Source organism: Artemia franciscana, unplaced genomic scaffold (genome assembly GCF_032884065.1).
Source record: "Artemia franciscana unplaced genomic scaffold, ASM3288406v1 Scaffold_1071, whole genome shotgun sequence".
NCBI lineage: Eukaryota > Metazoa > Arthropoda > Branchiopoda > Anostraca > Artemiidae > Artemia > Artemia franciscana.
The window spans coordinates 1-59267 of record NW_027062734.1 but is presented as its reverse complement, the minus strand read 5'-3'; the positions used below and the strand labels follow the sequence as shown (position 1 = coordinate 59267).

Sequence of the window (59267 nt, the reverse complement as noted above, 5' to 3'; positions counted from 1 at the left end):
TTAGATTATATGCCACTGATTGAAACTGATTACGTTAGCAATAGTATTTCTTATGAAATTCCAATGCTCATAGCTTAAAAATTCCGTACTGTTTTTATCAGCATTACCAAAATAGCATGAGGTATACATATTCTATGTCATATAAGAAAACTCTCTAAATACACATTGGGCGTTGACTTGTGTTTACCAACCGTAACCTGCTGAATGACAGCATAAAGATTAATAGATTCTATACTGAAGGTGCTTCTATTTGCTCGACATAGAAAAAAAAGAAGAAAAAAAAAAGATTGGAGATTTAATCACTAGAGATGTGATTTAGTCTAATTGGATTGCATTAATAACAACTAGGACCTAAGCTAATTTGAAGTTTGGGTAGGAGGTTGTAGAGCTTTGGAAAAAGCTGACATATTCTATGAAAAAGGTTTAGGAATAGCGCAAAAATCTTAGGATTCAGGGGAGAGGAGGGCTTAAACCCCTGAAGTGTAAGTGCCTGAATGGCTAGTCCTTTCAAAAATCCTTCATTTCGACTGAAAGAGAAACAATTAGAAGGAATTACAGCGACAAGTCACCTAAGTCCCTTAAGACAAACATTATGTAATTATTCTAAAAAGGGAAAAGCTCCTCTAATTATCCGTTTCTAATTTTAAAGACATTTTTAACATTGCTACAATTTTTACATGCTTAACACTTATATAATTTTAAACACTGCTACAAATGGTTTCAATTAATTCTAGATTAGCTATTATAAATTTTATTGAAAATAGGCAGCTAAAGAAGAAGGCGACTAACCTCCTTGAAAAAATTAGAGATGTCCCCCCCTCCCAAACCCAAAGGAGCCTGAGTGTGTCTAACCAGTGAGCACTTGTTACCAGAAAAAGCTACCCCTTCGCGCTTTCCTATATTTCATGTGGTCAACAAAACTATACCCCTGTCCTTGCAGGAAAATTATTACTTTACTGGGCACCTGTTCAACTAATTTAAGCTTATATGCTTCTAGCTAAAGACGAGTCGTTGAGAGTGAAAGGTCGTTTCTACCAAGGGTAATTTTAGCAAATACTTATTCGAAGATGCGCTCTCCTACAACCGGCTGAATAAATTGCATTCTTTGCAGCGTGAAGTATTCTTTTTCAGGGTCGACAACTTCCCAACCCATGCTTATGATTTTTACAATTACACTCAAAGTTTTTAGAATTTAGTCAATTGGAAATCAACGAAGTGTGGTGTTGAAAATGAAGTCGTATTTTGTGGTACTGGCGGTTTTCGCTTTCTTCTTTCTATCTACTCAGGTACTATATTCTCATTGTGATCTTTAAGTACTTTATATTTGGTGATTGATTATGTTTGGCTAAATGAGCTGGCACCGAGGTTCAAATCGCTAAAGCAAGATATTTCACTTGTGAAAATATTTACAACCTTCTTCATATTCGAAAAATATCCTTACTTACGGGTCCCTTTTAAGATTTAGAAGGTGGACAGGGGATCTGTTGCACAACCATCTATCTTTTTACTTAGACCTAGCACTGGTGGCGTCAACTTATGGAAGTACAAAGGGGGTGGGGGAAACGTAACGAAAATGAAAAATCCCCCCCCCCAAAAAAAAATCCTGGGTACGGCCCAGATTAACTTTCTAAGTTCCTCTGGAAAGTCCGCACTTTCAAGGGTTTTCTCGGATTTTTAGCTGTTTTACAGGCTCTTTCCAAACATTTTTGCTGACCCTAGCTACAAATTATTTAAGTTTTTAGCTGTGTTTTAAGTTTTCACCTTTATAGGGCATATTTTTTGTTGTTCAAATACTATCTTATTGATCCCTCTAAACACAAGTAAAATGTACAGGCATATTAAATAATTACTGAAAAAAATACATATTCCATAGCCGGACCTCCCTCCCCCTTGTGAAGAATTTGGATTTTTTTCGAAATGAATTGAAATGTGCAGTGACTATCTCTAACTTTGAGATCATACAAGGTATTAAGGCTTTCACAATTTCCATGGTACCATGCCACTAAAAAGGCAGTGTCTGATGTGCCATTAGTTAAAATTCTTTTCAACCACGTTTGCACTTTGGGAATTCCTGTGCCTTTACCCGCCTTGATTGACAGATTAGCCGAGAAAAGGTAATCACATTTCAGCTTCCCGCTTTTTCAGTTTTCTTCTCGAGAATTCAAATATTGGATTCTAAGTAAAACTTTGGACAAGATTTCATTATTTAGTTAAGATTTTCAGTCAATTAATCATCTCTTTTATCATTTCCTGAAAGTTCCAAATTAATATGCTCAGACATTCGTGAGTTACAGCCTTTTGACAACCTGTATGCACATAAAATGTTTTGATTTAGTTCAACATTCCCTGCAATATTCTCTGAAAGCCTCACCTAAATACTCTTCGTCTTCTTGGAAAGTAAGGGTCAAATATGCATACCTTTCTAAATAACATTTACTATATTTACGAATTGTCTTTAATGTACGAATTGTCTTTGCAGCCCCTGCCCTGAGGGCTGTTGAGGGAAATCCCCCAAGGTTTAATTACTGGACCTGTATAAATATTGTATTTATATTTCTCTCGGCACAGAGGAGGAAAAGGCAGGCAGGGAATCATGGGCCTTGGGGGAAGGTTGGTAACAAGTATTACCAAGAGCTTTGTTTTCACTGATTTTTAAAGGTGATTTTCCTCTTTTACTATACAAAATTCTTAAATGTATGCATGCCAACGCATGCATGATAAATAATAATTTATTTAAACCCTCTTTACATACATAAAACGCCCTTAGAGGAGTACAAAATACAGCAAAATAAATATATACAATGTATTTACACATCAGAGAACACTATTGTGGAGGTCGTGATAACTTCAGGAACGTAGAAGACCAAGTCATGCAGAACTTACATCACATGAACAATAATACCCGTCCATGTCCACCCAAATTTCTTTTGTAAAATCATCATGAAGAGCTTATTTAATAAAACTACTGTTCATCAAAAATTTGGGCGAAATAATCAAATTTTGTCGAAAATATTACTTACAATCCAATATTTAAATTCTCAAGCACAGAACTGAAAAAGCGAGTTGCTACCAACCAATTTACAAGTATTGGTACATACACTATACAAAAAATCTTCTAATTTCCCTTCTAAGGAACATGTGGAATTATTAAGAGGGAATATGGCTGGGAATTATCAACGAAGGGATGGATACACCGGTTCCTGTATGTTATTACTATGTATTGCATATAAATATTCGTTTCTTAGCTATTTTTGGCATTCAAATTTTCCTATTTAGGTTAGACCCATGTCGGATTTTCTTCAAAAGTACCTGTGTCCTTTTATTCTAGTCTTTTATTTACTTTTTACTTTTATTTACTTTTTTATTTTTATAGACCCATGTCGGGTTTTCTTCAAAAGCACCTGTGTCCTTTTATTCTAATCTTTTATTTACTTTCTTGTTTTTGACCAGTTACACCTCCCCCCACCCGTATATTGTTTATACATAGTTCAATTTCTTAGAACGATTTTTTCTAGAGACTTTTCCATGATAAGATGGTTTTTGTTCCAGAACTTTTCCAGGATAAGAGGGTTTTGCCCAAAACAAAACAGTGCACCAATGAACGCATATTCTACGTCAGTGAACGCATATTCTGCGTCAATGGACGCATGACTTTACACTCTTTCAATAAAGACCCTTTTTCGAAATGTACAACTTGGCTGTGTAGGGAAAAAGTTGGTTTGCGTGTTAAAATGTGGTTTGCTGACAGTAAAATTCCATTACTCTCTATAATTTTCTACTTTGTTTTCATATTTTTGCTAATAAAGTATAAAGTATTATATTTTCATCATATATTGGTATATTTCTCCTAACTTCATTTCATTAGTGGGGTCACTATAATACATAAGCACCCTATGTCTTTAAGGATAAAACGACCCACTAGTGTTCATGGGGAGAGCGCTATAAGTTAAGAAATTTGCCCATTGTTTACGTACAGTGTTTGTTATTTGGAAGTATACAGATTTTTTTTCAGGGGAGCTTTTTTTGCTTGGGGTGGGTTTCCACAGGGAGAATTTCCGTGAGGAAAGAAATTTCAAGGGGATGAACTTTGAGGGACATTTTACACTGGAAGAATTTGACAGAATTCATACGCAAAATTCTTCTTAATTGTCTTGCTCTCTTATTGCCAACTCAGTTTTACATGTGGAGATGTAACGGAGAATTTTCCGGTGATTTTTAGCGTGTTTCAATTTCTGGGAAAATTATTTCCACGGAAGGGGGGATTTCAGGAATGATCGAGAAAACAATTAAACATTATAGTATTTTTCAAATTAAAGTATATTAAGATAAATTTTTCTGGATAAATTGTACACAAGAAATTTTACGCAATTTTAAGCAAGGATGGGAGTGTCTGGAGGGATTTTTGCAGTGGGAGGGGGTGTATTTTACGTGGGAATAAATTTCTACGGAGGAGTTTCCTGTGAGGGAGAGAGAAATTTTCCATGGATTGCGAGCCAGATTTTCCGGGCTTATTTGGAAAACGATCACAATGGCTGTTTAATTAGAAAAGGAAGCTTTTTTAAATATTCTGAAAACCTTTTTTGTTTAAATGTACTAAATGTACTATTTTGGGTAATAACGCTTCCAAAAAAAATTATTTTTGAAAATTTCGTTTGGAATTAAATTTGAAAGTCTGTTTTTTTGGGTTTGCCTTAAATACTCGTTTTAAGATTTGAATAAAAAAAGAAAATAATAAAAGATAACTGAAAGTAAGGAGTAACATTAAAACTCAAAACAAACAGCAACTATTCCGTATATGAGGAGGTTGCCCCCGCTTCAATACCTTGCTCTTTACGCTAAAGTTTTTCGCACATTAAAAAAAGCTTCCAATTCTAATTAAACAGCCCTTGTGTTTTAGTAGCCGTTCCTAAGAAATTGGAACAACAGTCAAACTTTAGCGTAAAGAGTAAGGTATTGAACATGGAGCAACCTCTTCATATATGGAACAATTTCTGTTCATTTTTAGTTTTAATATTACTGCTTACTTTCAGTTACCTTTTTTTCTTTACTTTTTTTTTAATTTAAATTTTAAAACGAGTATCCAAGGCAAACCCAAGAAAAACGGACTTTCAAATTTATTTCCCAGCGTATTTTTCAAAGATAAAATTTCTTGGAAGTGCTATTACGCGAAATAGGGGATGGATACCGCGTAATAAGGCAACCCGTGATCCTAGACAAGTCGAAGGGTAAATAAAACCGCCTACATTGCTTCAAAGAAAATGTATTCCGGCATTAGCTATTATATATTGCACGCATAAAAAAGGTACTAAAAATTCGCGAATTTATGCTTATATATGTTTTTACTGAGTATTGTGTCGACGTATTTTGAGGTCCTTGTCATTGAACTTCTTCTATTTAGGTCAAGTTAAGACCCTGGTAAGGTTTATATCAAATTACCGAGAAATTTCTTGTAATTTTGTTCTTTATATATTCATAGTATGTGCCTACTTCACCCCCATTCCCTCCTGCATGTTTTTAGGCGTATTTTACATCTTAGAAATAGTGTCCTCGCCGAACCCAAAGAGGAAAAAATAAATATTTGATAGAAATAAAGATGTTTTCCTCGATAATAAAAACAGTGTCAATTTAAAGAAGAACCAGAATTAGTTTTATCAAGTTCAGATGCTGCTGAAGTCTTGCGACCTCAGCATATATTTGTTTTTTTTTTCGTCACTGGAGATATCTATGTAGTAAAAATCAACCGTGACAAAAGTTTCTGGCAACAGAAAATGTTTCTGAAGCTCCGTAGATTTTATATGGAAGCTTTGTTACCAGAAAGCCATAGCTATAGAGTAGGCTAGCCATATAATTTTTTCCGAGATTAGAATCTTGCCTTGTTTGAGTCAACTTTGTGTTTTCAGTAAAGCTCTAGCTTTCAGAATTCTATTGATGATAATTCTTAAGCCACATTGGCCTGCCATAACACAAAGAAAGAAAACGATCAAAAATGAGGTTTTTAAAGGCCAAATAAAAATACTGAAGAAAACACAGAAAGCGAATATTTCAAGAGAACAACCGTCTCTCTTCTTCAGCGCGAACAAGTTAATAATATCAAGGAAAAAGCAAAAAAACAAAAAAACAAGTGCAGAAAGTACAGCAAAACCAATGATAAAAACCACCTGAAAAAATTAAATAAAATTCAATTAAAAGACCGAAACGTAAAAGAATGAAAATCAAATACCTAACAAACAATAAAGTGAGTTATTAACCAATATCCGCGATTTGCATAAAATCCAAACAGTATTGAACTGCCAGCGACGGATACTGTTGTTCGTTAGTATCCGTCTTTGGCAGTTCGCTTACTGAAGTAAGCGAACAAGATAGTGGAGAAAATTTTTATTTGCTCTTAAACCCAATGATTGTTCTACTTAATTATGGCTTGTGGTCTAGGGGTGCAATTCTCCCTTAGGGTGCGAGAGATTTCAGGTTCGAGTCCCGGACATCCCCAATTTTTACATGGATATGATCCAAAACTAGAAACGTGATCCATATAGCGATCGCTGAAAGTTGGCAGGCGTATTAGAGACCCAACCATATTAAATTAAAAATAGTTGCTTCCCCGATTTGACCGTCTGGGTGGGGGGGGGGGAGTGGAAGGATGGTTAAATCGGAAAACTTAGAAAAAATGAGGTATTTTTATATTATGAACATGTTATTGGATCTTCATGAAAGTTGTTATTAAGAAGGACCTCGTGTCTCAGAGCTCTTATTTTAAATTCCAACCGGATTCGGTGATATTGGGGGGAGTTGGAGGGGAAAACTGTAAATCTTGGAAAACACTTAGATTGGAGGGATCGTAATGAAACTTGGCGGGAAGAAGCTCTTGGCTCTTGGTTCTTCCGACCTCGTCACAAGTGCCATATAAGCTCTTGGCTCTTGTTTTACTAAACTCTTGAAAACGAGTTTAAACTTATTACTAGTTGTGTAAAATAAATTTTAAGTGCTGTCTTTTGCTTCAGGCAAAGCCTCAAGAAGAAGAAGATGAATATTATTATGAATATGAGGATTCTGAGGAAGTGGAAGAAGAGGCCGTCAGTTCCACTACGACAGTTACAACTCAAAAACCAACAACAACAACACAAACAACTACTACAACTACCCGCAGACCTACAACGACAACTACCCCTAGACCGACAACAGTTGTAACAAGACAGCCTATTACTGGGAAAAGGAAGAAGGCAAAGAAGACCAGGAAAGAAGAAGAGGAAGATATTCCGGTTTCAAAGCGTTTTCCTACGACCTTTCGATGTGCAGGTATGCTAAGTACAATTTATTCATATAAAAAATACACTTTCTGACAGAAAACACCATAGTTTACAGACTGCTTTTTGAAACAGGTATTTTTTTTTAGTTATGGGACACATTCATATTTTCTAATTCTACATCGTCCAACAGGGAAATTTGTTATACTTTTATTGGTTTTCTGCAAATAACTGTAAATTCTTTATTTATAGTTAACTTCATAAATAACTTAGAATTCTTTTATTTATGCTCTAACCTATATTGAATATAAAAAGAAAAAACATGAGTTTTATGCATTAAATGGCAGAAGTGTAGAGATGGCAAGTATGCGATGTTTCTTAGTTCGAACTAATTCTATGGGCCATTCGTCTAATTTTTGACACAATTACTTACAGATTAGATTCATTTGTAGAAGAAAGAATAAAACATTAGTATACTTTATTATATAACCGTTAATGAAATAGAGGGTATTTGGAAGAATTATAGCTCTGGAAATACTCACCTGTCTTAAAAAGTGATACTCCCAAATAGTAATATTTTTCTATTAGTACATTTGTTTTAGAATAATGTGCTTAGTAGCCTCCAATTTTCTTCTTTAGCTTGGTAATTAACTTTGAATTACCCATTAGAGTTTTGCATCAAACATAGACTTTCATTCTTTCTTGTATTGTACATAACAAAAAGACAACTAAACTATAGGTAGAGCATGTTTAAACCAATTTTTTTTTCTTATAAACCATTTTTTTTCTATAAAGAAGAAGGATTGAAACAAACGAGCCGAACTTGTATGTGTTAGAAAAGCTATTTGAAGGAAAAATTATACAGTTAAAATAACACCCTCTACCACCCTCTAACTTGCTTTACACCGAGTTTCAATATCTCAGAAAGCTTTTCCCCTTGTGAAATATACTTTGCCCTATTTGTTTCATTTAAAGGTCCTAAATTTGAAGCTAAAATGAAGGTCGAATTTTGATTATTTATCAACTATTGAATTTTTAGATTTATTTGTTAAAATATTACCATTACAAAATGTCATCCGAAAAGAACTTAATCCCCCAAAAATTTTTACGTAAATAAATTTGGAGTGGCAATGTTAAGCTTTTTAATATAAAAAGTTAAAAGCACAGATTTTTTGGAGATATTTTGATAATTTTAAAACCCCACAAGCCCACATTTCTTTGAACATAGAGCCTCCGAGCTTCACAATTAATCACTTTTGAAACAAAGGAACAGGAAAACCTTCAATTTTACTTCTGTTTTCTTTTTTCTAAAGCATAGTTTCCTACCATGAAAAAAACAAGAAGCAAACCAGCTATACAAAAATAATACAAATATGATTTTGGTTTGAAAACTACATGGTCAAATATGATATACGATTTTTTTTTTACCATTGGGAATCCGAAAAGCAAGTTGAAAGCGTTATTTAAAATAATATCGAATGTTTCTATGATTAAACATCTAGGAGTTCTCTATATGTATCTGAGGGAAAAAGACGGATGTTCTATAATTACTGTAAAAAAAAAACAACCTATGGTTTCGGTTCTAAATTTTATTTGAAATGTTCTTACTCTACTTTATAATTTTTATTTATTATTTAACGAGAATTTTCTTTAAAAAAAGAAGAAAAGTCCAGATAATATCTGGACTGGAGTAATGTTAAAATGCTGTTAATACAGTGAGATCTATAGAAAATTCCGCCTCATTTCTCAGTCGTTATAACGCCACGATGAGTAATGACGCAAATTTAAATTACATGAAACTCTAAGTTTGAATTCCTCAGCTGTTAAGTCACCAACTTTTCTTTTGGTATTAATGAATGTTTACAAAATTTAATTTTTTTAAAGAAGATTTTGGTTTATGTGTTCGAAAGGTTGTTTACCATAATAATATTTTTGTTAGAAGTATGGTCTTTACCATGCTAGATAAACACAACAAAGGGTGTATCCAGGATTTTTTTTTTGGGGGGGGGATTACAAAAAAGCTTCGAAACGCATGGAACATTTGTTCAAGTGCATTTTTGCTACGTTCTTATGAGTTGAACAAAAATTTCAGGAGTAGGGGGAATCAAACCATGTGACCCCATCCTTTACACAACCTAAGCAAAACGCTAGCATCGTTTACATGAAGTTTATGATGTTTTTGCAAGCTTCTATTGTTTAATTAATGTTTTTATCAGCTGAGTGCAAGAAACTCTTGATCCACTTGATGCCTAGGTGGCACTAAAAGAGAGTTGCATTTGGTGGAGGAAGAGGGTTAGAGGGAAAATTCTTTCTTCTGTTAATAATGCCTTCTATTGGCATTGTTTTATTAAATTAATTAAAAAGAGACAAAAATACCCAACCTAAATTTCGGAAATATTTTTTTATTTGCTTCTTAACAAGACAATCGATTCTCTTCTCCCCTATATTTTTGTGAGTCCCCCCCTGCACTTCATTCGCAGTAGTTACTAGAAAAAAATTGTGGATGACGTTGGGAGAAACTAGAAATCCCTTAAACAAACTTGGAATTAGTATTAATATAGGTTTTTCAAATGAATTCCTCAATATTTCAATTGTTTTGACTCTCTGCGATATGAAATAATTAAGAACAAAAAATCAAAACAAGCTTAATTTTCAGAATTTCATAATTTTTATCTGCTGTGATGCCCTAAAGCCCCCCCCCCCAAAAAACGGCCATTCTATAGAAGTAAATAGTATTGAATCCAAAAGTAATCAAAAAAGGTAAATGGTGTTTAAGATGCTTTTTGCAGTAATTTGTTTTTCCGTGGGGAACTTTAAAGGGAATTTTTGTTTTTTCAAGCTCTGAGGAAGGCTTAGCGGAGTCTTTGCAAAATTTTGCCGTTTTTTGTTGTTGTATTCATTGGTTGAAAATCATCCTTGCTTGCTTTAGTCTTTTTCCTAATATTTTTCTTCTTTGTTTATTTTGTGAGTCATTTGCAGCTAGTGTGGTCTCAAACATAGCACGAGTGTGACGTTGAAACCCCCTTGAGAACACAAATGATTCATAAACGCTCGTTTCTTTTATTGAAAGGTGTGTTTATGCTGTGACTCGGGCAATAAAGCTTTAATTGAAAATTTAATGTATTGATATTAAGTGTCGCTTCCTGTTTTTGACTCAAGGCCATCTGAACATTTGCATTTTTTAATAGATTTTGTTAATAAGCTTTTCTTAATTTAATTTCTTCATGCTTTGGTAATGGATTTTTGAAGGACCAAGGTATAAAAGTGAGTTGAGCAGGAAAAATGAACATATGTTGGAATATAACTCCTAGTCCTAATTATTATATAAATAGGCCTTCACAACTAATAAACGCTGTAGGCCTATGTGTGTGTGTCAGAGGTCACCCACCTGCTTTGACTGTGGATAAAATCTAAGGCTACATCCGGGTCAGTGATATTTCCATTTACAAACAGAAAATCAAAGCTATAATTCTACCTATGCTAACAAAACACATGCAACGGACTTTATTAATAACGTTCTATTCAATGTCAATGGATCCTCTGATGTGAAACTTCAAATGTTAATTGAGACCAGTCTGGTCGTTCAAATTTTTGGCAGTTATTTGTTTTCGCTTATAATAAACTTCATTTTTAAAGATAGCTTTTGAAATCAATGAATTAAACTGAATGCGATCAAGATTCCAAAGCCAATCAAAAAGTTGGTGGTAGTGAACTGTAAGCATGGAACAACTCGGTCCAATAGTTGCCGAAACTCTCAAAAACAGAATTCTGATGGTAAGTGATACATCAAAGAATTGGCTTTTATGCTGATTTCTAGTACATATAATTAATTGATTTTAATATTACCCATTAAAGGCTATAAAACTGAGGAAATGTAACTGATTTTTGTAAAAGAGGAAAACACCCCCAAAAAGTCAAGTGATCTTAATGAAAAGACACCATCAGATTCAGCATATTTTGGAACACCGCTATAGAGGTTTCAAGCTCCTCCTATCTACAAAAATGTGGAATTTTTTTTTTTTTTTTTTAAAGAATAAAGATCCCAGATGCTTGTTTGTTCGTTTTGCTGTTGTTGCTGTTGCTGTTTTTGTTTTGTTCCCAGGGGTAAATGAATCGAACCAATGCTCCTAGAAAAGAGGGAAAGAACTCCATCCAGCAAAAATCAAAAGTTCCAATGTGCTTCTTAAGTTATCAAAAGACTAGAGGACAACCAGCCCTCCTCTTCTTGGGGGGAGAGGGTGATTTCCCGGCAAGATTTGAAAAGTGGTCAGAAATTAAATTTAAAACAATTTTTTGGACTGAAAGTAATGATCAACATTAAAACAGAAATTATCATGTATATGAGGAGTGCTACCCCTTCCTAAGCCCTTACTCTTTACCCTATACTTTGACTTTTTGCCACAATTCCTTATCAAAGACTTCTCAAGCGCAAGGGCCGTAACAGTAAGTAAGAAGTATTTATAAAGAACTTTAAGACTTCAGCGTAAAGAACGTGGATTGAGGAAGAGGTAGCACCCCTAATATACAAAAAAATCCTTTGTATTTAAAGTTATTTTAAAGTTTCAATCATTAAATAAACAAAACTTAAAACAAACAGAAACTACTACAAATAGCCGAGTCAGACTCAAAACGAGCAAAAATTAACATAAGTAGGGCTGATAACCCTCATGCCTTCTCAAGACCAGAACATAATTTGTGCTTTAATGAAAACAAATACGTCTTAAATGTTTTCACTTTTTTCACTTTCATAAATAAAAATTATTAGAACTTTAAGGAATAAATATCAGTATATGTTAATTAAACTGACTATTCACTGTCATTTTTTTTTCAGTTTATTGACATCGTCTTTTCCATGGAAAATATTATATCTTTTCAGTTTTTTCTATAAGAATCCATAGCTTGGGTTGCTATTTGTATGTTGGAGAAACCTTTTCAACAATTTTTAATCCCATTTTTCAACAAAATTAATAATTAAATTTAATAAGAAAAAGGAAAAAAAAGTCGAATCACCGTGGATTGTCCGTTTAATTGACATACACTAATATTTATTCCTTAGGAGTTTTGATAGAAGTAAGAACCGTGAAAACTTCTCATACGTATTTTGTTTTCAGTAAAGCGCAAATCGTGTTCTGCTCTAGAGAAGGCTTGGGGGCTATCAGCCCTACTCATGTTAATTTTTGCTCGTTTTTTAGTTTGACTTGGCTATTTATTGTAATTTCTGTTCGTTTTGACTTTCATTTGTTTATTGCTAGTGATTTGTGGTAGTTTTACAATTGGAAGATTATTTGACTTTATTTTTGCTCATTCTTGGCTTAATGGAGCTCTTTACTTTTCTTTGGAAAACTTGTTTTATGGAGAAAGTTTTTAAATTAATTTCTGTTTTTTTTTTTTGACATTATGTTTTTATTGCAAAAAATAATATTTTATATCTTTTCAGTTTTTTTTTCTGTAAGAATCGATAGTATGTTGGAGAAACTTTTTTAACATTTCTAGTCCTGACACAAACAGTATCTTTTAATTTGATTTTATAGCTTATGAAGTTAACCTGAAAATAAAACTTAATATCACTCCCAAAAGACTCTATCTATGCTCTTTGACAACCTGGACACAGTTAGGCTACACACTTTTTATTTATTTAAAATGTAAGAGCCTATGTAGTAATAGTAGTATCCAAAAGTATCAACTTATTACCCCCAGTCGTTCTCGATATTTTGCTGAGGTGTCTTATTGGCAACCATAAACACAATGTTGTTTTTATTTATTTTAACGCAGTATTTAGTTATAAAGAATAATCGGCCAATTGCATAATTGAGGGGGGTTGACACGCCTAATATCCATAAAGACATAGTTGCTGGACCGTTCTACTCTGCTGAACAAAATGATTCTCTCAACATTGTGACTGGATGTGTTCGGAAAATGAAGGGGCGTGAGAAAGGGGCTGCTTGCCCTCTAATCTCTTGTTACTCTTAAAAAGGACACCAAAACTTTTAATTTTGAGTTGAATTAGCTCCTTTAAAAGTTACGATGATATTTCCAGCTATAATAGAGTGGCAGTGCCTGTGATACTGCTTATAATGCCCTTTTGAAAACTTCCATGCATACAGTTTTGCCTTTAATTGAAACTCCTAAGCGTTTCCTAAGAGTTTCATCTTGATACCTTTAGCGTCATTACTTACATTAACTGTAGTAGCAGCATGAAAAGTATACACATAGTGCCTTCTGACTAGTTCAAAACCCCCCCACAACTTACCCTTAAAGGTCTAAATTAATAATATAAGTTGTTCTCCAGATATTGCTTTGTCACCTTTTGAAAATCCAGATGCTCAAAGTTTTGTTTTATTTAGTTAGACATCCGCCTAAATATTCCTTAAAAACTTCACCTTAACCCCCCTAGCTTGCGCAGTAGCAATAGTTGTAGCAGCATTAGTAAAAATATACCCATAGAACCTGTTTTCTTCAGCGTTCCTTTTAACACACGCTGAAAGTTTCAGCTTAATACAAATCATCGACCATTCCTCAAGCATTTCTGATGCGGCTGCTTGACAACCTGTGTGGGCATAGTTTTTTTCGATTTATTTCCATACAGTCTCCATACATCCCAAATTTATCGTCTTAGTATCCTTAGTTTTAATAGCAGTAGTAGTAGTACTAGCTGTGGAATTAACTGTAGAAGTCTAAGCCTTAGTGACAGTAGCAGTAATAGAGGTAGTAATATAGTAACAGTAGCAGTAGTTTGAATAGAAACAGTAGCATTAGGATGGAAATATTTGCTTTTGACTAGTTAAACATCCCTCACAACAAGCCCTGATAGCTTCAGCTTCACACACTAAACTGTTCCTATTGCTATTACACTCTTTTGATAACCTGCATACAGAGAGCGTGTTTTGGTTCAGTTCATCTTCCCCCTTAAAATTTCTTAAAAATTTTACCTTCATGCCCTTAGGCACAGTTGTAATATTATTCAGAGTATTAGTATTCATATTACTAGTAATAGTATTGAATAACAGTACTGCAGTACTGCTACTGGCAGCAGTAGTATTAACCTATTGACCTATGGTCAGTTGAACATCCCTCTCATCAAGTGCTGGAAGTTTCCACTTAATACAATTAGCCACTGCTATGACATTGCTGATATGTCCTTTTAATAACCTGTGTGTGTATATACTTCTTGAAATTTTCGCCTCAATGCTCTTAGTCGTACAAGTAGTTACAATAGAAGTAGTAATAGTAGTAGTAGTAAATGTAGAAGTAGTAGCAGTGCAAATGTCGCCTTTTTGACCGTATCCTTTATAATTTCCTGAATTTTCCAAATCAATATACCCAGTTGTTCCTGTGTTACACCCTTTTGACAATCCCTATATAACGTGTTTTGGTTGAGTTCAAAACACCCCTTAACTATCTCTGAAAGGCTCGTATGAATGCCCTTCGTCTCCTTGGGAAGTAAAGTTTAAACATGCATACCTTTCTCAATAACATATACTACATGGAAACAATAGATGAATGACCTAGTTTACAGCCCTTGTCCTGAGGACTGTAGGGAGGTTGACATCCCCAGAGACATAATTAAGGGACCATTCAACAAGGCTGAACAAAATAGATGTTTTAAAACTTCGATCGGATATATTTTGGGGAATGATTGTTTGGGGGGAGACTGATTACCGTCCATTTATTTTTTGACTCATAAAAAGGCCACTATAACTTCCGACTGCCCATCAAATGAGCTCCATCCGATCCAAAGTTTATATGACCACCCGTTCCATAAAACCTTATAGCCGGCACCCCTGGGACGTACCTTACAACCTTTGCCCATGAGCTCTGAGGGATTGCGTCCACCCAAAAGATATTTTTATATGAGTTTTGGACTATTGATAACAAAACGGCTATCTTACAATTTCAATTGAATGCGTTCCGAGAAAAGAAGATGTCAGAAAAAGGAAGAAGAGAAGGAAAAGAAAATAGACATTACATTTATCAAAACAATTACTAAAGAGCATCTATGAGACACTGAACAACTTTTACATACATACAACTTTAAATATCACTGTATAAGAAGGGAATACCATAACTGAAAACTGATGTTGCTATGGCGTTTCGAAGTACGTATTGCTGGGTTACCTACTTTACAATTATGGATTAATGCTGAATTTTGGGGTCCACGGGGGCAAATGAAATAAATACTTTCCAAATTTGAAATATACTGAACGGAGTTTACGTTTATCTGTTTGTGAAAAAATCTTCCGAAATGGTGCTGTGTATAGAAAATGTGATAATGCTATTGAATTATGTGGTTTAGTGAGGATCATTCGTTTGAAACGTTTTTTATTTCGGAAAACTGAAGCATAAGACGTACTCCACTTTTTTGCAATGTGGGAAATCATCAGTAAATGGGTTTACTTTAGGGATGGGTCACTTGATAGACCAAGATAAACAAGTTTTTCAACTAGCTGTCCTAACGAATGTCTTAGTTGGACTGACAGTGTGGGACCCGAATTACTCCAGCTAAATAAAAGAATCTAAGAGTTAAATTCAAGCCCCAATTCAGAACGGTCTCTCTCAAGCATGCTGAAGTTTTCTTCAATACGTTGTAATGACCTGCTAAGATTAAGGACATAAACAGAGACAAGACTAGACCTACGTTGCCTGAGGAACGTGAAGTGCTGCGGCAACCTTTGTCCAGCTTCGTCGAATAAAGTGTTGCGAGAGGAGCACTTTGGTTTTGTTTCTTTGCTATCGGTTAAACGCTGAAGTTGTCAGCCTATCGAAGCTTTTAAAACGTTATGTTCAAAGAAGAACGCGATCAGTAATCACATGATCAAAGGCTATTCCTCAGCGTTGAAAAAACAACAATAATAAAAGAATATCGAAAGAAGGGCCTAAATTGACTTTGCAGCAAGTTAAACTTTATCCTTTTCAATCGTACACATCGTAACGGATCAAGACTTGGAACAATATCTTATATAATCTACTTGGTATTATAAAGCTATCCGTAACTTTTCAGGATCAAAATACCATAGACGACACTCTATTAATTATTACGAAATTGCCTCGTTGTTTTACGTTATCGTTTGTACCCGTTGCGTAAACACTTAATTCTAGGTTACAGTGAGTATGGGTAGGCTACACCAACTAGCAAAAGTTACAAACCCCTCTTCACTAAAGATGATTGTAGCCTAACAGACGATTATTACTTACAAGTCCCCTACATGTCTTACCACTGGAACCAACTCGGTCTTACCATCAAATACACTGGAAAGTAATAATAGGTACACCAAATAGCAAAATTTGCAAACCCCTCACTGCCGAAAATGATTATGAGCTAACAGCCGACCTTTTCTTACAAGTTCCCTGCATGTCTCACAATTGGTATCGGCTTATTTTTGGTTTCAGTGTGTACCCTGCTACTGAAGTTGTCAACCCCTTGAAACTTTCAAACTAGTATATCTCATGAAGGAATTTTTGTACCAAAAAATGAATGACATATACTTTGATCAGCTCATCAAGAGCTATCGATTGCTGTAAAAAAAATTCTATCTGTCTTAGTTCAAAAGTTGATTTTTTTTTGTCACCACTTAGAAAGGAGCAAAGGATAAGCTTCAATTTCTTTAGCAATAGCAGAACTTTTAAAGTTTAAGAGGTACATCAGATAACATTTCTCTACCTCAATGCCAAGTCTGAAAAAATAAATGATAACCCCAGCCAAAATCACGGCAGTACTTTCGGACCAGTGGGAAAATGCCGCTTTTTGCTTCTGTAAATTTTTCTATTTATCACTCAAAGAAGATATATTGGCTGTGGGGCCGGGTAACAGCCGCATATATTTAACACTTATAGATTTTAGTCCATCTTCAATTTGAAATTTGTGCCTGCCTGCTTGCCTGCTAGAACGGAGCTTTCCACTCGAAAGCAGAAACATGGTTTGATGAAACGAAAGCTTGGCTGCACAACTTCAGATACTCCTTTCTGACATAGGCTACATAACTCTACTTCACTTGGCACACCACAGGCTCTGGCTCGTGGACAAGCGATAACCATCCTTTTTGGCCCCAGGCAAGAGTTCTGCGGAGCTTTCCAAAATGTGATGCCATATTTATCAATCCGGCCTGAGGTCCACACTTTCCGTCAAAACCGCACAGGTTAGACCCTTACCAGTTTCCAGGAATAAGTCGACATCGGCGGCATAGGAAAAAAAAAAAAAAAAAAAAAAAAACTGGGACAAAACCAAAGTGTTGCTCTCGCAACACAATTATTCCGATCATTCGATGAGCTACCGGGACGAAAAAAGGCTATTTCGTGGAGCATATATGTCAACATCGCTCTTTATTTTAGACAGCACTAATGCGCTGGATATAAAAGAGTAGATTTCACAGGCTGTCACTGAAGCTTTAACAAAAGGCATGAAATATCACTTTCCCTCTCAATAACTTTACCTCAGTGGAAATCGCATCTGAATAGCTTAAAGCAGAGGCGCCATTTGGGGGAGGGGCAGGGGTGGGCAAATGCCCACCCCAGATTTTCCAGGGGGCCCAAGCTTCCACCAAAAAGGGCCCTTTGCCGACCATAATAATAACACTATTTACTACTAACCATTGTAAACTTTGAAAACAGGTTAGATGCATAATTAAATTCCCAAGTTCTGTATACCCATTTCCTACAAATACCCACTTCCTAGATGATTATATTAATATTATAAATTCTGAATATTTGCAGTAATTCCTCTAAGTTGATAGACTAAAATAGGTCAGTTCCTGGCCTATCATTCCTTGATTGAATCGTTCCTTGTTATCTTCCAATTGCACTACATAGAAGCAATTATGCGAGTGACAAAATCGCTGTCTCAGCAGCTCCATGCCATCGCCGTCAACTTGGTTATATCTTGATCACGCACCCTGATTCAGGCCACAAGAAGCAAACTCACCAACCTGCGTTCAGATGCTTTTGTATCGCTTTTCAAGAAGGCTAAAGAGTTTGCAGCAGAACTTGAAATTGAAGTACCTGCTGTGAATGGACCCGCAACTAGACCCTCCTCTGTTGGTCAGAAAGGACGACCTTGAAGAACTCAAAAGATCACCAAGTATCGGAAACAATTTGTGACAACTTTGACGCTAGGAAAGAATTTCATTAAATCTGGAAATTGGACTACTACTTTGGCGGATGAAATGAAGCAAGAATACTTCAAGACTTTTGACTGTCTACTAGCCGAAATTGACAGAAGGTTCACAGATAACTTGCCAGTGCTGAGTACGCTTGAAGCCTTGGATCTAAGCTCAACCAAGTTTATGGACACAGAGCTGCTCAAGCGTTTCTCTTCTCTTTATTGCGAGTTGGATATCGACAGCATTCTTCTCGAATCTCAAGCTGGTATTGCCAAGCGTTTCTTGCTCAATGAGGAGAAAAGCCAGAAAACTTCCTAGACATTGTCGACCATTTTCAGGCATTACCAGTGGCTTACTCAGAATTAATTAAAATACTTCATGTTGCTGCCACACTTCCTGAGACAACAGTGAGCAATGAGCGTTTGTTTTCTAGCCTAGAAATAGCGAAAAACTACTTGCAGTCTACAACAGGAGTTGATTGTCTCAGTCACCTCCTTTTGATATTTGCAGAGAAAGATTTAGTAAAAAAATTGGACTACAACCAGCTAGTTGACGATTTTGCAAAGATGAAAGCTCGGCGGCTCCCCTTGTTACCTTGAATATTTTTATATACTTTTTTTATCTTGTTATGTTTTTCCTTTTTGTAAATATATTTGCTCTGGAAGATTTCTACTGAAGGAAAATTGAGATTTTGGTTATAAACCTCAGTATAACAATGAAGTTTACTTTCACCGACATATTGTTTACTTACATAAGAATGTTTCTCGCTGAGGAATGCCAGCCTGTAGTCTGGTTGAATTTTCCACTTTCAGTTTAATCACTTAACCTCGTTGATTGTATTCTTTGTTGTTATAATTAATCTTAGAAGTCAGTGTGGTTGAGCTCCACACTTGGTTACAGTACATTTTCAAGCAACAGACGGGTGCTGAAAATGCATTTTTACTTAGAAAATTCGATCAATGTGCTGCCAAAACCCAGATTTGGCCCAAATGGCGCCTCTGGCTAAAAGTGATGCCATGCGATCACTTTCATCCAATTAAAGCCCATTTGGTTTGAATGTGGGACCCCTGGTATAGTTTTTAATGCTCGTCACATTTGTATGTGCATAGACACTTGCACAAACACAGTGGTCCAAACTAACGATGATGGGGGAATTATAAAAAAACAAGATCATTGATTTAGCAGCAAAAAGTCAGTACATAGCCTCACAACAATAAACTAAACTATAATGCTTTTCACAGTATTAAATGGGCTGTGATATCAGTAACTTTCAGTATACAAGTAAAATTATTAGTCATGAAATTTAAAGTTATGATAAAAATTCTAAAGCGAGTCTGTAATCTTAGTCATGGCTGAAGCAGTACCTGCAACCTAGTAAAGAGCGAATCACAGCCCATAGTAACCAAAAGCTAAAAAACGCGTTTAGAAAAAACTAAACACGTGAAAAAGCGTTTTCACAAAAGAACTAATCAAGTTGAATTTAGCTTCTTCGTTCTTTTACTGGCTTATAGTTCCACAAAGAAGAGCCTATTAGGTTTCAAAAGGTGGGACTATTTGGCTCCACTTTCTGGCGTTCATTTAAGGAACAATTTGATTGGCAAAAAAAACACTTCACAGACATAAACTATTAAAATATAGCACACTTTTTGCCATAAATATGTAGGAACATAATGTCTCTTTTTCTCTTCACTCATAAGATGAATTTGCTTTCAGGCCGCCGAGCAGGATATTACGCTGATGTCGAGACTGACTGTAGAACATATCATGTTTGCAATCCAACCATCGACGAAAGTGGAAGGAGAGTTGTTGACAGATATACGTAAGCCCACAAGTTACGATTTTATATCACTTGTTTCTTTTTAAGACAGGGGGGGGGGGATAAATCCACCTGAAAAAGTTAAACCCAGATGATCTTACAAAAACTGTGCATAACACACGATTTTACGATGATTAGACTTCTAGTCCCTCCTCCATGTTTAGGTGCCTTCTATAATAAAAAGAAAACATATAATTGTGAAACTATAAATTTATAGTAATTTAATATAATCTAATATAGTAATTTAATATAATTTAATATTGTAATTTAATAAAGTAGTAAGCAAATGTAGCAAAACTGTATCTGCTGTAAAGTGTCATTGTCATGCATAATTAGTTCATATTATGGAGATTTTATTGCTAAATTGAAGGTGCATGGGACCTTCCTTTCTGTGGCATATAATTATGGGCGTTTTTAGTCATTCCCGATGCTTGACTTAAAATTTGTCATCGATAATTTATTGTTAGAGATGATAAGGGGGAGGGATACACTGATGATTTTTTTATTCTTTGAAACTCTTTTAACAGCTTCGGCGGCTAGAAGTGAGTATCTTCAAAACGAAGGTATAGTTTAAAATTAAAGTTTTACTATCCCCTTAGGCTAAATATTTAAACCTTTATGTTAAGAAATGATTATGATTTGTTTTATCACAGCACGGAGACTTTATCTAAGCTATATTATTCTTCTTAATAAGCTTAATAAATTTTATTTAAATAAATTTTAAAAATTTTATTCTAAAATAAGCTTATTCTTTCCACGCGCTCCCTCTAACGCTATTAACAACCACGCATTTGGAAATACCCAACAAGCGCTATTTTCTTCTTTTTTTGAGAAAAAAAAATCACAATTGATTTTGAATATGACAGTCAACTCAAGGTTTATATAGTAAAATGAAACTAAAGGTGACAAGAGAAATGTAGTTTTTGTTGCTTTCCAAACATCAATGAAATATAAAAACATATAACAAATGGAATATAAAAATAAAACAAATGGAAAATACACTGTAAATAGATTAATGATACGATAATGATGAAACAACAATTACGGCAAACTTAAACAGTTGGAAAAGGCACGGACGGGGGCCCAGCCGCAGGCAGACATTGGCAGGTTGAAGTTGATGACAATAGAAAAATGACTTGTAAATGAATGTAAGTATCACTGACCTACGTGATTATTTTCATTGCTTTCGTGTTTCAACAAGAATGTGGTAAAAAAAGAAGAAACATGGTTCATTAGAAATAGCAAACAGGGAGTAGACTAAGATCAATATAAAAAAAGGAAAGGGTAAAACCCAGACACAAAAAGCATAGCATGATCACAAAACGCCAACTTAAGTTTTATGTGACTGCTGCAACTGCTGCAACTGCTGCGGTTCGTTAAAACCATCATCGCTGGTTTTCAATTTGCATCTAATATTAAATAAAAATATCCGTCGCAAAGGCGAAACTGAATCGCACATAGAGATTCCAAGCCACCTAATCTAGGAACACGGGGAATCACGAAACGATGGTAATTTGGATCATCTATACCTAGCTTACAGTTAGGCAACACATTTTTGTATTTAGTACCATTTAGCAACACGCCAATGCTTTTAAGATATATATAATATATATATATATATATATATATATATATATATATATATATATATATATATATATATATATATATATATATATATATATATAAATAAGTTGTTTGTCGACTGACGTCATGTTTGTCGACTGACTTCATTATAAGGATTGATCATTATGACGTCACATATGTATTTTGTATGTTTGTATATGACGTCAAAGGCTTTGTATATGACGTCATTATAAGTATATAAGAAGGCGTTTAAAAGAGAAATTTTTTGTATTGATCTTAAAATGACAGAAGAAACAGCCGATGAAGCTGCTCAAAGAGTGAATTCAAAGAGAAATTTTAATATAAATCCTACAATGGCAGAAGAAACAGCCGAGGAAGCTGCTCAAGGAGTTATTGCCAAAAGGCTTGCGGCTAATAAAGAAAGTTTGAAAAGAAAGTGTGCCGAGGAATCACAAAAACAGCGTGGAAAGAGGCTTCTGTCTCAAAGATAAATTACCAAAAGAAAGTTTGCCGAGGAAGCTGCTCAAAGAGTTAATTCAAAGAGAAATTTTAGTATAAATCCTACAATGGCAGAAGAAACAGCCGAGGAAGCTGCTCAAAGATTTAATGCCAAAAGGCTTGCGGCTAATAGAGAAAGTAAGAAAAGAAAGCGTGCCGAGGATTCACAACAACAGCGTGAAAACAGGCTTGCGTCTCAAAGAGAAATTACCAAAAGAAAACGTGCAGAGGAATCCCAAGAGCAACCTGAAAATTATCGCCTGGCATTCAGGTACAGCCCAGTCAATGATTATAGCTTGAATACATGTGTTCAAATCGGGACTATGTCTAAAATTTGTCCCTATTGCAAGGCCTTGAAATTTAATGGTGAAACAATGGGAATGTGTTGCGCATCAGGAAAAGTTAAACTTACTCAACTGGCTGCACTACCAGAGCCATTGAAGACTTTCCTTACTGGAACTACGTCAGAATCTAAGCGTTTTTTTGTTAAACATCAGAGAATATAACTCATGTTTCAAAATGACATCGTTTGGTGCCCAAATTGAAAATCAAGATCAATTTATGCCTATTTAAAAGTAAAAGGGCAAATTTATCATAGAGCAGAGTCCCTTCTACCGTTCTCAGGCGAGAATCATAAATTTTTACAACTGTACTTCATCAGTGATAGAAATTCTGAATTGAATGCACGTTGCGAAATTTCTCCCGACGTTGAAAGGACTATTGTTTCCCAATTGCAACATCTTTTCCACGAAAATAATAATTTAGTGAGTCTGTTCAAAACAGCAATCTATTTGATGCCTACTGATACACATAAAATTGTTATTTCCGCTGACAAAACGCCTACTGGCCAACATGTTCGTAGATACAATGCTCCAACTATCGACGAAATGGCAATTGTCATGGTCGGTGATCAGTTTTTACCTTGAGATATTATTCTTCATAAGCGAAACACTCAGTTGGTAAAAATTGCTGAAACTCATCGATGCTACGATGCCCTACAATATCCTATAATTTTTTGGAATGGAGCCGACGGCTATCACTTTAATAATAAATTGATATATCCATCCACTAACAAACAAACGGATAAGAAATGCAGCGCAATGAATTATTATTCCTATAGACTAATGATTCGTCAGAATGAAGACCATTATATTTTAAAATCCCGTCAATTTTTTCACCAATACATCGTTTATATGTATGCAAAGATTGAATCAGAATGTTTGCTATTTATCCGTCTGAATCAGTTCAAGCTCCGCTCTGAACAATACACTTATTTTCGAGATGCAGTTGTGAATGAAGGTAATACCACTAACGTTGGAAGATTAACGATTTTACTTTCGTCACATGCTGACAGTCCCCGTCATATGCATGAATATGCTCAAGATACTATTGCGTATGTTCGTCTCTATGGTCGTCCAGATTTATTTATTACATTTACATGTAATCAATCTTTGGACGAGATACAGCAGCTTTTACTTCAAGGACAATCGGCGGTTCATAGACATGACATTACGGCCCGTCTCTTCCGGCAAAAGTTGAAATCACTGATAAACTACATAGTAAAACTTAAAGTGTTTGGGTCAGTGCGATGCTGGTTGTACTCAGTGGAATGGCAAAAGCGAGGATTGCCACACGCACATATGGTTGTTTGATAGAATTTCTTCTAATGAAATTGACGATGTGATTTCCGCTGAAATTCCTGATGAAAATGTCGATAAGGGCTTATATGATATTGTTGTAAAGAATATGATACATGGACCGTGCGGTGCACTGAATGAAAAATCATGCATGGCCAAAGAAAGGTGCACAAAGCAATATCCACGACTTTTAGTACCCAACACAATTACTGGGAATGATGGTTACCCACAATATAGAAGAAGATCTACTGAAGATGGCAAAAAACATAAAATAGAAGAATAAAAAAGAATAGACATAAAATAGAAGAATAAAAAAGAATAGAAGAACAATAAAAAAGAAGCTTATCGGTACCACCATCGAAGTAGATAATCAGTGGGTTGTTCCATGTTCATTTTTATTGTCAAAAACCTTTAATGCACACATAAACGTTGAATACTGTAACTCCGTAAAGGCAATCAAATACATATGTAAATACGTCACCAAAGGCAATGACATAACAGTTTTTGGCTTGCAGTCCGAAATCAGTGATATAGATGAAATCGTACAATATCAGGCTGGAAGATACATAAGCAGTAATGAATCTGTTTGGCAAATTCTTTCATTTCCGATACATGAACGAAGTCCAGCTGTTGTTCACTTAGCGGTACATTTACAGAATTGACAACGTGTGTATTTTTCGAAATCCAACGTGCAACAAAGAGCCCTGAATCCACCGGATACAACGTTATCTGCTTTCTTTTCGTTATGTCAAAATGATTCTTTTGCAAAAAAACTGCTGTATCCTGAAGTGCCTTCGTATTACACGTGGAATGCTAAAAATAAAGTATTTGAACGTCGAAAACAGGGTAAGTCAGTCGACGGCCAACCTACCATCTTCAAAGATACCTCGATAGAAAGACTCTACACCATTCACCCCAGTCAATATGAATGCTTCTTTCTCCGCCTGCTTTTGGTGAATGTACCCGGTCCGACGTCCCTTGAGTATTTGAGAACTGTAAACGGTACTATGCATAAACACTTACCGTAGTGCATGCCAAGCTCTGAATTTATTGGAGAATGACCAACACTGGGATATCTGCATCAATGACGCGTGCGAAACGTCAACTCCAAGTCAAATTCATGCATTGTTTGGAATCATACTAACAACTTGCTCTCCTTCAGCTCCTACAGAGTTATGGGAAAAATATAAATCGAAAATGACCGAGGATATACTCCATCGAATACGGCTAGAGACGTTAGATATGACTTTTGATTTTACATCAGAAATTTATAACTACACTTTAGTTATTATTGAAGATTTGTGCGTATGTATGGCAAACAAACTTCAGGATTTGGGAATGCCTTCACCTAATCGTAACGCTGCTGTTTCAACATGTGTAGAATTGGATCGTGAACAAAGTTGCAGCACGAGTGATCTATTGTCGTAAGTACAAAATAAAATTTCTAAGTTAACGTCTGAACAAAAGGACATTTATGATAAGATAATGCATTGTGTCGATAACAACGTTGGAAAAATCTTCTTTTTGGATGCACCAGGAGGTACTGGTAAAACATTTGTGATAAAATTGATTCTGGCATCAATTCGATCAAAAAATGACATAGCGTTGGCAATTGCGTCGTCCGGAATAGCCGCAATGTTGCTGCCTGGTCGAAGAACTGCTCATTCCGCTTTGAAATTGCCTCTGAATTTTCATTCTACAGAAACTCCCACGTGCAATATTTCCAAATCATCTGGGATGGGTAAAGTATTGCAGCAATGCAAACTTATTATTTGGGACGAGTGCCAAATGGCACACAAAAAATCGCTCGAGGCTCTGGATCAATGTTTGAAAGATATGCGAGGGAATTCGAAACCCTGTGGCAGCACATTAATATTGCTTGCGGGAGATTTCAGGCAAACATTACCTATTATACCTAGATCAACCCCTGCAGACGAAATGAATGCTTGCCTGAAAAATTCTAATTTATGGAAACACGTAAAGACATTAAAATTAACTACAAATATGCGTGTCCGATTGCAAAACGATGACTCTGGTCAAACCTTTTCAGATCAATTGCTGGCAATTGGAAACAGAAACCTCCAAGTAGACTCAATTTCAAAACGTATACAACTGCCTGCTGAATTCTGTAATTTAGTGACGTCCAAAAATGAATTGGTTGAAAAAGTATTTCTGAATATTCTAACCAATTATAAAAATCATAAATGGCTAAGTGAACGAGCGATTCTGGCAGCCAAGAATAAAGACGTCCACAAAATCAACAATATTATTTTGACCAAGATTCGAGACCAGGCAGTCCTTTACAAGTCAGTCGACACAGTTCTGGAACCAAATGAAGCGGTTAATTATCCATCTGAATTTTTAAATTCCCTGGATCTCCCAGGGTTTCCACCACACGTGCTACAACTAAAAATAGGCGTACTAATAATACTGTTACAAATATCAATCCACCAAAGCTTTGCAATGGCACGCGACTTGCCGTAAAAAAACAAAAAACAATGTAATAGAGGCAACAATCTTGACAGGGCCTTTTGAGGGTGAGGCTGTTCTTATTCCTCGCATTCCCATGATTCCAACGGATATGCCTTTTCAATTTAAAAGATTCCAATTCACAATTCGATTAGCAGTTGCAATCACCATCAACAAAGCTCAAGGGCAATCATTAGAAAGATGCGGTTTAGATCTGAATATAGATTGTTTTTCCCATGGACAATTTTACGTTGCATGTTCAAGGGTCGGTAAACCTGACAATCTATTTATATGCACCGACAATGGGACAGCGAAGAATGTTGTATATTCGCAAGTTTTATGTAGTTAAGTTTTATTGTATATGTATATCTATCTATCTATCTATCTATCTATATAAAAAAAAGTTGCATGTATGCATGTTTGTTTGTAAAAAGAAGCGTTTGCATATGACGTAATTATAAGTATATAATTCTTTGTATGTGTACAGTCAATTGGACAGCCAAGAATGTCGTATATTCGCAAGTTTTACGTAGTTAAAAACATATATATATATATATATATATATATATATATATATATATATATATATATATATATATATATATATATATATATATATATATATATATATATATATATATATATATATATATATATATATATATATATATATATATATATATATATATATATATATATATATATATCTTTCTATATTCACAGGTGGGACACAGGGACACAACTACAATGGCGCGTAACGACTTACGCACGCGGGGGGCTTGGGGGGGGGCGCGAAGCGCCCCCACTAACTAGGTGTTGGTGTGGCGCAAAGCGCCACACCAACAGCTAGTATATATATATATATTGCATATAAATAGATTGTCAGGTTTACCGACCCTTGAACCTGCAACATATAATTGTCCATGGGAAAAAAAAATCCGTATTCAGATCTATACCTCATTATTCTAATGATTGCCCTTGAGCTTTGTTGATGGTGATTGCTAATCGAACATTCTCTGTGTCCCCGTCGTCATTTATATATCCCCCCTGTGCCCCCCGGCGGCCCCGTTGTAGTTATGTCCCTGTGTCACGGTCGTCATTTATATTCCCTGTGTCCCAGTGTCCCAGTCTGTAATTTCTCTTTGAGTGTCCGGGTCGTCATTTATATTCCCTGTGTTCCGGTCGTAATTTGTGTTCCGTTGTCCCGGTCTGTAATTTCGTCAGTCGACAAACATGACGTGAGTCGACAAACAACTTCATGACGGCATAATGCTCAATCCTTATAATGACGTCAGTCGACACATAAACATGACGTCAGTCAACAGACAGACAAACAACTTATCGAATTATCTATATATATAAGAACAAGTTGTCTGTCTGTCTGTCGAGTGATGTCATTATATGACGTCTGAATTATTTCATCATATACCAATTCAAAAACGAATGTATTCAAGCCGAAGTAGCTGAGTTGGTAAAGCGTTATGTTCCAGGTTCCAGGCTCGAACCTTGGCTTTAGCATTAATACAAAAGAAGAAAAAAAACAAAAAAAGGTAAAAACTACCAAAAAAAAAAAACTAAAAAGAAAATACTAAAAAAACTAAAAAAGCGAAAAAACTAAAAAAAAACTAAAAAAAGGTAAAAAATTAAAAAAGAAAAAAAACTAAAAAAAACGAAAAAAAAGGTAAAAACTACAAAAAAAACTACAAAGAAAAAAAAAACAATAAAAAAACTAAAAAACTAAAAAAACTAAAAACTGAAAAAGAAAAAAAAACTAAAAAAAGGAAAAAAACTGAAAAATAAAGGAGAAAAAGAAAACTAAGAACCGGGACACAGGGAATATAAATGCAGACCGGGACACTCAAAGAGAAATTACAGACTGGGACACTGGGACACAAATAACGACCGGGAGATATAAATGACGACCGGGACACTCAAAGATAAATTACAGACCGGGACACTCAAAGATAAATTACAGACCGGGACACAAGTGACGACCGGGACACTGGGACACAGGGAATATAAATGACGACCGAGACGCTTAAAGATAAATTACAGACTGGGACACTGGGACGCAAATGACGACCAGGATACTGGGAATATAAATGACGACCGGGACACAGGGACACAACTACAACGGGGATGCCGGGGGCACAGGGAGATATATAAATGACGACGGGGACACTGGGAATGTTCGATTAGCAATCACCATCAACAATGCTCAAGGACAATCATTAGAATAATGAGCTATAGATCTGAATACGGATTGTTTTTCCCATGGACAATTTTATGTTGCATGTTCAAGAGTCGGTAAACTTGACAATCTATTTATATGAACAGACAATGGGACATCGAAGAATGTTGTATATTCGCAAGTTTTACGTAGTTAAAAACATATATATATCTATCTATATTCACAGGTGGGACACAGGGACACAACTGCAATAGCACGTAACTAATATGGCACGTAACGACTTACGCGTGCAGGGGGGCTCGGGGGGGGGGCCGCGAAGCGCCCCCACCAACTAGGTGTTGGGTTGGCGCGAAGCGCCACCCCAACAGCTAGTTTTTTTATATATAGATATATATAATCGAAAAAACGTTGAATACAAACGCACTGATGGTATAAAAGGACAGCACTCCTCATTGTCTAACTTTACGTTGGACAGACGTAGTCATGAAAATGATACGTTCTGACTTCCAATTTTTATAAAAATTAAAATAGACCATTAACAAGGGGCTTAGTCGTAGTCACGTCGTAACTACGACTACAACTTGGCAAAAACTTTCCGTTCACAGGGGTTTCTGAGTCTCAGTCCGAGGCGTAATAAGGGTTCAATTTGGATCAACTCACCAGCAACTAAGACTAGGCTTTAACCAATTGCATCAAAGATTAGTCGCAAGAAATTTAACAGGAAACTATCAGTTAGTGAAATGTCATCATATTTGTACAATTCTGAAAAGGGCTATACCAGCTGTGCCTTTCACTGGATGTTACTATTGAGCAAGTGACCTCCCATGCATTTTCCTTTTTCAAAGTATTCTTGTAAGTTTTATCAGTCTTATCATACAGAAACCCTTCTGTCCTCCACATGGACAATAAGTGCTTCAAGAAAATCAAACTTTTATGCCATTCCATATCTGTACCATTCGCCCACCCTCCATTCCTGTAAAATTTCTTGCCAATAACCTTTTATGTAATTGGTGGAAACCTAGGCTTAGTTGCTGGTTAGTTGATCCAAATTCAACTATTATTGCGCCTAGGACTAAGACTCTGAGACACGTGTGAACGGGAGATTTTTTCCAAGTTGTAGTCATAGTTGCGACTGCGACTATTAATAAGCGCCGTGTGGATGGCCACTGAAGCACTTATCCAGAGCTCTCGCAAAGAATAAAATATATGTAAATCAACAACACTATCAAGGTTTTTATGACATAAAGTGCTCATAATTGCACGACTTGTCCTTTGACACTGACTTCTCTTGGAAGAACTGAAGGGACTCGGTACACATTTCGGGAATCTATACATTTTTTTGAATCGTTTTTTCACATTTTTGATGATTGAATCGTACTTAACTAACATATGGTAATAGGACACATTCAGATGACTTGCTATGTCTAATGACAAACATTTGGATATTTACAGTAATCTCTCACTTATTCCTCGTTATTTGCCTAACTTCTATTTTTTTTTTTCATTTATACTCCCTTTGGCCAAACACATCCCTTTCTGAATACCGGATTAATTGAATTATTTCCAGTAATCAAATTTGCTTATACGAAGAACTCAGTGTTGGTTTTTATTGTTCAAAGTTTAGATGCGCTTTGTTATTCTCCCCTAAAAAAATGGCCCCCCGAACAAACATTCTAGGTACACCCTTGAGTGTTATTACAAAAAAATTGTATATATAACTGCATAAGCAAATGTTGTTCGCATTACACGATAGTAAACGACTAAGCTTCAAGTGATATCTCTTTATTTCAGGTTTCTATGTGAGGGGAATAACATCTTCAATCAAGACTCACTAACTTGTGCATCTGAGGAGGAGTCTTTACCATGTGAATTCGCTCCAGCCCTTTACAACATCAACGAAATTCACGGGAGTAAAGACTACTAGCTCAAGAATGCGTCAAGAGTTTAGAAGATACTAGTCTAGGATAGGTTTTCCCATGTATCATAAAACGCCATGTTATAAGCGGCCTAATTGTTAAAGATTTTGTGTATTATCTTCTATTTTATGTTAGATTTTATAATAGTTTTTAATAAAACCCTAAAAACAGTTGTTATTACCTCGTTGGTAATTATACTATTACTGCTTGCAACAAACTACAGCACCAAATCGCCGGAAGTCAGTAGAGCTAGGAACGTTTCTCCTCCCCCCCCCCCAATATATTCAAAGATTCACTCAATATCCAATAAAGTAGATTTCTTACACAGTTTAGTAGGTATGTAAGTTTACCTAAAGAAAACAAACCTAAAGAATAGCAGCTTTCAGAAGGGGACATACTAGACTATAAAGAAAAATATTTTTAGATTACTCATTTTATGCTTATTTTCAGGGTTTTGTTCGCATTTTCTCAATTCATTCACAGCCACCCCCCTAATGGTCTCATATACAGCCTCAGACTACATAGAAAACTTACATAGGAAATGATAAATGTCTTACTTTATAAAATATAAACATATATATATATATATATATATATATATATATATATATATATATATATATATATATATATATATATATATATATATATATATATATATATATATATATATATATATATATATATATATATATATATATATCTATATATATAAAAATAAGTTGTCTGTGTGTGGATCTGTGGATGGATCAGGTGACGTCATGTTTGTTCGCATATGACGTCTGAATTATTTCACACTAATACAAAAGAAGAAAAAAACTAAAAGAGGTAAAAACTACAAAAAAAACTAAAAAGAAAAAAAAACTAAAAAAGCTAAAAAACTAAAAAAAACTAAAAAAAGGTAAAAATCTAATAACTAAAAAAAAAACTGAAAAAAATAAAAAAAGGCAAAAACTACAAAAAAAATAAAAACTAATAAAAAAACTAAAAAAGCTAAAAAACTAAAAAAACTAAAAAAAAACTAAAAAAAGGTAAAAAACTAAAAAAAACTAAAAACTAAAAAAGAAAAAACTAAAAAAAAGGAAAAAACTGAAAAATAAAAGAGAAAAAGAAAACTAAAAAAATATGAATAAATATATATAAAAATAAGTTGTTTGTGGGTTATGTCTGTCTGTCTGTCTGTCGAGTGACGTCGTGTTTGTCCGCATATGACGTCTGAATTATTTCACACTAATACAAAAGAAGAAAAAAAACTAAAAAAGGTAAAAACTACAAAAAAAACTAAAAAGAAAAAAAACTAAAAAAGCTAAAAAACTAAAAAAAACTAAAAAAGGTAAAAAACTAAAAACTAAAAAAACTGAAAAAACTAAAAAAAGGCAAAAACTAAAAAAAAACTAAAAACTAATAAAAAAACTAAAAAAGCTAAAAAACTAAAAAAACTAAAAAAACTAAAAAAAGGTAAAAAACAAAAAAAAACTAAAAACTAAAAAAGAAAAAACTAAAAAAAAGGAAAAAACTGAAAAATAAGAGAAAAAGAAAACTAAAAAAATATTAATAAATATAAAAAATATAAATATAAATATAATATAAATTAGCAATCAACAAAGCACCGAGACACAAATGACGACCGGGACACAGGGAGTATAAATGACGACCAGGACATAAGTAAAAAAAAAAAACTAAAAAAACTAAAAAAATGGTAAAAACTACAAAAAAAATAAAAACTAATAAAAAAACTAAAAAATCTAAAAATCTAAATAAACTAAAAAAGAAAAAAAAGAAAAAAGGAAAATAATAAAGGAGAAAAACAAAACTAAAAAACGAATGTATATACAGACCGGGACACCGGGATACAAATGACGACCGGGACACAGGGAATATAAATGACGACCGGGACACAGGGACACAACTACAATGGGGACGCCGGGGGGGCACAGGGGGATATAAATGACGACCGGGACACCGGGACACAAGGAATATAAATGACGCCCGGGACACTCAAAGAGAAATCACAGACTGGAACACCGGGACACAAATGACGACCGGGACACAGGGAATATAAATGACGGCCGGGACACAGGGACATAACTACAAAGGGGACGCTGGGGTGCACAGGGGGATATATAAATGACGATGGCGACTCAGGGAATGGTCGATTAGCAATCACCATCAACAAAGCTCAAGGGCAATCATTAGAATCATGAGGTATAGATCTGAATACGGATTGTTTTCCCATGGACCATTATATGTTGCATGTTCAAGAGTCGGTAAACCTGACAATCTATTTATATGCACAGACAATGGGACAGCAAAGAATGTTGTATATTCGCAAGTTTTACGTAGTTAAAAACATATATATATATATATATATATATATATATATATATATATATATATATATATATATATCTATATTCACAGGTGGGACATAGGGACACAACTACAATGGCGCGTAACTAATATGGCGCGTAACGACTTACGCGCGCGGGGGGGCTTGGGGGGGGGCGCAAAGCGCCCCCACCAACTAGGTGTTGGGGTGGCGCGAAGCGCCACCCCAACAGCTAGTATATATATATATATATATATATATATATATATATATATATGTATATATATATATATATATATATATATATATATATATATATATATATATATATATATATATATATATATATATATATATATCTATATATATAAAAATAAGTTGTCTGTGTGTGGATCTGTGGATGGATCAGGTGACGTCATGTTTCGGCTGACGTCATGAAATTAGTTGCCATCATTTTTGCTTTGAAGGTGACGTCATTCAAGTTATATAAGACATATGTTCGCCGTCATGTTTCGGCTGACGTCATGAAATTAGTTGCCATCATTTTTGCTTTGAAGGCGTGACGTCATTCAAGTTATATAAGACGTATGTTCGCGTAGAATTCTATTAATGCTTAAGTTTATAATGACTGATGAAGATGCTCAAAGAGTCTATGCCAAAAAACTTGCTGCTGATAGAGAAAGTCAGAAAAGAAAGCGTGCCGAGGAACTACCAGAGCAACGCGAAAGCAGACTTGCTGCTAAAAGAGAAAGTGAAAAAAGAAGGCGTGCCGAGGAACTACTAGAGCAACGCAGAAGCAGACTTGCTGCTAAAAGAGAAAGTGAAAAAAGAAGGCGTGCCGAGGAATCAAAAGACCAGCAGGGAAACAGGCTTGAGGCTGATAGAGAAAGAAAGAACAGAAAGCATGCCGAGGAACTACCAGAGCAACGCAGAAGCAGACTTGCTGCTAAAAGAGAAAGTGAAAAAAGAAGACGTGCCGAGGAACTACTAGAGCAACGCAGAAGCAGACTTGCTGCTAAAAGAGAAAGTGAAAAAAGAAGGCGTGCCGAGGAATCAAAAGACCAGCAGGGAAACAGGCTTGCTGCTGATAGAGAAAGTAAGAAAAGAAAGCGTGCCGAGGAATCAGAGCAATCTGAAAGTTATCGCCTGGCATTCAGGTACAACCCAGTCGATGATTATAGCTTGAATAGATGTGTTCAAATCGGGACAATGTCTAAAATTTGTCCCTATTGCAAGGCCTTGAAATTCAATGGTGAAACAATGGGAATGTGTTACACCTCAGGAAAAGTTAAACTTCCTCTATTGGCTGCACCACCAGAGCCATTGAAGACTTTCCTTACTAGAACTACGTCGGAATCTAAGCGTTTTTTGTCAAAAATCAGACAATACAACTCATGTTTCCAAATGACGTCGTTTGGAGCCCAAATCGAAAATCCAGATCAATTTATGTCTACTTTCAAAGTAAAAGGGCAAATTTATCATAAAGCAGGGTCCCTTCTACCATTCTCAGGCGAGAATCATAAATTTTTACAATTGTACTTCATCAGTGATAGAAATTCTGAATTGAATGCACGTTGCGAAATTACTCCCAACGTTGAAAGGACAATCGTTTCCCAATTGCAACATCTTTTCCACGAAAATAATAAGTTAGTGCGTCTGTTCAAAACAGCCATCGATTTGATGCCTACTGATACTCATAAAATTGTTATTTCCGCTGACAAAACGCCTCCTGGCCAACATGTGCGTAGATACAATGCTCCGACTATCGACGAAGTGGCAATCGTTATGGTCGGTGATCAGTTTTTACCTCGAGATATTATTCTACATAAGCGAAACGCTCAGTTGTTAAGAATTGCTGAAACTCATCGATGCTACGATGCCCTACAATATCCTATCATTTTTTGGGATGGAGCCGACGGCTATCACTTTAATAATAAATTGATATATCCATCCACTAACAGACAAACGGATAAGAAATGCAGCGCAAAGAATTATTATTCCTATAGACTAATGATTCGTCAGGATGAAGACAATTATATTTTAAAATCCCGTCAATTGTTTCACCAATACATCGTTTATATGTATGCAAAGATTGAATCAGAATGTTTGCTATTTATCCGTCTGAATCAGACCAAGCTCCGCTCTGAACAATACATTCATTTTCGAGATGCAGTTGTGAATGAAGGTAATACCACTAACGTTGGAAGATTAACGATTTTACCTTCGTCACATGCTGGCAGTCCCCGTCATATGCATGAATATGCTCAAGATACTATTGCGTATGTTCGTCTCTATGGTCGTCCAGATTTATTTATTATCACTATCACTTTAATATTAAATTGATGAATCCAGCCACTAACAAAGAAATGAATAAGAAATGCAGTGCAATGCATTATTATTCCTATAGACTAATGATTCGGCAGGATGAAGAAAATTATATTTTAAAATGCCGTGAATTGTTTCACCAATTTATGGTTGATATGTATGCTAAAATTGAATCAGAACGTTTGCTATATATCCGCCTGTATCAGACCAAGCTCCGCTCTGAACAATACATTCATTTGCGAGATGCAGTTATAAATGACGGTAATACCACAAACGTTGGAAGATTAACAATTTTACCTTCGTCATATGTTGGCAGTCCCCGTCATATGCATGAATATGCTCAAGATGCTATTGCGTATGTTCGTCTCTATGGTCGTCCAGATTTATTTATTACATTTACATGTAATCAATCTTGGGACGAGATACTGCAGCTTTTACTTCAAGGACAATCGGCGGTTCATAGGCATGACATTACGGCACGTGTCTTCCGGCAAAAGTTGAAATCACTGATAAACTACCTTGTAAAACATGAAGTGTTTGGGTCAGTGCGATGCTGGATGTACTCAGTGGAATGGCAAAAACGAGGTTTGCCACACGCACATATACTAATCTGGCTACATAAAAAAATTACTTCAAACGAAATTGATGATGTGATTTCCGCTGAAATACCTGATAAAAATGTCGATAAGGAGTTACATGATATTATTGTAAAAAATATGATACATGGACCTTGCGGTGCACTGAACGAAAATTCACCATGCATGGCCAAAGGAAGGTGCACAAAGCAATATCCTCGACTTTTAGTACCCAAAACAATTACTGGCAATGATGGTTACCCACAATATAGAAGAAGATCTACTGAAGATGGCGGTAAAACAGCAATAATAAAGAAGCGTAACGGTACCACCATCGAAGTAGATAACCAGTGGGTTGTTCCATATTCCCCTTTATTATCAAAAACATTTAATGCACACATAAACGTTGAATACTGTAACTCCGTAAAGGCAATCAAATACATATGTAAATACGTCAACAAAGGCAGTGACATGGCAGTTTTTGGCTTGCAGTCCGAAATCAAAGATTTCGATGAAATCGTAGAATATCAGGGTGGAAGATACATAAGCAGTAATGAATCTGTTTGGCGAATTCTTTCATTTCCGATACATGAACGTAGTCCAGCTGTTGTTCACTTAGCGGTACATTTACAGAATGGTCAACGTGTTTATTTCACGGAAACCAACGTGCAACAAAGAGTCCTGAATCCACCGGATACAACATTAACAGCTTTTTTTTCGCTTTGCAAAAATGATTCTTTTGCGAAAAAACTGCTGTATACTGAAGTGCCTTCGTATTACACGTGGAATACTAAAAATAAAGTATTTGAACGTCGAAAACAGGGTAAGTCAGTCGACGGCCAACCTACCATCTTCAAAGATACCACGATAGGAAGACTCTACACCGTTCACCCCAATCAACATGAATGCTTCTTTCTACGCCTGCTTTTGGTGAATGTACCCGGTCCGACATCCTTTGAGTATTTGAGGACTGTAAATGGTACTATACATGACACTTACCGTAGTGCATGCCAAGCTCTGAATTTATTGGAGAATGACCAACACTGGGATAACTGCATCAATGACGCGTGCGAAACGTCAACCCCAAGTCAAATTCGTGCATTGTTTGGCATCATTTTAACAACTTGCTCTCCATCAGCTCCTACAGATTTATGGGAAAAATATAAGTCAAAAATGTCCGAAGATATACTTCATCGAAAACAGTTAGAGACGTCAGACATAACTTTTGATTTTACACCAGAAATTTATAGCTACACTTTAGTTGTTATAGAAGATTTTTGCATAAGTATGGCAAACAAACCTCTTCAGGGTTTGGGAATGCCTTCACCTAACCTTATCGCTGCTGTTTCGACATGTGTAGAATTGGATCGTGAACAAAGTTACAGTACGAGTGATCTATTGTCGTATGTACAAAATAACATTTCCAAGTTAACGTCGGAACAAAAAGACATTTATGATACGATAATGCATTGTGTCGATAACAACGTTGGAGAAATTTTCTTTTTGGATGCGCCAGGAGGTACTGGTAAAACGTTTGTGATAAAACTGATTCTGGCATCAATTCGATCTAAAAATGATATAGCGTTGGCAATTGCGTCGTCCGGAATAGCCGCAACATTGCTGCCTGGTGGAAGAACTGCTCATTCCGCTTTGAAATTGCCTCTGAACTTGCATTCTACAGAAACTCCCACGTGCAATATTTCCAAATCATCTGGGATGGGTAAAGTATTGCAGCAATGCAAACTTATTATTTGGAATGAGTGCACAATGGCACACAAAAAATCGCTCGAGGCTCTGGATCAATGCTTGAAAGATTTGCGAGGGAAGTCGAAACCCTTTGGCAGCACCTTAATATTGCTTGCGGGAGATTTCAGGCAAACATTACCTATAATACCTAGGTCAACTCCTGCAGACGAAATGAATGCTTGCCTGAAAAATTCTAATTTATGGGCACACGTAAAAACATTAAAATTAACTACAAATATGCGTGTCCGATTGCAAAACGATGACTCTGGTCAAACATTTTCAGATCAATTGCTGGCAATGGGAAACGGAAAGCTCCCAGTAGACTCAATTTCAGGACGTATACAACTACCTGCTGATTTCCGTAATTTAGTGACGTCCAAAAATGAATTGATTGAAAAAGTATTTCCGAATATTCAAAAAAATTATAAAAATAATAAATGGCTAAGTGAAAGAGCGATTCTCGCACCCAAAAATATAGACGTCCACGAAATCAACAATATTGTTTTGACCAAGATTCAAGACCAGGCAGTCCTTTACAAGTCAGTCGACACAGTTTTGGAACCAAATGAAGCGGTTAATTATCCATCTGAATTTTTAAATTCCATAGATCTTTCAGGGTTTCCACCACACGTGCTACAACTAAAAATAGGCGTACCAATAATATTGTTACGTAACATAAACCCACCAAAGCTTTGCAATGACACTCGACTTGCCGTAAAAAAAACAATGGAAAACCTAATAGAGGCCACAATCCTGACAGGGCCTTTTGAGGGTGAGGCTGTTCTTATTCCTCGCATTCCCATGATTCCAACAGATCTGCCTTTTCAATTTAAAAGATTGCAATTCCCAATTCGATTAGCATTTGCAATCACCATTAACAAAGCTCAAGGTCAATCATTAGAAAAATGTGGTATTGATCTTAATACTGATTGTTTTTCCCATGGACAATTGTACGTTGCATGTTCGAGGGTCGGTAAACCTGACAATCTATTTATATGCAGCGAGAATTGGACAGCGAAGAATGTTGTATATTCGCAAGTTTTACGCAGTTAATTTGTATTTCGGAACCAAATGAAGCGGTTAATTATCCATCTGAATTTTTAAATTCCATAGATCCTTCAGGGTGTCCACCACACCTGCTACAACTAAAAATAGGCTTACCAATAATACTTTTAAGAAATATCAACCCACCAAAGCTTTGCAATGGCACGCGACTTGCCGTAAAAAAAAAACAATGGAAAACCTAATAGATGCCACAATCTTGACAGGGCCTTATGAGGGTGAGGCTGTTCTTATTCCTCGCATTCCCATGATTCCAACGGATCTGCTTTTTCAATTTAAAAGATTGCAATTCCCAATTCGATTAGCATTTGCAACCACCATCAACAAAGCTCAAGGGCAATCACTAGAAAAATGCGGTATAGATCTTAATACAGATTGCTTTACCAATGTACAATTGTATGTTGCATCTTTGAGGGTCGGTAAACCTGACAATCTATTTATACGCTCAGACAATGGGACAGCGAAGACTGTTGTATATTCACAAGTTTTACGTAGTTAATTTGTATTGTATCTATCTATCTATCTATCTATATAAAAAACGAGTTGTGTGTATGCATGTTTGTTTGTTTGTAAAAAGAGCGTTTGCATATGACGTCATTATTAGTACATACGGCTTTGTATATGGACAGACAATGGGAAAGCCAAGAATGTTGTATATTCGCAATTTTTACGTAGTTTGAAACACATATATAAATCTATCTATATTCACAGGTGGGACACAGGGACACAACTACAATGGCGCGTAACTAATATGGCGCGTAACTAATATGGCGCGTAACGACTTACGCACGCTGGGGGGCTTGGGGGGGCACGAAGCGCCCCCACCAACTAGGTGTTGGGGTGGCGCGAAGCGCCACCCCAACAGCTAGTATATATATATATATATATATATATATATATATATATATATATATATATATATATATATATATATATATATATATATATATCAACAAATCAAACAGTAGCACTCAAAACTTTGAAATTATAATTTCCGTACCTCATTCATCAACATTATCTATAAAACTTTCCACAGCAATAATTAGCTCCTTAGAAGAGGTGCCCAAGACACCTGAAAGTCGCGGTGCACGCCCCCCCCCAAAAAAAACCCAACAACTATTTCTTAAATTCTCCGAACTTTGTCAATTGCTCAGAAAATGTTCCAGGTCATCCCTATACTCTCCACAAAGGTGGGGAGAATTTAGTAATATGCAGTGTGGAGCTTATGAAAGCGCGGCGGAGAAAACCGCGCCTCTTGATTAAGTCCCTTTATAACTAAGGTGATAAGTGTGAGTGCAGCAAGTACAACGATGTAGGCTGGATTTTAGGAGAAAGCAAATTGTTTTGACATTTCAGGCTTCTCATAAAAGTTTTAAGGTGTCTTTTTTTGGGGGGATTTTCAATTTTTATACGTTGTTACACAAAATTTAAAGCTAAAAGTAAAGGCCAGGACCAGTGGAGGGAGAGCTCCTCTCATATTTATATTATTAAAATATATATATATATATATATATATATATATATATATATATATATTACGCCAAATATTCTGTTAAAAAGAAGACCTATTTTATTCCAATCGCCCGTGTGAAAACTTAGCAGGATGATACTTATTAGACTTATAGATTCTGTACATACAGTTTATAGAGAATAATCTATAAAATCAAACTCAGCTAATAGAAATCTATAGCGAAGGTCCTATCCTTTTATAGCATCAGCTAATCTTATGTAGAATCCCCAAAACGTCTTAAGCCCTGTTCACACTTGTACTTATCCAACAATTTTTAACCATCGTCCATTCGTCTAATTGGACCAATCAGGGATGCTCAAACATGAGGAATTAAATTAGCATCAATAAACGACGATTATGCTGAGACATTGATGTACAGCTAAACATACATGTGATACTTAAAACAAATGAGTTTTCTTCTACACAATTGGTCAGTTTAACCAATCTTTTTCATTTGGTCAAATTTTATTGTTCCAAGGGATTCTTTGGATTTTCGGCTTCTCACCGTTTTAGGTGATGTTAAATTACTTATACATGAAAATTTTAATATTTTTAATGAATGTCTGGATGATAGAAACCTTTTTTATTGATCAGCATTATGAATTTTTGTCTTTTTACTCAACCCCCAGCCGCCCCCCCCCCAAAGCGGAAAAAAGAATTAAAAGAAATAAAAATATTAAAACAAATACTATAGAATAATCTACATCACATATTCTACGTTAAAAAACAAGAGCTAAGAGCTCATATGGCACTTGTGACGAGAGATCAGATCCAGTCTGGTTATGTCAATCACGCATCTAGAACTTGTGCTTATTCTCGAACTCTCCAAAGCACTAGAAGTCCCCCCAACTCTCCCAAAGAGATCGGATATGGTCCGGTTATGTCAATCACGTACCTAAAACCTTTGCTTATTCTTCCCATCAAGTTTCATCCCGATCTCTCCACTCTAAGCGTTTTCCAAGATTTCCAGTTTCCAAGATTTTTGTTTCCCCCCCACCTTCAAATGTCCCCGGATCCAATCTGAATTGAAAATGGAGCATCTGAGACATGATGTCTTTCTGTATATCAAGTTTCATTAAGACACGATCACCCATTCGTCAGGTGAACATACCATAATTTTCACGAATTCCCCTCACCCACCCTCCCCCCCAGATGGTGGAATCGGGAAAATGACTATTAGCAAAAGAATTTGTGCAGGTCCCTGACACGCCTACCAATTTTTATCGTCCTATTACGTTCAGAAGCATCGAACTCACCACAGCGCTGGGAATGTTGTGGAATTACACTGCTTCCAAGATTTCCGGTTTCCCCCTCGAGCTCCCCCCACTGTCACCGGGTCCGGTCGGGATTTAAAATATGAGCTCTGAGACACGAGGTTTTTCTAAATATCAAATTTCATTAAGATCTGAACACCCGTTCGTAAGTTACAAATACCTAATTTTTCCGAATTAACATCCTTTGACTCCTTCCCAGATGATCGAATCGGGGAAGCGACTATTTCTAGTTTAATCTGGTCCGGTCCCTGATACGGCTGCCAACTTTCAGCGATCGCTATACTGATCACGTATCTAGTTTCGGATCTTCGTCATGTAAAAATTGGATTGGTTCAAGATCTGAACCTGAGACCTTTCGTACCTTAAGTGAGAATCATGCCATTAGACCAACAAGCCACACTTAAAACCATCAGTCATTTGGTTTATCGGCAAATAAAATTCTTCTCAACTAATTCTTTCGCTCGCTTCCCCTCCCCAGATGGTCGAATCAGGGAAACCACTATTTCTAATTTAATCTGGTCTGGTCCCTGATATGCCTGCCAACTTTCATCAGGAAGTTCCTGAAACCGGGACCGAAAGACAGATAGACGGACAGAAATTGCGATCACTATATGTCACTTGGTAAATATGAAATGTCATATAAAAACCAATCTCTCAGACTTTGTTTGATCACTCATAATGGAAAATTTACAGGATATTCTTTGTTACTCTAGTCAAGCTTGTTATTTGGGTGTAGTCATTAATAAATGAGCTTGGATAGCACACCTCTCAGAACATTTCTTAAAGGGGAGAAAGGTATGGAATGTTAAAAATGGAGTTTTTGACGCAAACTTTACGTTTGTAAAATGGGTCTTCTTAGACATGTTTTCTTTAGGAATCACCCTTCTTGCCGAATCCTCCCTCTTGTTTCGTTCGAATTAGATTCCGGTATCTTATGACTGCCGACCAGAAAACAAAGCATTGCAGACATTTTTGCACCAGTGTGTGCGTATCTTAGAGAAATGCAAAATTGACCTGGCTGCTCTGGTCATCTGAATGCCTGAGTTTGTAACATGAGAATGTGGGAAATTTCGTGTGCTATACTTTATGAAAGAAAGGCATTGAGTTGGTGGCATTGCTCTTGAAATAAAATTGAAAGTAAAAAATTACTTTTGTGAAAGGAAGCCTTTGTGTGAGGGATCTTACAAACACAGTTTGCTACCACTCAGGCCAAACCAGTTAGTTATGTTTATACACCAAGAAACGAGGAGTGGATGTTTTTATCAGCTGTTGACGTAATTTGTAAATAAAATTAATCACAATGACATTCTCATAATTTGTGGTGACTTTAAAGGGATAGATGAATCCAAATCAGGCCTGAATTTACCAATAGCCCAGGCCTAGGGGCGCACAATGCCAGGGACGGAATAAATTATCACTGAATGATTTGTTTTTCTTAACAAAACTGGAATGCTGGGATTTTTTTTTCAAAGTGCCAGGCTTACTTCGCCGCTGCGCTGCCTACCCGCAAGAAAAGTGATTTTTAAACAACCACAGGAATTTCGTATTCCTGTCAACTGTCCTTCAACTGTCCTTATAAACTGTCAACTGTCCTTCAAGAATGGCAGCTGAAAGTATGTTATCACCTCTCTCTTTTGTTATTTTTGGCTCATCGGCTGCGATCTTTTCAGTGTTTCCACTATCTCAGAATTTTTGAGGATTTCCCTGAAAAGCTCGCAAAAACGGAACGGCAAAAATGCTTGGGGCTAGGACCGTCATAGTTTTAAATCCGGCCCTGATCCAAAGCTAGCTGTATACCTTCTGCACTTTGTGCGAAAGGGTTGTTGCGCTGTTTGTACACAAAATGGTTGAGTAATGTTTATATCTGCTGTTGACGGAGTGGTGAATAAAATGTACCACAATGACATTCTCATAATTTGTGGTGACTTCAAAGCTATAGTCAGATCCAAAGCAAGCTATATACCTTCGGCACTATGAGCTAGCAGAATCGCCGAACTTACTGATAATGGTGCTTGACTAGTGAATTTTTGAACTCGGTAATCGCTTGCCTACCTTGGGCACTGCGGATAATGGCACAGGCAATCAAAATTGGGAATCTATCTAGAGTTATATCAGAACTCCGCAGCATGTCTGATACAGTATAAAAAAAACAAAAAATGGGTTGAATCAGCGAACACGAATGAGTTTTTATTGAAAAAAGAAGTGATCTTAAGGTTCTCAGTGATAGTGCTAGGGGTGTTACCACCTGAAATTCCCCCTGAAAAATCCCCCCCACAAAAAAATCCCCAGTGAATTCTCCAAAGAAAACTCCTTCTTCCTATAAAGTTCTCCTCGAAAAGCTGTCCTCCTCTCGCTGAAGAAATCCCCCCACAGAAATTTTGCCCCCACGCAAAATTGAAGAGTCTAAAAAAGTGCAACAAATAAGAATAATGAAGATAAGAAGGAACTTTGGCATATCCTGCCTATATTCCAAGTAAATTCAAAATTTATGGTATAGAATATCCTATAGTGTTTATTTTTATATTCTCTTATACATTTTCTTCTGTTTTAGGGGTTGAGTTATCACAGCAGGTTAAGATAAAGGTTAAAGAAAATAATTTAAAATTATTAAACTAATGAAAACTGTAGAAGAGCTGATTTATGATGGAAGTGCTCAGAGATAACAGTCTGGGGCTAAGATGTACCAGTAGTTTATCCCCATAGACCTGGTCAGGTACTGGCAAGAGGCAGCACTAGCCAAAATGTTTGGAAGGGGGTAATGGATTTTACCGACTGGCAGGCCATTTTTACCAGCTAATTTGGGTGATATTAAAATTACTTCAGTTTTGTTCTTTGCCGGACAAAACTGATCGTTTCATTGATTAAAGTCATATGTACCCTTAAACCCTCGTGTCCCAATAAGAAAAAAAACTGGGCCAGAGAAATAGTGGCGTTTCTCCCGCTATTTTTTCCACTCAAGTTTTTTTTTTACCTGATTGGCTGAAAACATTAGGGTAAGGGAGCCCTCCTCCTCTCATACGTGACTTCCCTGCGGACACCTATATCACATGATACCAATTCCACTATTTGCGATCGAGAACGCGTCCACTGTATCTTGAAAAGGTATTAATTTTGATTTATTTAAATGACAAGGAGTTAAAAAAATACAAAAGCCATCAAGCTCTTATTACAAAAAAGTATTGGGTACCGTCCACTAGGACGACAGATCGCCAGTTTTTCCGGTCTAAAGTACCTTTACTTGCATACACTTTGTGACTTTTAAGGAACGGATACACAACCGAGTAAGATTACTTCTTAAGCAGCTGGGAAGCTCAATATATAGTTTTTTTTATGTTTTTAAGTCGATTGGCCGTCTTAGAATCTTTAATGAACAGCAACTGGGTCCTCCATGGGCGAAATCGTAGTTTGGTATCAGAAAATGACAGAAAGGACTGCTTTCTTGAGGCTCTTTTTTTTAGGTTACTTTAAAAGGGCTCTGAAGCTTTTCATTTCCGTCTCAATGATTGAACAATAATTTTCTAGGATGATTGGTTTGCTATTTCTCCCTGAAGAAAAAACACGCCTTTGTGATCTTTCTTCTGCGGAAATAATACAAAATTCTAAATTTTTGTAGATATGAGTAGGGTTTTCTTACTAAAAGTGTGAAACAATCTCTTATACGAGTGTGTTAAATTTCCACAGTATTTCCTCTAATATGTTGAACCTAACGCTGTGATTTTCATTAAGGTCTCTTGCGGGGTCACTGCTAGGGTTGTTTTCTCCATTTCTAGAAATTCTGGCATTTTTTTTCAGCCTCCTAGCATTGGACGTAACATTAAACTTAATTATTTTTATTTATTTGTAATGAGCCAAAAATTCAATTCTTAAAATTGCTATCATTTTTTAAATAGAGTATTGGTTACAACTTCCCTAAGTTGCTCCTTACCTTTAGTTTGTTACCACGAACTGTTTGTTTCTACACTATATATTCTACATGTATTTTGTAATATAGCCTAGCTTAGCTTGTCTATTCCAGAATCCAATAATCCAATCTTTTCTCCACTCTTTATGATTGTCTTGATTTCCCTTTGACTGCTCAGTTTCACATGTGGGGAGGGTTTTCCAGAGGAGAATCGACAGGGGGAATTTTCCAGAGGAAGAATTTTCTGAGGGAATAGTTTTCGGGGGGGGGGGGGGAGCTATCGGGAGAAGAATCTTTAGCGGGCTAAATTTTCCAGACAGTGTTTTTCTGAGGGGGGGGGGGGGGTTCTGTGGGAGGATATTTTGCGAAATTTTCCACGGAGAGGGAATAATTTCTAGATGGAATTTGCCTGAGTTAGTGCACTGGACGTACCTATTGATAAACAACGTTCTAGTTAGAACTGTGATAAACAGCTGTATGACAATTCAAAAGGCTTTACCATACTGCGCACAATGAGGCTAAGACATCTACTAGGGAGGACCATCGCCAATACTTTGCAAACTTAGCTGAAGAGATTGAGGAGGTTCCAGGTCGTCGAGACAGTAGATTTATATGGATGCTGAATAGGCAAAATGCTTGTGTTCAGCCATACTTTTTGACCATTGGTTGAGGATAAAAGTGGTCAATTTTTCACTTATCATGAGGATGTAATGATACACTTCTGGTACACCTCAGCTTTTGACCTTGGAATCAACTCTAGTCCTATTCTTTCGGAAGAATTTCACGCTGCTTCAGATAATAAATCTAAAGAATAAAAAAGGCGCCAGACGTGATAGTCTTAAACTTGAGCCATTTGAATAAGTTAAAAAGACCTTAAGAGAGCCCATTTTTAGCTTTTAACTAAAGTATGGATTGATGGTGCAGTACTCTGCGAAAGTAAAAAACGGGATTATTAATTTAACTATTTAAAAAGGAAAAGGATTGCGTTGTACTGATTGTAATAGATGTGATACATCATTTTAAATAGAAGAAAGCGGCAAGTTAAAGGGGCTTAGGGGTGAGCAGTTTTGCTTCAGTCCTACTGTTTGGACTCCGTGTATTACCTGAAGAAGCAAATGAATGGTAAGTCCATATACTGTTCTTACTTGTTGATTTTTTGACAGCGTTTCACTTGATCCATCGTAGGACCACGTGAAAAATACGACTAAATTATGAAATCCCGGTTAAAGGTGTAAATAAGACTAAATCTCCTTATAGGGAATAGCTGAGTGCAGAGTAAACACATAATGAATATAGACTGTTTAGATTTCAAAAACATTTGAATCTAAAACATACTGAGAGCACACTAGATTGAAAGAATATCAAACGTAGAGATTAGAGCCCAGGCCACATAGCCTCTAATCACAACAAAACTCACAACAGATGTTGGGATTACCAGGAACATATAACTAGAATGAAAGAGGGCAGAATCTCATACAGTGTGAGGTAATGGAAACGCTCTTGCCCGCACAGACGTGGTAGGTCAAGAATTTTGATGGAAGAATATTGGTCGTTGTCACAGGACTGAGAGACTTGGAGGTCAATAGTTGCTACCTTTTGCAATGTGTGGGAGGCCCTAGTTCTGAGAAAGTGAGTTTTGAAGGTAAGGATATAAATGCAAAACCTTATTTTATTTCCAAAATATTTCCACAATAATTAAAGAGCTTCCATTCCTCAGCACCAATACAGCAGTCCTAAAATGAATATATTTCTCAAAATGAAGGATGAATAGGAGGCAGTTTATTTTATCATCCCCCCTTCCATATTTGTATGAAGAACGTCTTTGATAGCAAGGAGTTGCCATATGCCAACACTCATTCTTCAGTCTTAAAAAAAAATTAGCAAAATGTTAAACTGTCCTAGGAGTTCGTCCAATGACCATGTGTTTGAACTTCTCGTATTGCCTGAAGAAGCACATGAATGATAATTGCAGATATTGTTTGTCTTTGTTGACCATTTACAGGATTCAACTCTCTCCATCTTGGGACTATGTGGAAAAATTAGAAAAGTATAGAATTCCAGTGAAAATTGTAAATTTGACTAAATTTCTGTATGGGGAACAACTGTGTAGAGTGTACAACACAGTATGAACATTAAATGTTCAAATGCAAAAACAATAGCACAAGAAACATGCTAGTAACTTACTGGACAGAAAGAATGCTAAAGATACAGATAAGAGCTAGGACCAAGCCGATTAGACCAACAAATGCCGCACCGGAGACATATTACAAGAATGAAAGAGGGCAGAATCTCATACGATGTGTGGTGCTGATTACCCACTGGTCTACACAGACGCAGTCAGTAACCTATGACCCTCAAGTGGTCTCTAGAGAATTAAGCCACTCAGTCAAGAGGAAGATCTCCGGTCCTTGACCTAAGACTTAGAGACTTGTAGGTCAACAGGTGCCACCTTATGCGGCTCAAAGTGTGGGAGGAACTAAGTCTGAATAGGTGAACTTTAAAGGTAAGGATAAACAAATAAATGTTCAGGTGGGGATAAGTCCATTTATTAGACAGCAAAAACAGAAACAGAAGTCTGGATATTTCAACCACAGATGCAGCGACCGTCATCAGCAGAAAATACTAAACTATTTAAATTAAAATTAATATATTTATACACAACTAAATGATAACCTCCAGTTCATTCACTTGATTTGTCTAAGAGACTTTAATAACTGGGTTCATCCAAAGTCTGGAGTTGTGAATTTCTTCTTCAATGTTGTCTAAATGTAAGTTAGAGTTCTAATGAACTTGGTAAAAACCTCTTCGTCTTTTAATTGCAAAAAGAACGTTTTTGGATTTATAGTTATGTACTTGATTGGCAATATCCCCCAATATACACGAATTTTTTCGAAGTAATACCTTAAATTAGGTACTTTCTTCCAAAACCATATTCCCTTTCTATGACGAACAAATAAACGTTCAAATGGAGATAAGTCCACTTATTAATGAAAACATATTCAAAAGACTGGATATCCAATCAAGTATATAACTGTGAATTCAAAAACATTCCTTTTGCAATTAGAAGACGAAGAAGATTTTGCCACCTTCATTAGAAATTCAACTTACATTCAGGTAATATTAAAGAAGAAATTTACTGCCCAAGCCATTGGATGAACCCTGTTATGTAACTCTCCCAGGAAAACCTATTGAGAGAATCGAAAGTTGTTATTTTGTTCTGTATAAACATGTTAGTTTTAATTTTAATGCTTTAATATTTCTGCTGATGACGATTGCTGTATATGTGGTCGAAATATCCAGAATTTTGTATCTATTTTCATTGTCTAATAAATGGACGTATCCCCATTTGAATGTTTGTTTGTTTTTCATAGAAGAAGGTTTGGTCTTGGAAAAAAAACAAGAGCTAAGAGCTCATATGGCACTTATGACGAGGTCGGAAGAGCCAAGAGCTCATATGGTATGAGCTCTAGCAAAATTCTAAGAATCAATAGATTGATTTAAAAGGAAAATCAGAGGCTTAATGCCGGTTGGGATTTAAAATAAGAGCTCTGAGTCACAAGTCCTTCTAAATATCAAAATTCATTAAAATCCGATCACCTACTCGTAAGTTAAAAATACCTCAATTTTTCTAATTTTTCCTCTCCCTTCAGCCCCCCAGATAGTCGAATCGGGTAAAACGACTTTTTCAAGTCAATTTGTGCAGCTCCCTGACTCGCCTACAAATTTTCATCGTCCTAGCACGTCCAGAAGGACCAAACTCGCCAAAGCACTGGACCCCACCACCTAACTCCACCAAAGAGAGTGGATCCAGTCCGGTTACGTCAATTACGTATCTACGAAATTTATAAGCGTTTTCCAAGATTTCCGGTTTCTCCTCCAACTCCCCCCAATGTCAAAAGATCTGGTCGGCATTTGATACAAGAGCTCTTAGACATGGGTTCCTTCTAAATATCAAATTTCATAAAGATCTGGTCACCCGTACTTAAGGCCGGACGCTCCTCCAGAAATTATAATGTCTTTTCAATTCTTTTTCAATCGCGGTACATCACATAAACACTGAAGGTTATCAGATTTCACTGCCGTCATTAAACTCAAGGGGTTTCTCACTGAAAATTATGATTAATGTATATTCATTCTTCGTAATTCGACAAGTAAATAGGAATATTTATTTGGAAAAGAACTATTATTCGAGGAGAAAATTAGAGAAATTATTATTCGAGATTTTTTTTTTGGAGGAGGGGGGTTCAAATCTTACGAAAGAAATACCAGGAAAACACAGGAAAATTAAACATTTCGCTGAGAAAATTAAGCATTATACAAATTTAAGGTGGGTGAATCCCTCGCCTGCGTGTGTGCCTGTGGTCTGGTCATCATTATTTGCCAGGAGACACGGTATAAAATTGTGGAAATTACAAATAAAAAGTACATATTTTCGGGTTTTCACTTCATGCAGACCTATTTAGAAAAATTTAATTTAAATAATTGCTCGCAGCGAAGTAACAAATTTATTTCATTTTATCAAAAAGTTCGTGGTAACGAACTGTACTAAGGAGCGACCCGGCTCAATAGTAACCAAAACTCTAAAAAACGGATTTTTGATACCAATAGCTACATGAACAAAATCGCATTTTAATGCTGACTTTAAATATATGAGATACCTATCTAAAATTACGAGTCTAAGAAAAATTGCATTATTTTAGAAAATAGAGGGAAACACCCAATAAAAGTAATAAAACCAAAATTACACCCATCCGAATCAGCCTATCAGGGAACCCTACCGTGGAAGTGTTAAGCTTCTATCAGCAAAAATATGGATTTTTTTTCCAGGGGTGATTATATCGAACCAGTTGTCATAGAATGTTGCGAGCGGGCTCATTCCAACGGAAATGAAGTTATATACAAGTGAATTATATATAAAAAAATGAAGTATATAGTACCCTTTTTAAGTGATCTAAAAAATTGGAGGGCACCTAGGCCTCTTCCCACGCTAATTATTTTCCCACAGTTACCCGATTAAAATTCTGAGATAGCCATTTTATTCAGCATAGTCGAAAAACCTTATAACTGTGTCTTTGGGGACGACTTATTCCACCAGAATCCCCGTGGAAGGGGCTACAAGTTACAAACTTTGATCAGTGTTTATATAGTAATGGTTATTGGGAAATGTACAGACGTTTTCAGGAGGATTTTTGGTTGGGGGGGGGGGGGGTTGAGAACAGGGGGTTATGTTGGGGGAACTTTCCATGGATGAATTTGTCATGGGGGAAGAAAATTTCCATGAAGGGAGCGCAGGATTTTCTAGCCTTATTTCAAAATAGAACAATACAAAAATAAATATGAAACAGTTTTTTCAACTGAAAGTAAGGAGCAGCATTAAAATTTAATACTAACAGAATACAGAAGTTCGTTACGTAAGCTAACTCGTAAGTTACGTAGAACTTTTACTAGCAAAAACGTTCGCAAAATATTAAAAGTTCTAGTTGCCTTTTTAAGTAACCAAAACATTGGAGGGCAACTAAGCCTCCTCCCCTGCTCCTTTTTTCTCAAAGTGATTCTATCAAAATTATGAGAAAGCCATATAAATATGAAATTTCGTTTTAATTATTCATCTGTGGAGAGCCAAAATCAAAACATGCATTAGTTCAAAAACGTTCAGATATTAAATGAAAAAAAGACATGTTTTTAACTGAAAGCAAGGAGCAACATTAAAACTTAAAACGAATATAAATTACTTCGTATGCGAAAGGGGCTGCTTCCTCCTCAACGCCCCGCTCTTTACGCTAAAGTTTTACTCTTTTTCTCTCAATTCTACTTTTTAAAACAGTAAAAAACTTTAGCGTAAAGAGCGGGGCGTTGAGGAGGGAGCAGCCCCTTTCATATACGAAGTGATTTCTGTTCGTTTAAGTTATAATGTCGCTCCTTACTTTCAGTTAAAAAAAACTTGTTCTTTTTATTTAGCTTATCAATACGGGTTCATTAAAAAATATTCTAAAGTTCGATTGTTGCTTGAGTATTTGTATATCTGAATTTGTATTCGGATAAGACTGTAATGACACATGATAACTACCCATACCTAGCACAGTTGGATTTATATAAACGGTTCTCGTATCTCCATACTTCTTGGCAACCTTCCGTCGACAATTTCGGGTAACAGTGCCTCAAAATAAATTTTTTTTAGATTTGGCAGCATTTTGTTAGACCAGAATTCACGGTCACGACCAATCTTTTCATAATATAATTCCTCTTCCCCTAAAAATATTACAAAGTATACAAAATCAATGTCACAACATTCCAATTGCATTTGAATTTGGTAATAGTAGTCATGTGTTCTTTTCAGCTTTATTTCACTATTAACTTTCTTTTCTAGACATGTATTTTTTTTAAGCGCTATCCACTCATCCAATGTAAGCCCTTTTGCTGTCAAAGGGCACTTCACCTCCAAAAGAGCCTTCTCACCCGAAGGAAAAATTGCTATCCCGTCCGGACTGGCCCCTAGAAACCCATATTCCTTGTGAATGAAAAGCCCAGCAGAGTTCACAATGCAACCCATTTTCTTTGCAAAAGCTGCAATAGCTACAGGCTCATACATCTGACCATGCTCCATTGCCTTTGTTTGGCGGTTTCTGGGATACAGCAGCTGCCGAACTAATGAGCCCACAGTCTTCAACCGCCTTTTACAAACAGAACCAGCTACGGAAGCTGTAATTCTGTTTTTTCTGTATTCTATCCAGCTATTATCGATAGAATTTCTCTGAAGCCTAGTGGCTTTTTCGATACTGAGGATATCTGTTGCAGTACATTGGAGACGAGTCAAAAAATCTGTTTTTGCAATTTTGAGCGCACTGCAATCAAGATCCGGAGCAGTTGCGTTCGAGCCGTAGTTTTTGTCTGCTCCGGTTGGCTCCCTGATTTCTTTTGAAGGGAGTTTTGTGGAAGCATTAGTGAAAAGGCACTTTTTAGCAGACAGTTTTTTACGTCGAGCAGTAGTCATGGCCCGCTGTTGTGCAAGTTTTTTCAACTGTCTACTTGGTGTAGATCCTACAGTTCTTCGAAATATTTCAAGGCGAGCTGAGTGACCTTTCGTAAATCGGATTCCTGCTGCTTTAACACGGGTGGTATATCGCGCACTTTGGCTAACCATGATGTTTTTGCCACCTATAAGCCTTGCAACTATGCTCATAAAATATTCTGCCAGGTTGCTCGTGTGGTTTCCTATCAGTAGACGAGCCCTTCTGGTCAGCGTATCAAAGGCTGAATACACATGGCTGAGAAAGATGTTGCTAGGGGTGTCTTCAGGATTGACCTGTAGAACTTTCCCGGAGAACGAGCAGCGTGTAGGACAAAATCTATGGTCGCCACGGAAAAAATGTAGAGGAATTGCCTTCAGCGCACTGATGAGATCCTTCACGCTTTTCTTCTCTGTGGTGGCACATACAATTGCATTTCTGGCAAAATCACACATTTTCTTTATTATTGCGGCACTAAGAAATCTTCTGCATTCGGCATTTTCATGCTGCTTCTTATATAGTCTGTTTTTCAAGCATTTGCACGCATGATTAGCACACTCAATTTTTTCTACATTTCTGCCATATGGTACCCTTGCTATAATTTCAGAATGGGTACTTGAATCGCCGTCGGCAACAAATCGAGTATATCTTAGATTGTGCAAGGATGTTGCTATTCGGAATGCGTCAACTAATATATCTGACTCCATACCTGTACTGGGCCCCTGCCAGTTCATAAAACATGTATGTTCAGGAACAGATCTATTAACTTGATGCCTGTATTTCACGCAAGTACAGCAATATTTGTTCCTAATTCCTAGATTTAAGAGTTTCTTCGAATAGAAACCTATCACCACTCCACAGCCTGAGAGTGCACGATATCTATTCCCATAACTTCGTGTGCACCAACTTCCATCAACTATAACACATGTCTCTACAGCTCCATTTGGGTGATTTTTCTCACCTGCTTCCAGTGCCATCCTTCGCTCGGTTTTCCCATTTTCGATAAGATAGTCATAGAGAACTTTTTCCAATTCTACGCAAATTTCTTTCTAAAATTTCATAAAGACTTTTTGAGACGGGGTATTTATTCCAATGGTAGAGAAAAGTTCTTGAACCTGGGCGTGAGTCATTCCACCATTTATTGCACCAACCACTACCTCTTTGTTGACACTTACTGTTCCTGTTTCTGTTTTGTGTTTCTTTCTGATAGTATTCACACTATCAAAATCAGTCCTTTTCCGTTTTTTGACTACGGTTTTCGTTGAGTCTTTTTTTTTAAGCCTTCTAGGAGCAAGGGGTTTTTCTGTGTGAATTGTGGCTTCCTCATGACATGATTCGCATTTGAAGATGAGTCTTGAGCGCAATCCAGCTCTATGTTCTTTAGAAAACATCATATTTGAAACCAAATTGATGTCTTGGCACCTGTAAATAAAATGCTAATTGGTTGTGAGGAAGTAAAATAGTAAAGTAGCGATTTTATTGTTTTGGTAGAAAGGAAAGTGCTATAGCTTCAAAAAGGATAGGTAGTATGTAGAGTAGTGAGCGATGTAGGGTAATTAAAATATGAAATAAAATATAAAATATAGCTAGAAATGGGCGAGAAGTGGAAATTATACGATCTAACCGAAAGTTTGTTGTATTTCATTGTCAGATTAAACCACCCAATTTTATTTATGTATGTAACCAAGCCAAAAACTGTCCTGGAACTACCAATCAGGAAAGCCAAGTATTTCAAAACTTTACAAAATCCTTTGGGGCATGACAGGAAATGCCCTCTAAACAGACCCGTGTCGATTTACCAAATTCCAACGGAAATTACTAACCAAATTCAAAGAAAAATTAAGTCTCACTTGACTCCCTAAAATCAAATTCAAAGTAAAAATCCGTGCCCCAAATTCAGTTGCATCTCAACTATCATTTAAATTTTTATTCGAGTAATTCACAAAGTTCTTATTAGTACGATTAAAAATACCAATATGCTTTTATGAGTTAGGAGGATCAAATTAGCTAGTTTATTTCTCAAATCTTTTAAAGCCTTTGCAGACATTCTTTCAGAACCTTTATCCGTACTTTTTAATGATTAGATAAAAAAACAAGTATTTTGAATGAAAGTAAGGAGCAACATTAAAACTTAGAACGAACAGAAATTATCCCGTATATGAAAGAGGCTATTTCCTCCTCAACGCCCCACTCTTTACGCTAAAGTTTGACTCTTTCTCTTAACTCTACTTTTTAAAACAGTAAAAAATTTAGCGTAAAGAGTGGGGCGTTGATGAGGAAGCAGCCCCTTTCATATACGAAGTAATTTCTGTTCGTTTTAAGTTTTAATGTCGCTCCTTACTTCTGTTTAAAAACTGTTTTTTTTTATTTAATTTCTGAACGTTTTTGAATCAATGCATGTTTTGATTTTGGCTCTCCGCAGATGAATAATTAAACCGAAATTTTAATATTTATTTTTTTGTCTAAAGTGCTTTCTCATAGTTTTGATCGAATGATTTTGAGAAAAAATGGAGCGGGGGAGGATGCCTAGTTGCCGTCCGATTTTTTGGTTACTTTAAAAGGCAACTAAAAATTTTAATTTTTTACGAATCTTTTTATTAGTAAAAGATATACGTAACTTACAAATTAGCTTACGTAACTAACTTCTGTATTCTCATGTTTTTATTACGTATACGAAGGGGCTCACCCCCTCGTTAGTACCTCGCTCTTTACATTAAAGCTTAAATTTTGTCCCAATTTCTTAAGAATGACCCCTGAATCACAAAAGCCGTAGAATAAATAGTTGAAATTACTAAAAATACTTTAGTGTAAAGAGCGAGGTATTAGGAGGAGGTGAGCCTATCGTATGCTTAATAATTTCTGTTCGTTTTAAGCTTTAATGCTTCTCCTTACTTTCAGTTGAAAAAAGCTTTTTCATATTTATTTTTTTATTTTTGTTTTTTTAAATAATACTAGAAAATCCCGGGCTCCCTTCATGAAAATTTTCTTCCCCCATGACAAATTCCTCCAAGGAAAGTTCCCCCAACATATCCCCCTCTTCTTTGAGTTACGAGTTTGGAAAATAAGGGGAAACACCCCTAAACGTCATAGTATAGATAGATAGATAAGTGTATTTCAAAAACCCGTGGGCCATATACACACAAAATATAAATAAATAACAGACAAGCAAGGAAATTAACAACAGTACGAACACGCACAAAAAAAACAGAATTCAACGCAAAAAGTACCTAATCTAACTACAAAAGAAATTAATCATATAAAACTTTTTCTTCTTATTAAAGATTTTTCTATATATACTCCCACTCGAAATATTGTGGTTGGGTTACTATTTTGTAGAATACCCGGAAGCATCAAATTAATCCCATGCAAATAAATTTCCCGTAAATCCAAGAGCACCGGGCATTTCCGGAGAAAATGATCCAAGTCTTCATCATCATCTTTACAAAGAGGACAAAGATACCGCCTATCAGGACCAACTATCATTTTATTTTTGTCGAACGTTTTTTGTCTGTTCTGGATTGGAAGACAATTTGCCCTAAGCTGAATCCAACGACGTAGAATCATAGCCGGTAAATTAAGTTTAAAATAAACTTCCTCCCCAAAACTAGGTTTTGCCTGATTATAATGTTGTAGGGTTGTAGAATCAAGAACCAGCCCTTGCCAAAGCTGAATTTCCTGACTCTCTAATATAAATCGTACCTGGCTTTCTAAATTTGCTGGTACATCGCGAGAGCAAAGACCATTATTCCATAAATAAGGCATTCCTACTTTTTCTAGTAATGATTTAATTTGGGATGGCCACGAGGTTTTTAAACCACATTTCAACATCTCTTCATATGCCACTCTTACTAGTCTATCTTCATTACTCTTAGTTAACTTCAACCAGAATCTAAGCATTAAAATATACCTACGTAGCTTTAAAGAAAACAGGCCCATATCACCTTTCAGAATCTGTGAATGAGTTGTCTGATGTAAACCAAACACTCTTTTATAATACTGGAGCTGAAGGGGCTCCAGTTGCTGCACCATTTCTCCACCCCATATCTCTGCTCCATATTCTATTACGGGTAAAATTTTTGTGTTAAATATTCTTTTATGCATTTTTAGGTTTTTGATCCCCATTATCGTCGGGTTTCTAAATATAGCTGACATGGCCACCCTACCTCTCTTAATTATTTCATCAACATGACTCCTTAGGCTTCCATTTTCCGATAAGATAAAGCCTAAATATTTTATTCTTTTACTTATAAATAGTTCCTTATTATTAAATTTAAACGTATATTTTTCATCGTCCCCAACCTTCCTTTTTTTAAAAATAACAACTTCGCTCTTTTCAGTATTCAGCCTTAACTTTTTTATATGCAAATATTCTTCTATGAGATTCAAAAGAGTCTGTAGATCTTGCGGTTTATTAGCCACCAAAGCAATATCATCTGCAAATAATAAGAGAGATAGTTTTTGAGTCCCTAGGCTAACTTTCGGAGCCCATCTATTCTCTAGAAAATTAACAACATCATTAATAAAATATTAAACAACTTAGGTGAAAGGGTGTTGCCCTGTTTTACTCCCCGCTTAATATCAAAAAGCTTCGAAAACCTATTACCAACTTGAATGATTCCACTCACACAAGTATACATGCTCACTATCAATCTAACAAATGAATGGGGAAGGCCAATATTTAGCATGGCATCCTTCAATAACTCTCTGTCGACACTATCAAAAGCCTTATGGAGATCCAGAAATCCCACATAAAGACAAGTTTTACCCTTTCCATATTTATCTATTAATGCCTTTAAAATAAACACACTATCTGTCGTCCCATACCCTGTCCTGAAACCTCCTTGTTCCTCATGTATTAAATTATTTGTATTTAACCAATTGGAAAGCCTGGTATCTAATATTTTCTCCAAAACCTTACTTAAAGCAGGGACAAGTGCTATTAAACGATAATTTTCATGAGCCTTCGGGTTTCCTCTCTTAAAAAGTGGTATAAACAATGATGTCTTCCAAGCGCTTGGCCATTGCCCTGAACTTAACACCTTATTACAAAGAAGAACAATTATCGGTATCAAAATGGAAAGAAAATTCTTAAATAACAATATTGGTATACCATCAACACCCGCAGCAGTACCACCTTTTAACTTCTTAAATATTGACTTAATCTCTTGGCCATTCACATCACCCACTAAATCGTAATCATGTTCTCTCATGGGATAAATAACCATCTCTGGGGTATGCGCTACCTCCTGAAGATCTGCACAAACACCTTCTAAATTATTTAGGTAATCAGGCCATGAATCAGCTTCCGGAACAGCCTGGGTATTAACATTTCTCCTTCCACTATCATTCTTTATATAGCCCCAAAACTTTTTAAAATCTTTATTTCTAAAATCATCAGCGATATCCAGTTTCTTCTTATGCTCGTACTCTTTTTTTTTCTTTTTATTAAACTTTTATATTCTCTTCTTTTATCTTTATAATTAGCCAATTTTAGACTTTGATCTTCCGCGCTATCAAATTCATTCAAACGATTTAATAAATATTTTGCTTTTTCTTTCATTAACTTGCAATCCAAGTCAAAATATCCCTCATTCTTTTTTAATTTTTTAGTTAGGCCACATGATTCTGCACAACTGCCCATTATTTCATTTAACAGCATAATTACACTATGTGCATCTTTTTCATTGTCTTCTAACGCTTTCAAATTATTTTTTACATGCGAGTCCAATAGCTCCCTTCTAAATGCCTCAATATCTTTATCTGTTAAATCATTTCTAATTCGTTTTCCTAAACCTATTTTTCTATAATCCGCATTATAGAAATTTCTTAGTCGTGAACCGTGTTTCGCAAACTGCCCAATCTTCACCTCAAGCATAATAGCTCTATGATCAGATCCAACTAAATCTAATACTCCCATATTTATTGATTCAGGTACAAGTTGCGTATTAATTAGCACATAATCTACAACACTTGGAGTTGGACCCGAAAGGCAAGTGAACTCGCCCCTACCCTTATCCTTCCCAAACCTACCATTCGCAATCATCAGACCATGTTCCCCACAAAACGCCAGGAGCTTTCTTCCCCATACATTTATTTTTCTTTTTTCATCCTTGTTGCTTCGTGGTATTCTACAACAAATTGGGACAAAATCACCTAAATCTGGAATCAACACATCTGGGATCTCAGCCTCCAGGCCGGTATAAGCATTGAAATCCCCCATTAACACACAATCCAGATCTTTATAACTTTCTTGTATTAACGAAAATTCTTCCCCTAAAATTTCCCAAGTATTTTCTCGATTGTACGAACTATTCTGTGGAGGTATATACACTACACCAAAAATTAATTGCTTCCCACATTTCAAATAAATAGACAGCCAAGCAAGTTTTCAGATCTACTACTAATTCTCTCATAGCCGTCAATAGCAGATGCTTTAACCAAAACCAAAATGCCACCATAATGTCTATTATTTCTTGCTACATTACGCACGGTCTGTTCAACGAAATACCCGGGGAGAGGTGATATAGGAGAACAATCGTTCCATGTTTCAATCAGCGAAATCACATCAAACGAAAATAAATCGTCATATAAATAGGTCAACTTATCACGTAATCCTTGTATGTTCCATGACACTATGACACTTATCCTATATTTCTACGCCTTCTGTTAGCACGTTAACATCACTAGCCTTTGGTTGAGATTGCTCGTTACTAGTCTTAGTCGGGGGAAAGGCAACATGATAATACTCACGAGTGCGGTTATTTATATCCGCTAACTCACTTCGGTGTTTATTGTAATAAAAATCACGTGAAAAACCACCACGATGTCTATCATTAAACTTCTTTCTTGGCGAATGGCTGCCTTTGGGTGCTACATTACGAGTACCTGGTCGAAACAAGTCATTTGGGCTGATAATAGCACTAGAAGGTCTTTTAGCTGTCGATACTGCCTGAGGAGTGGTGGTCGATGGTACTAATGTCTCAGTATCACTATCACTGGCATCACTAACTAGCCTCATCGGAATATTATTGGGATCATTTGGGAGCCTAGCACTAAAGGGTGGACCAGAATTTTGTACTGGCTTCAAATT

General features: G+C 36.0%; 1 protein-coding gene across 1 annotated transcript; it reads left to right on the top strand.

The window, feature by feature from the left end:
- Positions 1 to 1084: 1084 nt before the first annotated feature.
- On the top strand, positions 1085 to 30619 carry LOC136042310 (uncharacterized). Its single transcript, XM_065727260.1, has 4 exons — positions 1085 to 1286; positions 6999 to 7293; positions 20048 to 20153; positions 30324 to 30619. The coding sequence occupies exons 1-4, from the start codon at positions 1230 to 1232 to the stop codon at positions 30454 to 30456; spliced, it is 591 nt and encodes a 196-aa protein (XP_065583332.1). The 5' UTR covers positions 1085 to 1229; the 3' UTR covers positions 30457 to 30619.
- Positions 30620 to 59267: the final 28648 nt, after the last annotated feature.

What these genes read in the sequence shown, in the direction of transcription:
- LOC136042310 (XM_065727260.1), top strand. Translation starts at nt 1,230, where the DNA reads ATGAAGTCGTATTTTGTGGTACTGGCGGTTTTCGCTTTCTTCTTTCTA. An exon ending in TACGACCTTTCGATGTGCAG is followed by an intron (nt 7,294 to 20,047) that starts GTATGCTAAGTA and finishes ATTTGCTTTCAG; the next exon opens with GCCGCCGAGCAGGATATTAC. An exon ending in AGAGTTGTTGACAGATATAC is followed by an intron (nt 20,154 to 30,323) that starts GTAAGCCCACAA and finishes TCTTTATTTCAG; the next exon opens with GTTTCTATGTGAGGGGAATA.